Genomic DNA, 72089 nt, shown 5'->3' with positions numbered 1-72089 from the left:
ATATTAAAAAATTCAGGTTAAAAAAATCTGGTTTACTCATAAATTTTAGCTGGCTAACTAAATCCTCATGCTAAGTCGATTTCTATGAAAAGCGAAAATTAAAAGTCCCCGAGAACATATTTAGTCATACTATTATTGTCTATCTTTCCACAAATTTACATTACAATAGCAGCAATAGCTGATTTAGTGGAAGCAACTAAGTTGGCCCACCCAAAACTGGCAGGCAAAGCCTAAGGCTCAGGAGGGAATTTGAAGGCCCTCGTGAAGGAGGCCAGACTTGTTGGGGGCAGTTGACAGGGGTGGAGCTGCAGGCTATTTAAGGCTGCTTTGCCTGCTTGCTATGCTCTTTGTTTCAGCTTGAGGTAGGAAGCAGGTTCCTAACGGGGAATTAGGACTTTCCCTCCTTGCTCCCTTCCCGGCCCTTTTCCAAAGCATAATAGGGTTCCCATTGCTATGCCTTTGCCCCAGGGATTCACCTTATAATTTGAGCAGCTTCTCCCCTTGGCATTTAGTGGCAGGGATTTCTCAGCAGAGCGTAAGGCTGGACTTTTGGGTGATTGCACTAAGCAGAATTCTAAGACCCCAGAATATGCACACCTGAAACTGTAGGTGAAAACTGAGAAAACTGTGGAAATGGGGGTGTCTTCCACTGGTTCTGGCTGCCAATAAGTTTCTGGTCCCAATTCAAAGTACTGATTATGATCTACAAAGCCCTAAATGGTTCGGGCCCTGCCTATTGTTGTGACCGCATCTCCCCTATGAGCCAGCACAGGCTCTAAGATCCACCAGGGAGGCCTTCTTGCTCCAACCATCATCACAAGCACAGCTGGTGGGGATGAAGGAGAGGGACTTCTTGGTGGTGGCCCCCAACTTTGGAACACTCCCCAAGAATATTAGACAACCCTCCTTTCACAGGGATTTGAAAACCTGGATGTTTCAGCAAGCATTTGAGAATGACTAGTCCCTCGTTATATACGCCAGTCTCTACTTGCCAGATATTACTCTTTTCTCTGTACTTCATCCAACTCCCCGGCCCTATGGTACACTGTTTTGTACTATCCCATGCCTGGCCCTTTTTATTTCCTTGACTGGCCAAAAGTACAGCAGAAGAGTATTGGTACTCAGCAATTATGGTTCTAGTTGGAGCATCATTAAGCCAACTTTTTCTTTATTGCCTCTATGGCAATAATGTCATATCAATTATCTGTGCTTGTAGATGTCCATTCCTCACCACTTGTAGCAGCTAGACCAAACCTAACACTTGAAATCTGAAAAACTGAACAGCTTTGCCTATTAAAGATAATCTTTATTTCATGCTTATATTTAAGTAGATTTGTAGAATGATGCCGTCCTGAACAAACATTGCAGACAAAGCACTTGAAAGGAAGCGAGGCTACAGAAAGCTAACCCTACCCCATTGGGTGTTTGTGTGTGGTGCTTGAGCTTTACGGTATGTAATTACAAGCAGCAGAAAGTCAATTTATTTACACGCAGGCAATTCTCTGTTGGGAGCTGCACTTTTAAGAGACTGGAGAAAGGGCAGTAAATGTTTTGTGCTGATGTGAATGGCCAGGGCTTTCAAAATGCTGAAGCCAAGTACTTACAAGTCCCATTGACTTTAATGGCAAAGGTATGGCTACTCAGCACCTGTGAAAACTAGGCCACCGAAATATCATCTTCTTCTTTGTGCCCTGTGAGCTTGAAAAAGAGAACAGCTTTCCTTATGAGCTACTATCTACTTATGCCTAGTCCCAGAAATTAATACCAGAGGGAAATTTCCCAGTGAAGTACGGATCCAAAAGCATAGGGAAAAACTGAGAGCAGAACAAAACTGAGCGATAGCAGATAATGTGGTAGGCTTAGGTCACAGAGACTTGAGTTCAAATTGCCTCCCCCAACATCCTCCTCCTCCTCCATTCTTGGGAACCTGCTCATTTGAATGATGGATGTAGTCTCCCTTCTGGTAAAGAGCAAATATATGCATGATGCATATGCAAGTGAATTTACAACAGGTTTTCACCCGGCTGCCAATTGATCAGGAAAAAAGACACTGGCTTCCTCCTGAGCCTTTAATAGCAGTTTGATCTGAAGAAATCAGCAGGTGAAGCCTTGCTTAGCATGGAGAGAAGCATAATCACTTGCAGAGGAAACTGCCATTAAAGACACAGCAACAGCTACCCAGGAAGGCAAGAACGCACTGGGCAGGAGCAGCTGTCTGTAGGCACGTTCCTATGTCCCCCAGTCTGAACTAATAACTTTCTGGGTTGTTGCAAAGATAAAGTGACATAACCACATGTGCCTCCTGGTGTTTCCTAGAGGTATCGTGGGGCTTAAGGACAATATAATGAACGTTTAAGATGATGGTTATTTATTTGGGAAATTGATTCTTTGGGGAGATATGTTTGGTTCCTGGTTTTGCTTCCCACACCTCTGTCTCTTAGATTTAATTCCTATTTTCCTTGCTTCTCCCACTGGAGACAAGAATCTGTTCTCATGGTGCACGTATTTCTCTTTGGCTACTGTAGAACTCCACAGTCCTTACAAATGAAAGTGTTCCTTGCGAGAGTGATGGTCTTGTGGTATACCATTTATTTATTATTAATTGCATTTATATACTGCTTTTCTCACCCCTGCGGGGGACTCAAAGCAATTTGCAACATAATCAATGGCAACATTCAATGTCTCACATATATAAACATCACATATCAAATTCAACAACATGTGACAATAAATTAAAACCATTCAAACTATAAAATTATAACAGCAATCACAGGCACAACATAAAACATTTAGAACTTGCTTCCCCTAGTCGAGTATAGGGAGAAAATATAGTACAAGTATAAAACACCGCCAAAAAAAGAAAAAAAGAATGGAAGTCAAACTGTGTTGTGTTTTTTGTTTTGTCTTGTTTTGTGTTGTTGTGTCCCCCCCTTTTTGTTTTTCCTTTTTTAGTTATTGTTATGCATATCTCTCCCCTTTTTTTGGAACCTATATATCCATACACCCCCCATCGCCCACTTCTTCCCAGTATTTCTTTATAACACTGTATTTGAAAACATCAGTTAAAATACTGTAGAAAAAAATCCTGGGTGTCTTTCCATGTTTCTGTCATTCACCAAATGCCTGCTTGAATAACCACGTTTTAATCAATAAAGTGTGTGTGTGTGTGTATCTGTCACTTGCTGTATTTGAAACTGACTGCTGTTCATTTGTGTCCACCAACTAGGGATCAGAAGGTTGGGAAAGAATGTGAGGCTGGGTTCAGGGAACAAAGAGTGGTTTTCTCCTAGTGACATAAGTTCCAGGAGATTTCAGAAATGGGACAATATATGACTGAGTTCCCTAATGGGTCCTGAGATTAGGATGGAAGGGCAGGCGATGCATCTTAATAGGCTTATAGCTTAGGTCATGCCTAGATTTTTTTTTTTGAGGAGAGGGAGCCAGCTAAGTGCAGCTCTCTGCTCATTATGAAGGTGTAAACCAGAATATGTGTAGTAGTGATTGTGCACACTTAGCAGGCAAATGGGCAATATGTGGGAAAGGGGATTTGGTTTGATTTTTGAAGAGTTTTTGAAGAGTTGTGGCTGGGAGACCTTTTCAGGTTATCTTTCTGGGCTCTGATGGCATCTCCAATTTTGGGGTTTTTTCCCTGATAACCTTGGCATTTTTTCTCTCATGCAAAACAACTTATAATATAAATAATGGATCATCACTGATCATACTCATATAATATTCCACATGGAAGTAGGCAGCATCTTTCTTAAAAGGAAAAATGCTGTCCAATGTACTGGAAACATTCATTTTTACTGGACCAAATGTAAATAGTAAATAGGAGAGTTTTCTATTGCTTAACTTGTCCAGGTCAATCTAACTCTTTGTTCCACTCACCTCTTAACTTAATTAACAATAATATTGGTGCCTTCCAATAATCATTTATAACATAGACTTTTTAGTTTCGTTTTTCTGAGGAGATTAATATGGGTATCCCCCGTATTCTTGGGAACAGTCATATTTTGGATTTCAGATTTTTTAATTTTTTTGAAATACCTGTATTTGCATATACATGTAGTAAGATTTATTCAAAATAGGACCCAAGTCTAAATATAAAATTAATATGTTTCATATACACCTTTAACATATAGTGTGGAGGTAATTTTATGCACAATGTTTTAATTATGTGCATGAAACAAATTTTGTGCATATTGAACCAGAAAGCAAAGGTGTCACTGTCTCAACCATCCATGTAGATAATTTTGGATTTTGGATTGTTTTAAAAAAATGGAATTCCAGGGAAAGGATGCTCTGCTTGTATTTCTAACATGAGAGTGTGGCCAGGACACCCATTGCTGATGGGTATATATATTGAGGGGATAGCTATCTATCGATCTATCTATATATCTCCAAAGGATGTTGTAGTTGAAAGTATTGCTACAGCATTGCTCCAAAATATAGAACCCACAGTAAATCTATTTCTTCCATTAAAGGGTAGCCTTACAAGCTTAAATCCAAGCTCTAGATTTGATTCTTCTTTATAAGGTTATTGCCAGTATCTGCTAATTATTCACTTTCACCTTATCAGAAAGATACAGACCAGCTTCCAGCATTTTTGGCTCCATTAACATCCCAGGTGTTTCTAATTAGGTCACCTATTTGGCATTACTTTATTGTGACAATGTACATAAACAAAGAACTAACGGGCCATTCTAATGAAGTTAATTTTAAGTATGCCAGCAGATTTCATATAATGGGGTTGAAGGGCTGATGAAGGGCTCAACAAGAGGCCCATTACTTTAAGACATGAGTGACCATTTTGAAGCATGTATAATGAGAGATTGGGCCACACTTGCAAAACAGTGCAATGTTTTGTCAGCCAATATATTCGCTTATATTCTTTTTTGTGATCCCACAATGAAGATGAGACAGAAAATTCCATCAAGACATGAAGTGCTGTTTATATATTGATTGATTGATTTCGTATCAAAAGCATTGCATAAATTAGTATAAAAGAGGTAAAAATAGAAGGAGGACAGGGGGCTGAATATATTTTGACCAAAAACAGGCAACAGCAATGGCATTGTCTGTAGCCTCCAACAATTCTTCCTCTGTACATGAGGTGGGGCATAGTGGACAAGCATACAGATGCAGAGTTGTCTGTTCTGCTCACAAGATGTGAGGTTCTTTTAGGTAGTGCCATTTTGCTAGGTTGTATTTTTTATCTGCCCACTCCACTTCTGAGTCTGTTCAGGGACTTCCAAGTTGCCCATTCTTGGTTTGTCCCTGGAGGAAGACCCTCATGGGGGGCCATCCAGTTGGGATTTCCTTGTTTAGCTGCCCAGAGGGATACCCTTGCTGTTTCTGTGGGGATGCCAAGAGGAGTGGTAGTTCTCATAAAAGTTTTCGATTTGAGTCTACTGGGAGGAGGTTGGTAGCCATGTAGTAGATGGCTTTCACAGTGTTCAACCTTATTTCTCTCACATTTAGCAGCAACTTCCCATCACACATGGGGGGGGGGGGGCAATGCCAGCTAGCTTGTAGAGTTTATCAACGGGTGTAGGTTTAAGACATCCTGTGATTATTCTGCATGTTTCATTCAATGCTATGTTCACCTGCTTTGCATGACATGACTTATGCCAAACAGGGCAGGCATACTTGGCAGTTCAGTAAGACAAGGCTAGGGCTGATGTTCTTATTAATGTTGGGTCTGCATCCCATGTGCTGCCAATAAGTTTCCGCAGGATGTTATTGTGTGCAGGTACTTTATGCTTGGTGTTCAAGCAGTGTTTCCTATATGCTAGTGTTTGATCTAAGGTGACACTGAGATATTAAGGATGGAAACAATGTTCAAGCTCTTGACCTTCCCAGGTGACTTTCAATTTCCTATTGGCTTCACGGTTGCATAGGTGGAAAGCACACACTTGTGTCTTGTATATATTGATGGAGACCCATTGTAATTCTTTCTCACAGAGTATTTTGGACCTGCCTTCTGGCATGTACTCCAAACACTGACAACCTTTACAAAGTTTAAGCAGTGGAACATACTGTAGCAGTTATATCATTGAAGAATTAATCAATTAGTGATGCAGTAAAGAGAAAATTAGCATCCCATTGCCATTCTCTTGCTGAATTTCTTAACAGTTTGTCATAAGATTGAAATTATTGGACAGGAGCTTACCCTAATTGCCTGGGCAAAGTTGCAAAGTATTTCCCTTGCTAGGTAAACGACCCCGCAAGGACAAGAAATTATTGTAATAGGAACATTACATTGTTATCCTGCCTTTCCATTGAAAAATGGCTCCCAAGATGGCTAAAAACATGATTAAAACAAATTAAAAGACATTAGACAGTGGAGTATAGAATCTCAATCACAACAGAGCTGGTGAGATCAATAACTATTAAAATCAAAACATTTTAAAAATTCAGTCTTTGCATTATTCCTAAAGGTAGTGAACACGGAGAGAAATCACTGCTTCCAGGAAAATGCATTTGACAATCTGGAATCAACACAGGAAAAATTATCCCCTACATGCCTATCAAGCGTGACTGGCCAGGTGGTGGTATGCTCAAGAGCACTTCTAAAGAGTATAACATCCAGACATGTTATAACAAGACAAGAACTCCCTTGTACAATTAGTTCCCACGCTATTAAAAGAAAAGCTGCATCATGGAAAAGGGGCATGTCTGACTTTCTCCCCCTTCTTAAATCTGGAGCAAGCAAAGTATCTACAAGTAAACATGATGAAAGAAGCAGTTTAAGGCCTCTTCCACACAGCTGAATAAAATCCCACATTATCTGCTTTATAACAGTGTGGACTCAGATATCCCAATTCAAAGCAGATATTCTGGGATTTCTGTCATGATATTCTGGGTTATATGCCTATGTGAAAGAGCCCTGTGATGCATATACACCAAATCAAGATTAAGAAAAAGAAGAGTGTACTGAGTGTTTGAACTCTAATATTTTTCCTATCAGCTTTCTCCAAATGTATATTATTTTTATCATGTCCAAATGGTTTGGCTGGGAAAGGTTACAAGAATTATGAGACACAATCAGTCTCTGGACATCTGGCATGTAACCCGTGAACTGTCTAAAAACACCATTAATATATGTAAGAATTAAGATGAGTGATTTTCTTGGGATTGTATCATTATAAACTCATAGCCTGAAGACTAACTCATCCTAAGCCAAACTATATATTTATGATTACAGTAAAGAGTAGTCAGTAGGCAACAAAAATCACAAATGGATTCAAAGTTAAAACAACTGAAATAATAAAATAAATCAGGACAATAGGAAGAAATATGAAACAGAGAATCTATAGTGCAGTGATGTAATCTGATAAAAATTAATAAAGTTCTCCTGCAGAATAGCTGGCTTATAGCAGACTAATTATTTTTGCATTCAGTTCTGTTGTTCTGTGTTTTAAACCATTTTTAGTGTAGTCAGTATATCTTAACTTGCCATTTGCAGAATTTATGTAAAAATCTCAAGAATATTATAAAGTTGTATCTTTTGCTGCTTTAGCTATGAATGAATTTTGTTTGCCTATATACCTTGGCAGCATGAAGTTGCATGTCCAGGTGGGCAATGAGGGCAGGAAAACAAATATTGAGGCAAATCTTCAATTTCCGAGCCCCTACAAACACGTAAACGAAGAGCCAGAGGGGTATCCATGTATCTACCATCAATCACCGCTCTGGGCATACTTTGAAAACAAAGGGCTTTGAAGGCTTGTCTAAGTTTTGGAAATGTGAACCTAGTCAGGTAGAAAGCCCTATCATGGTCAAGTTTGTACAGTCTGTACTCTGAGCCAAGAACTAAAATCCTGGGGTCTATTCTTTATCTTCTTCAAACCAGTACTGTGTCAGAAAAGATTTTCTATCTCTTGGCTAACACTAACCCTGTGGTTACTCACAAGGTGTCTCTTTTTGCCCTGGCAGCAAAGAATATCTGAGCAAGACTAATTTCTGATATTGTGCTGGTTATGTTTTTAAATTCTTTTTTGTCGTCTCAGGAGCTACGTGAGAAACTGCAAGTCGCTTCTGGTGTGAGAGAATTGGCCATCTGCAAGGACGTTGCCCAGGGGATGCCTGGATGATTTGATGTTTTATCATTCTTGTGGGAGGCTTCTCTCATGTCCCCACATGGGGAGCTGGAGCTGATAGAGGGAGCTCATCCGCCTCTCCCCGGATTCAAACCTGTGACCTGTCGGTCTTCAGTCCTGCCGGCACAGGGGTTTAACCCACTGCGCTACCGAGGGCTCCATGCTTTTAACTAATAGTGGCTGTTTATATAGTTTTAATAATGCTGTATCTATCTGGTTTTACCTGGTTTTTAATTATGTAGGTGCTAATCCATGCAGTATGTAGTATTTTAAGGGTGCATCTCACCATTGATATGTAGCATTTTAATGATTTAATGATTTATAGGGTTTTAATGGTGCAAAAGGAAGAGGGGCCGACCAAGGGCAAGATGGATGGATGGCATCCTTGAAGTGACTGGACTGACCTTGAAGGTGCTGGGAGCTCTGGCGTGGGCTGGTCCATGAGGTCATGAAGAGTCGGAGACGACTGAACGAATGAACAACAACAACAATGGTGTATTTTATATTGTATTTAATAATCTGGTTCTCATGTATTTATTTATTCACCTTATATATGAAAAACCTATGGTCTAAGCATTGAATAGGCTTGAAACTCTTTTTTCTGCAGGTGGGCAGTGGATCTCTGTTCTCTGGCTGTATTTCTTCCCCTCTTTTTAAAAACTATGTTTTACATGAACATTTTAAAAAAATTAAAGTGAGGGAAATGTGGAGGGTGCCTGGACTCACCACACAAGGGAAGTTCTGAGATCTGGGCTGATGATGAACTTTGCTAATTAATAACCTTTGATGGTTTTATCATGGGAAGCTGGTTGACCAGCAACTTTTATTTATCATGTCAAAAGCAACTTGAGAAACTGCAAGTTGTTTCTGGTGTGAGGGAATTGGCCATTTGCAGAGATGTTGCCCAGGTGATGCCTGGATGTGTTACCATCCTGTGGGAGGCTCCTCATGGGAAGCTGAAGCTGACAGGTGGGAGCTCACCCCATCTCCTGGATTTGAACCGCCGACCTTCAGGTTTAACCCATTGTGCCACCACAGCTCCGACCAGCAATTGATATTGCACAATATCATATAATAGGGAGTGTCATCAAAGGTGACAGTCCTGCCCTTATGCCATTTTGCCACCTCCGTCTGGTAAAGTCCTACCTTTCCTTTCTTTTCCATGGATGAAGATGAGCATATGGAAGCTTAATCCAAACAAGACGGAAGTCAGACAAAAGTTGGATCAAGGAGTAGGGATTTGTACTATGATATGAGATTACACTTTCCAAGAAATCTCAGCCTCACAGCTTTGTTACTCAGGTTTCAATAGTGCCCAGGGGTGCATTTACACAGTTAACACTTTGCACCAACTGTACCTGTTCCTGGAGCAGTCAGATCTGGTTACTGTGCTGTAAGCCATGATTACATCTTGCTTCATCTGTTACACTGTACTCTTCAGTGTTTAATTATTCTGTAGGTCCAAAATGTTGCAACTAGAATGCTGAACCAGTTACAATGAACAGTTCAATTGCCCTTTTAAACAATGTTGCTGGTTACCAGTTCATTTCTGGGCACAATTCAGCCCCAAGTCCGTTCTGGGAGATGGTGGCAGGATATAAATAAAGTTGTTGTTGTTGTTGTTAAAGTGCTGGTCATAACTATTTTTATCTTGACTGAGTACAGTCTGCTCATAGCAGACCAATGAGGGCAGGAGGTGTAATCTACAGAAGAGAAGACAGGAGGGGCAGAACACTGAGGCCCCTTCTACATTGCCCTATACCCCAGGATTTGATCCCAGATTATCTGATTTTAAATGGATTATATGAGGACCCTTTCAGACAGCCATATAACCCAGAATATCAAGGCAGAATATCCCACAACATCTGCTTTGAACTGAGTCATCTGAGTCCACACTGCCATTTATTTCAGTTCAAAGCAGATAATGTGGGATTTTATTTAGCTGTGTGAAAGGGGGCTGGGTTATCTGAGTCCCTACTGCCAGATAATCTGGGATCAGATCCTGGGATATAGGGCTAGTGTGGAAGGGCCCTGAGTCATTTTCTATGTAACTTTCTGAATGTCTTAAGAATGACAGCCTTGAGTCTGTTGTTTTAGAATTGCTCTCTCAGATCCAGACTATCTGAAAAATCATACCTTAATATGCAAACCTGACAAAGAAAAATTAACATTGTCAAATGAAAAACAGTAAGTGCACCACAGCCATGCCACAATAGCCTGGTATATACATTTCTGAAATAAAGCATTTCCACTAGGTAAAATGGTCTCTCGTAGCTGCTTTTACTCTCTTTCATAGGAGATTGTTAGCTGTTAAAAAAAATCTGTATAATTTGTTTTTCACAGCCTTGAATGTGCCTTAATGCAAACATACAGAAATATTTATAGGATCTTTATAGCTGTTTGGAAAAAAAATGACTTCTGCTGCCTGAGTGTCAACTGGGCAAGATCATGACAGGCTAGGATCTGCAGGCTAGTTGGCTGGGATACACTGCCTGTCATTGTTGCCGATTGGTTTCTCAGTTTGGAGGGAAATTTAATAATCTGCCATTGTTTATATGAAGGTTTGTGTCTGTTTATTGATTCACCCAGTAGAAGAGTGCGTGCAGAAAGGAATGAAGCTTGGCAGAAGACAATGGCCACCAGGTTGTTATATTTAAACAGATTTTAATTGGATTGATTTAATGTTTTTAACTGTATGTAATTACTGGATTTTGTTATGTATTTTATTGGGTGCACATGGAGGCATCAAACCGTTGCTGGCTGGAAGCTGCCCTGAGAAGGGCAGGATACAAATGTCTGAAATAAATAATAAATAAATGGATTCAAATGGTTTTAGATATTTGTTTTCCAATCAATACGATGGATGCCAGCCAGGTAGACAGAAGGGTGTTCAGGGTGTTGGCAAATTCAGACCCCAGGGAAAAGGTGTGATCTAGCAATAGGGATGGGGAAACATTTCCAGGAACAAAATCAAATAACATTTGAAAAAACCCTGTGGCTCTTCCTAAAGCCCAAGTGTTCTGTGTGTCTTCTCAGAGTATTATGAAGGGATTTTGCTAACTACTGTGTGGTCATTTCTTGAGGTCTGTAGTATGTATTGTTTGTGCATTCTAGAGGGGTTCAACAAAAGGGATCTTGAAACTGGGGAAAAGGTCAACATGGGCCTCCATTAGTCCATATGGAGCTGCAGACTCTCGGTTCATCTTTTTGGGGTCCAGTTTTCAATAATAGCTGTGCATGATGTACATGATGTACATGATGTGTGGATGAGAGAGACGGGCTATCATTATGTAACTTGTGTTGCAAGCTATGGTTTGGCCTATGCGCTCTAGTGACAATATTTCTTCTGTATTCATTTGCTTTGCTGTCTCTGATAACTACAATGAAAACAAGCTTCTTAAAAGTTACTCTACCATAGCTTTAATGTCCCTTCAACCAAATTCCTCCAGAGCTAAACAACAAAGGATTCCGTTGCCTAATGTACTTTTGAAAATACAGGATAAGCTATGGATAACAAAATAGGGCCAATATGGAAATAGTGATAAATACTGTATGGTATCAATGTAGTTTACAGAGATTATATACAGTATAAATATATAGCTTTCAGTAACTTAAAGTACAGTCTAAATGCTAAGTATTAAAGAATCACAACGAAGTTTAATTCCACCCCTCACCCAGCAGCTTTCCTTTGGAATGAAAGAACAGCTTGGCTTCTTTTCTATTCTTACTATAGCAGATGCCAATCTGGATGGATCAGCCCCTGCTCCTTTACCTCCCCCCCCCCCCAAACGAAATGCAAGTGTACACAAGTGTCGTTTGTCCCTCAGTAGGATTTAGTTTGAAGAAAATACTGAATGAATAATTATTCCAAGGTCCTCTATATATTTATTTGCAAGTTGGCTAGCTCAGCATAGATTTGCTTCTTAAAAGCATACTTAGTATCAACAAATTCAGCCGTGAGCTGATGACAATGTATTTTTCACTGTTTTCAGTTGAGATGGTAGCCATATTCTATAATGCTTACTACGAAGTATGTACCCAATGAATTCAGTAAGCAAGAATTTTTTTCAAGCATGAAATAATCTGGAAAAAAATATTTTATTTTAAACATTTCTTGCGGTTGTGTGCCTTCAGATTAACCCCAGCTTGTGGTTTTAAGGTCAAGATTTATTCAAATGAGATTTGCCATTCTTCTAAGACTGAATTTGCTCAACGTCACCTACTACCTTGTCACATCCACCAAATTCAGCATCTTAGGATGCTTTCAGCCTGTTTTGGGGATGGAGCCTCATGTCGGCCATCACATGATATTGTGTGACTACCGACTGAGGTGGAAGCATCCTTAGATGTTTCCCTTACAACACGGTAGGCTTCCCGTGTTGTGCTGGCTCCAATGGAGCTAGCACAGATCCTCCCCAAAAGGGTGAGACTACCCATGTGTAATGGGGAAAGCATCACCAAGAAGGAGCTGCATGCGGGGTGATGGGTTTGCCCTGCTGCACCTCTCTTTCCTCTGCAAAGCCAGGCGAAGTGGGATGCTTCACCTGGTCTTTGCAATAAGAGCCTAATGGGCTTCTCTCTCTCTCTCTATCTATCTATCTATCTATCTATCTATCTATCTATCTATCTCTATCTCTATCTCTATCTGTATGTGTGTGGTGAACCTCAGTCAAACTGTCTAAAAAAACTTATGAAATTTTTGGGGTTGTCATAAGTCAATAGGTGGCTTGAAATTACATGTGCACATGTATACACACACAGAGTGCTAGTCAAACAATTAATTCATTACTGAACATATAACCCTCAAAATGCACTCTCTTAGCTTTAAATTACTGAATATTATTTATTATCGCTTTCTCATCACTCTATTAAAATTACGGGTCCGGAGCTTTCAAAGGACCAGATAAAACCCAGATGGGCTGGAGGGAAATCGGAGGCTTTATTCTTAGTGGCCAGAGAGGATGTCAGCAGAGACAGCACTCCAAAGAATTGACATACAGCTATTGCTGATACATAGGCATATTTGTTGCATTTCATGATTACTGCACTAGCTTCCTATTCATCAACAAGGTGTCCATCTAGGATTCGCTCCCTGGTTGGCCCAGGGCCCCAATCATGGTTCGTCTTTGCCATGGTGGGAACCTTTAATAAAGTATCATTGGATTATTTTGAAGTTTGTGTCTGTTTATTGATCCACCCCTGAGTGGGTATGATTGGAAAGGAATACAGTTGGGCATTAGGTGCAGCACAAACATGAAATCTGTTTGGGGAACAATTTTATAATTATTGCCAAGATATATGTGTTACTTATACCCTCAGCACATATGCAAGCTGTTAGGAGCAATTAAGTCCATAGACTTGGGTGCTGGATGGAGCTTATGCCTTCCTGGTGGACCAGAAAGGGGGCTGTGTTAAGACTATGTATAAAAAACAGTAAGAATCTCAATTAGACTAAGGATGCCTCTACACTGTAGAATGAATGGAGTTTGATACCACTTTAACTGCAATGGTTAAATATTATGGAATCAGGTGAGTTGGAGTTTTACAAAGTCTTCAACTTTCTGTGCCAAATAGTGCTGGTGCCCCATCAAACTATTGTATCTACTTTATCCTATGCTTGGAACTGATGCGATCCTGCTTATCCTTTGCTCTTGCTAGAAAAACATCTTTTTAGTATAGTTCTTCAATGCAATGCTTCCACCACTTTGTTCTTGATCATACCTTGTGTTCCCTTGTTGATCATATAGTATCAATAATCTTGGCCAAAATTTCTCTTCTATTTCTTGGATCTTGTTCCAGAGATTCCCAGGTTTTGTTTTGTTGTCTTGGTCTTTTTATTTGCAATGGTTATTGTAATACAGTTGTCCTCTTTGTCCTTGTTAACAAGCCACTGAACTTTGGAGTTCAAGACACTGTCTATATTTCTTTCACTGTTGCTTCTCCCTTGTCCTTAACTGTTGAAGAACTGAGCATGTCATCTGATGTGACTTTGTTTTCTTTTTGGCTACAGATAGTCTTCTTGCATTCTTCTCCTGCTACTGTCATTATAAGATAAGGTAAAGTTTTTCCCTGACTCTAAGAGTTCAGTCTGACTCTGGGGGGTGGTGCTCATCTCCATTTCTAAGCTGAAGACATGGAGCACCAAATGCATGGAGCACTGTTACCTTCCTGCCAAAGCAGTACCTATTGATCTACTCACATTTGCATGTTTTCGAACTACTAGGTTGGCAGAAGCTGGGGCTAACAATGGGAGCTCACCCTTTCCATGGATTTGAACAACTGGTCAGCAAGTTGTGCAGCTTAGCCATTTAACCTGCTGCATCACTATATATTAATAATGCAATATAATATAATAATTTATATGTATGTGTGTGTATGTATATAGATAACATTATATTATTTTACATAATTAATATATATTTATGTGTGTGTGTATAGATAGATAGATTGCTGTTGGAACCAATTGAAACCAAGTCTCCCACAGCATCACTTGGAAGCCTCTCAATATATATAATATAATAATATATAGAATAACAGCATTGTGATGTAATAATACTATTATATTATATATAATATTAATAATGTTGCAATATTATATACAGTATTATGTATACTATATCTTATGATATAGTGCAATACATTATATAATAAAATAGTATATTATACTGGTAATGCATTATATATATATTGGTAAAATAATATACTATCATATAATAATATATAATAATGTCCTGATGGTGTAGTGGGTTAAAACGCTAAGCTGCTGAACTTGCTGACCAAAAGGTCAGGGGTTTGAATCTGGGAAGCAGGGTGAGCTCCTGCTGTTAGCCCCAGCTTCTGCCAACCTAGTAGTTTCAGCAGGAAGGTAATGGCACTCCATGTAGTCATGCTGGCCTCATGACCTTGGAGGCGTCTACAGACAACACCGGCTCTTCGGCTCAGAAAAGGAGATGAGCACCAACCCCCAGAGTCAGACACAACTGGACTTAATGTCAGGGGAAAAAATATTTACCTAACTAAATAATAATTGTATATTATATATTACATGTAATATTAGTAATAATATTGCAGTATTGTGGTATAGTGCAATATAGTAATATATAATACTAACATTGTGCTATGCTAATAATATATATTGTATATACATACAATATTGACAATATATAATGTGATACAATATAATACTAATATTTATTTGTTGTGTCACAGCAAACAATCCATTATATTACATTTCTAACAGAACAAAGCAAACAAACAGACAAATACAAAACTTGTGAGTTTGGTAGTTGGTTAAATGTCCTTTGACCAGTATCTAGCCACTTGGAGTGCTTCCGGTGTTGCTGCAAGAAGGTCCTCCATTGTGCATGTAGCAGGGCTCAGGTTGCATTGCAGCAGGTGGTCAGTGGTATGCTCCTCTCCACACTCGCATGTCGAGGATTCCACTTTGTACTTTGGGATGTACTTTGGCTCCACTTCTATTTAACTTTTACATCAACTCCATGGTGGAGCACCTTTACAACTTGGACTACCACCCTCCAAAACTGGCAGGAAGACACGTGTCTACCCTGCTTTATGCAGATGATGCAGTGATACTATCCAGAACTCAAGTAGGCCTGAGAAGAGCCCTGAGAGCCTTAACAAAATATTGTAATGAAGAACAGCTTCATCTTAATTATAAAAAAACCCAAAATTATGGTGTTTGCGAAATGACCCAAGCATCATACCTGGAGACTAGATGGACACAATATTGAACAGGTCTCCAGCTTTAAATACCTGGGAGTATTCTATCACCGCACAGGAAACAAGAAAGTACATATGGATTACGTAGCAGAGGCAGCACAAAAGAGCTCATATGCTATCCTAAAGTTCCTCAAAACAGGAGGAGGCCACTACATACCAGCTGCACTTAAGCTCTTTGAGGCAAAATCCATAGCACAAATGATGTATGGAGCCCAACTTGGTCCCTTCACAAACTATGCCCCTCTGGAGCAAGTACAATCAAAATTTCTAAGATCGGCGATGCAGGTCCCCAGATGTGTCTCAAACGCCACCCTGCGATTAGAGACAGGCCTTGTGAGAGTGGAGGCGAGAGTGTGGACAGCCACCCTCAATTATTGGCTGCATCTGTCTTTCTCAACATGTGGCCTTGCCCCATTAACTCTGAGAGATGAATTTCAGTCTACATGGAATAAGGCAGTGGCAACCAAAATCGCAACTCTAGGCTTCTCTCAAGGACAACTGCTAGGTATGGGATGGGACCAAGCCAAGGATCTTATTAGACAACGGATCCTGGATACAGAGCGACAATCAGACTTAGCCTGCTCTCCAGCATTCACCATTAGCGAAGATAGCAGATATCTCATCGCTCCCATGCCTTACTTAGCTAACCTGGAGGTGCCTAAACACCGAAGAGCTTTCACTTTGGCAAGATGCCACGCCCTTCCATCGGCAGTACTGGAGGGGAGGTACCGGAAGACCCCTGCTCAGGAGAGACTATGCCCGTGTGAGTCTGGCTACATCGAAACAACTGAACATGTGCTCCTCCAATGTGTGTTCTATAGAGACATTAGAGCTAATTTCATCACTCCATGGCTTTTAAAACATCCAGGGCGCACTGAAAGATATTACACCTCCCTGCTGCTCTCGGACTCTTGCTCTGCAACAACCTAGAGTGTTGCCAAGTTCTGTGCAGCAGCAATTAACATTAGATGGCTGATGACCGACTCCACCAGGCAACTTCCTGCCGGGAATATAGATAGAATGGTTTGTAATAACTGAAATGCTGTAAATGCTCCCCTCTCATCCCTTTTATAGCTTCCCATATTTGCTATTAGCCGCCCCCTATTTTAGATTCATACATGCACTTTAAACTGTAAGTTTAGTCTGTTTTATCTTTTTAATTTGTCTCTTTTATAACATGTTTTTAATCTGCTTTTAATCTGCTTTTATACTTGATCTACTTGGGAACTGCGATTCCCTCCCTTGGGCACCGATGCCCCATTCTGTACTGTGCTGGTCAAAGACCGTAATAAATCATTGATTGATTGATTGATTCCACTTTGTAGCCCCATTTCTCAAGGTTGGCTCTGCATCTCGTGGTGCCAGAGCGCAGTCTGTTCAGCGCCTTCCAAGTCGCCCAGTCTTCTGAGTGCCCAGGGGGGAGTCTCTCATCTGGTATCACCCATGAATTGAGGTGCTGGGTTTGGGCCTGCCACTTTTGGACTCTCGCTTGCTGGGGTGTTCCAGCGAGTGTCTCTGTAGATCTAAGAAAACTATGTCTTGATTTAAGTCGTTGACGTGCTGGCTGATACCCAAACAGGGGATGAGCAGGAGATGTCTCTGCCTTGGTCCTTTCACTATTGGCTGCTACTTCCCGGCGGATGTCAGGTGGTGCAATACCGGCTAAGCAGTGTAATTTCTCCAGTGGTGTGGGGCGCAGACACCCCGTGATAATGCGGCATGTTTCATTAAGAGCCACATCTACTGTTTTAGTGTGGTGAGATGTGTTCCACACTGGGCATGCATACTCAGCAACAGAGTAGCATAGCGCAAGGGCAGATGTCTTCACTGTGTCTGGTTGTGATCCCCAGGTTGTGCCAGTCAGCTTTCATATGATGTTGTTTCTAGCGCCCACCTTTTGTTTGATGTTCAGGCAGTGCTTCTTGTAGGTCAGAGCACGGTCCAAAGTGACTCCCAGGTATTTGGGTGTGTTGCAATGCTCCAGTGGGATTCCTTCCAAGGTGATCCTCAGAGCTCGGGATGCTTGTCCGTTCTTAAGGTGAAAGGCGCATGTCTGTGTTTTAGATGGATTAGGGATCAGTTGGTTTTCCCTGTAATAGGCAGTAAGAGCACCTAGAGCTTCGGAGAGCTTCTGTTCAACCATCTCGAAGCTCCCTGCTTGAGCAGTAATGGCACGATCATCAGCATAGATTAAACTCTCTGTCCCTTCTGGCAGTGGCTGGTCATTGGTGTAGATGTTGAACATGGATGGAGCAAGCACGCTCCCCTGAGGCAGCCGTTCTTCTGTTTCCGCCATCTGCTTCTCTGGCCCTGGAACTCAACCAAAAAGCTCCTGTTTTGTAGCAGGTTTCCTATGAGGCAGGTGAGGTGGTTATACATTTTTCTCAGGAGGAGGCGGTGGTTCACAGTATCATAGGCCGCTGACAAGTCTATGAAGACAGCTCCATAATACAATCTAACAATATATAAAAAATATTGTGATATAGTAATGCTGATATATTAAATATAATTACCACTGACAATTTACAATAAGACATAATGTCTTATTCTTGCATATTTTAAGTTGTAATGTTTTTGATTGTGAGCCGCTTTGAGTCTCCGTATGGAGAGACAAAGCGGGATATAAAAAAATAAAATAAACCGGAGGAGGAACTATTCTGCAGAGCGGAACGGAAATGCTAGGGAACAGAATTTCCGGCCGGACGTCTTACGCGCTGCACCGCATTCCCTTTCTACGCTGGGAAAGGCTCGCCTCGCGGCCGGCGCTGGCTTGCTTGCTTCCTTCCTGCCGCCATTTTAGCTCCTCGCTCTCTGGCTCGGCGGCGGCCTCCTCGGCTCTCAGCTCCCGCCATGTCCAAGCGGCACCGCCTCGACCTCGGGGACGACTACGGCTCCAACAAGAAGCGGCTCGCCTCCGACGGGTAAGACCCGAGCCGGGGCGAGGGAAGAGAACGGGAGGGGAGGCGCCGCTTCTCTCCCTCCCTCCTCCTCCTCTCTCTTTGGCCTTCGTTGTTTTGTGAATCCACTGAGGGGAGAGGGTGGTGGGAGGCGAATGTTGCTCATCTGGTTTTGGAGAACGCTCAGCGCCATTGGCCCTCCCTTACGCGTTATTTTTAGCCTCCCTTTTAGAGAACGAGGCATTGAGAGGCCTGGAGCCAGGCTTCGCGGCCTCTTTGTTGTAGCCAGGCTGAGGCCTGATCTACACTGAACTGCGGCGGCCAGACAACGAAACTCCCACAAAACCACGCGAAAGGAAGCCCTTAATCACTACCCAGGTCTCAAACTTTGTAATCATTTGGTCAACGAAACCCATTTTCTTCCATACCAGGGTTGTTGAAACTGCATTGAATGGTCAAATGGGGCCTAAGGATCAAGTGTCGTCAAATGGGCTGCTGAAAAAGCGACTACCTTTATAATAATAATAATAACCTTTATTTATACCCCCCCCCCCCGTCCTCAAGGACTTGCGGCAGCTCACAACAGAATCAAGTCACAATACATACATAAGTAGAAACCAAAAAGACAACAAGCATAGAGTTTGAAGAGACCTCATGGGCCATCCAGTCCAACCCCCTGCCAAAAAGCGCCAAAATGCGCCATATACTATTACATGAAACTTTGAGTTGGCATACACTTCTCTATCCCCTTAGCAAGCCATGACACCTTTAAAACCATTTATCAATTTTACATAAAATCTGACAATCAAAGAGCTGGAAGAGACCTCATGGGCTATCCAGTCCAACCCCCTGCCAAAAAGCAGGAATATTGCATTCAAAGCACCCCTGACAGATGGCCATCTAGCCTCTGTTTAAAAGCTTCCAAAGAAGGAGCCTCCACCACACTCCGGGGCAGAGAGTTCCTCTGCTGAACAGCTCTCACAGTCAGGAAGTTCTTCCTCATGTTCAGAAGGAATCTCCTTTCTTGTAGTTTGAAGCCATTGTTCTGCGTCCTAGTCTCCAGGAAAGCAGAAAACAAGTTTGCTCCCTCCTCCCTGTGACTTCCTGTCACATATTTATACATGGGTATCATATCTCCGCTCAGCCTTCTCTTCTTCTGGCTAAACATGCTGAGCTCCTTAAGTTGCTCCTCATAGGGCTTGCTCTCCAGACCCTTGATCATTTTAGTTGCCCTCCTCTGGACACATTCCCGCTTGTCAATATCGCTCTTCAATTGTGGTGCCCAGAATTGGACACAATATTCCAAGTGTGGTCAAACCAAGGCGGAATAGAGGGGTAGCATTCCTTCCCTAGATCTAGACACTACGCTCCTATTGATGCAGGTCAAAATCCCATTGGCTTTTTTTGCCGCCACGTCACATTGTTGGCTCATGTTTAACTTGTTGTCCACGAGAACTCCAATAGCTTTTTCACCCATACTGCTCTCAAGCCAGGCGTCCCCCATTCTGTATCTTTGCAAGACCTTATATATAACCAATAATCATAAAAGAATTTTTTTAAAGTATCACAATAAATAAATAACAGATTAAAAATGGTACTTGGTTTCAAAACATGGAGTCAATAGGCTAAAAAGCTAAAAAACCACCATCAGAATGAAAAGCAACCAACCATTTTCAAAAGCCAGCTTCCGCATTCAAGTTTTTCGCTCTTTCCTAAAGTTAGTTGTCTGATTACTTTCGGGTGAGCATTCCAAACCTGGGGGGCCACCACCAAGAAGGTCCTTTCTCATTCCCATCAGCCATGCTTGTGAGGGTGTTGGGACCATCGCTTCTCGGCCTTTTGGCTAAGATCAAGTGTAGAGAAGCCACCCCCCCCCCCCCAGGACTTTCAGGCCCGAGTTGGTTCATAGGGGAAATGCGGTCCCACAAATAGGCTGGATCTTTCACTCCTGCTTCATGTTGACCATTTGTAAGTGGAAAGCTAAGGAATCAGATAGAAAGTATTGGGGGCCATCTGCACAGGCCTGCAATGCAGTTTATCTGCATTGAACTTCATTATATGATTTTACATTGACCGTATAATAAAGTTTCAAACTGCATTATATAGCATTGGAGATGGGGCCTGTGTTTCATACATGGGAAAAATCAGCTTCATTTGAACCAGATACACATGCTGTCTGTGCTTCATATATCCAATGACAAATGTGCCATATACTATTACATGAAACTTTGAGTTGGCACACACTTCTCTATCCCCTTAGCAAGCCATGACACCTTTCTGAGAGTCTCAGAAAGCTGATTCCTGCAAGCAAAACCTTCTGCAGACCCTTTAAAACCATTTATCAATGTTACATAAAATCTGACAATCATAGAGCTGGAAGAGACCTCATGGGCTATCCAGTCCAACCCCCTGCCAAGAAGCAGGAAAATCACATTCAAAGCACCCCAACAGATGGCCATCCAGCCTCTGCTTAAAGGTCTCCTAAGAAGGAGCCTCCACCACATTCAGAGGCAGAGAGTTCCACTGCTGAACAGCGCTCACAGTCAGGAAGTTCTTCCTAATGTTCAGGTGGAATCTCCTTTCCTGTAATTTGAAGCCATTGTTCTGCGTCCTATTCTCTAGGGCAGCAAAAAATAATAATAATCATCACCATCACCTTTATTTTTAACATTCACAAAATATCAAAACATATAATATAAAACACATAATATAAGACAAAATTGCGTAGATTAAAATACATATAAAATATAAATCTCCATAATTTAGAATTATCTGTTATCAGCATCGCCACAAGGTAAAATCAATGATAGTCTACTTTCATTCCTTGCTCCCTCTTCCTTACGACTTCCCTTCACATATTTATACATGTCTCCTCACAGCCTTCTCTTCGGGCTAAACATACCTAGCTCTTTAAGTTGCTCCTCATAGGGCTTGTTCTCCTGACCCTTGATCATTTTAGTCTCTCTCCTCTGGACACATTCCAGCTTGACATCTCCCTTAAGTTGTGGTGCCCAGAATTGGACACAGTATTCCAGGTATATCTTTCTGATAGTTCAGAGTCCAAAATTATGAAAAAAATATGGTGTATACAGTTCCTCCCAGACCCCGTGTCTAGAACAAGATATATATGATTTAATGTTTAGACTTTTCTCCCAGCTGTATTCTGGACACAGAATTTGTGTTCAATTCTGTACAAAAGATTCCCATTGAAACAAGTTGTAGCTTGAGGAAATGTGTTATTTGATGAAAGTTCTGTCTGTTATATTGTTCAGCAGTGGCACATTCTCATGTTCAAATCAGGGTCCGACTTCAAAATGACCTTAATAGATTAGAGAGTTGGAGCAAAATTAAGAAAATGAATTTCAACAAGGAGAAATGTAAGATATTACACTTGGGCAGAAAAAAAATGAAATGCAAAGATACAGCATGGGTGATGCCTGGCTTGACAAGAGTCCATTTGAGAAAGATCTTGGAGTCTTAGTGGACAAGTTGAACATGAGCCAACAGTTTGATGCAGCAGCTAAAAAAAGCCAATGGGATTTTGGGCTGCATCAAAAGGGGTATAGTGTCTAGATTATGATAAGAATAATAAGAAGAACCTTCATTTATATCCTGCCACCATCTCCCAAAAGGGACTGAGGGTGACTTACAAAACACTCCAGGTACAATATAACAAACAGTACATGAGTATAAAACAATATCACAAAAGTTATAAAACAACCGCTATTGACACATAACATACAATAACACAATTTAAAAACACAGTAGTTAAAACTAGCTGCCATCAGTTCACAACTAAAATGCCAAAGTGTCAACCTCATATGGTTGAGTGAGAGAAGTCAAGGAGTCTTTGTATTCTGCTTTGGTTAGACCTCACCTGGAATACTGTAGTCTTTTCCAAGTCATATCATTCTATGATTCTATGATCTATGTTATAATTTGAGTATGTACAAGCAAATGCAGGTATTGCAAAACCCGAAAAAACCAAAACCTGTGGTCCTAAACATTTCGGCTAAGGGGCACTCAGCTTGTATGTCTGCACTTAATCCTTCTTTTCTGTAGTATAGGCCCTGTACTCTTTAGCCACAAATCACTACCTCTATTTTGTTTGAAGTGTGTGTGTATGCATGTATTTTTATTATATTTATTTATATTCTTCTTTATCTCCCTGAAGGGAACTCAAAGTGGCTTAACATAAAAGCTTCTGCATAACTATTTAAAATATTCAAATTTGCAAACATTAAAGCAGGAATAAGTATAAACCGTATTTTAAAATTCTCAGATTAAAGCCATTAAAACAAATTCAGAGTTAAAAACCACAGCACCCCCTGAATTGATATTAAAAACCTTCATCTTTAAAAGCCTGTCTGAATAAAAAGATTTTAGCCATCCACCGGATGGACAGCAGGGAGGGGAGCATTCTGGCTTCCCTGGGAAGAAGGGAGTTCCAGAGTTGAGGGTCAGCCACCGAGAAGGTCCCCTCTCTTGTTCACACCAACTGAGCTTGAGAAGGAGGTGGGATGAGAGAAGGACATGCATTTCCTGAAGATCTCAGGGCCTGGTCAGGTTAGAATATGTATGTGTGTGTATATTTGTGTTTAAAATGAGGGAGATGCCCTAAAATGTTTTTAGGGGGCTGTATTGCTCACTGGTAACCAATAGTTTGATCTTGCAAAGGGCTCCATCTTCAGTGTTGGAGGCACAGCACCAAACCCCAGACACTTATGATCTGATGTTATATACAGCAGTTTCTGTTTGCTCCCACAACTGTTTAAGCAAATACTAATATCTGAAGTGGTTCAGTTCACTAGCCCATATTATCATTGCTTATAGCCATCTGAGTGGGCATTTCCATACGCACAGGGAACAGGGCAGGGGTGGGGGATAAAGTGCATGGAAGAATGGCAGAGGCCAGGCAGAAAGATTATAGGAGCTGTGTGTAGCCCTGCTAGATCAAATTAAGCATCCATCTGTTCAACATTCTGTTTTCCAAAAGGCCCAATCAGAGTCCTCTGTATACCTCTTATGCACAGCACAAGCTGATTCTCTATTTTTGTCCCTCTTGCTACCACACTGCCTCTGAATTTGGATTATCCATTTGGTCTGCTTTTTTGTCTCTGCAAACCTACTACCTTTTCAAGTTAAGCCCCACTTATAATAATTACTATTTTTATAACCCTCCTCCGTCTCCCCAAAGAAATTTGGGGTGGTTTACATGGGGACAAGCTGAACAGCATAATAAAATAGCACATTAAAATATATAATGGCAACATAAAACAGAATAAAACAACAACATTATAACAAAATATAAAGTAAAACATCAACCAACAACCAATGAGTTCTACGATAACAAGCAGTTTCTGGGTACGTGTGGGAGGACTGGTGCAAGGAATATTGTGAGGATCAGGCTGATGGATAAAGTACATCAATCACGTGACACCAGTGAAAATAGGACAGTAAGAGAATAGAGCATTATGATTTAAGCCAGTGGTTCTCAACCTGGCTTTACAGAAGATAGACAGGTTGGGTGCTAGCCTCATCTCCCTGGGGAGGGAATTCCAGAGCCAGGTGGGCCACCGCCAAAAAGGCTCTCTCATACTCACCAACCGTGCCTGAGATGGATGTCAGAGAGAGAGAAGAACCTCCCTGAACAATCTTAGATATGTTGGTTCGTAGCGGAAGATGCGGTCACAACCATAGGCGGGTCCCGAACTTGTTTTGATATGCATTGTGTTGATATATTCATAACGGATCCTGTCTGGAGTTGCCTAGAGAAATGTGGTGGAAGACGACTATGGAATGATGCTGGAGGACCTAGAGATTCCTAATGAGAATAAGTTAAATCAAATCTGCAAAAGTGAAACCGACTATATTTTGAAAAGGATCCCTTTAAATATAGGAGCTTAGAAAAAAGTAATTTTATTTTACTTGAGTTTGTGGTCAGGTGTGAGAAATTTTTTTTTTAAAAGTGAGACCTTAAGTCTTTCAATTCAAAAAGATGGAAGTTAAAGGGGAAAGGAATGTAGCAGCACCTTTAAGATGTAACTTATTTTTAATTTAGCACGAACTTTCAGGATATAAACCCACTTCAGATGCAGTATATTAAAGCCTCATGTTATAAAACATATTGACACAGCTGTGGGACTGAAATGGGATGAAACAGTTGATGTCCATTTATCTTATTGTGTAGAGACTGCCTTGCTTGTCCAATGTAGAATGTAGAGGATTGCTGACTTAGAATGGCATGAAGGAAGAACAAGTAAATGTATCCAGAGATATTGCTGCCAGAGTAGTTTGGGAAGAGAGTTGGCACCTGTTTGTGTCAGGATCTTGTTGCTGTATTACCATCCAGATTATGTATTCTGTAAGTAGGAAGCAAATAGAGATTGCCATACTGAAAAATTGGTTGTAGGTCATTTCAGCTTTCCTGGACATACAGACCAGAAGGAGAAATAAAATCATGAAATTAATTACATTCACAAATTCCAATCCATTAACAGAGGTATGAACAACAGCAGTGGCTTCATGGTGCACTATATATATTAATACAACAACCCATGTTACTGCACATGTAATAAAATGAATTTTCTCAGAGAAAATTTTAAACCTAAGGAAGCTGACGTTTGATAAGGCGATTTATTGCTTTCGCAAATCTGCCCACCAATGTGACAAAACCCTTTAAGTGTTCCACCTTCTCAGCCTAATGTGGGTAGTGATGAGTCAAGATTTTAGGATTATGTGGGTAAATTTGGAGAGGGAGACCTCATAGGAACATTGGTTTCTTATGAAATGTTGATTATGTTGTAAAATAAAAGCAAAATTACTGAATTTTTCTGAAAGTTTTGTGTGCGATGCTTCTGAGTAAGGTTCTGATTACCTTCCTTCTGCTGAGTGAAGTTGACAGTGACACCAAATTCTGCACCGCTTGTGAGGTGGTAAGCAGTCATTTCTTTGTAAGGACAGGTCTTCATTTTCTGCACTGGACTTCCTTGTCCATCGTTTGAGGGATCAGTTTTTCAAACACTGATCTTGTAAAGTAGTGCAAGAGTCATTTGTAGTTTAATTAAGAAAGGACTGGAGAATTGTCTTGATCTACAACAGTGGAGACACTTCAACCACCCTTCTGAAATCACTTATTCCTTCTGCTTGTATGTGTGTGTGTGAGAGAGAGTGGTGGGGAGAAATATGATGGGTTTGGAAGGAATGGGTAGCAAAAAGAATGCACACCACACAGTAATGGCCCTCCAATTTACTGTTTTCACTGGCCAGCAACTGTTTGTAGGAAAAGTCTCTAAACATTTAATAAGAATGACAGTATAGAAGGATAAAAAAAGAAAAGTGGGGGAGGAAGAATCAAGCAGTACCTTTGAACATGAGCGTTCATGGTTTTGGTTTACTTGCACTGATGGGAGTACAAAATTAATGCCAGTTAATAGAGAAGATCAGGGTGTAATAGGATACTGAATGATACAAATTGTGACACTGGCTATAAAGTTTGAAGATGATACAACATTGTATAAGATGATACAATTCTGATATGTCACTGCTGTGTTGCTCTTGAGATGTGAAAATAATACATTTTGCTTACCTGTAAATCAGTTCCTTCGAGGGAGTAATCCTTCCATATTTCTGCATTTGCTAAAATGGGACTCAAACTCAAGCCATAGCATTCAGATTGTCTCATGACGGAGTAAAAATGATTGTCTCTTAAGTAAGCATATTCTTAAATTGATAGAGGACCTGACAATATCAGTACAGTAAAATGTCCATTATCACGATCACAATTTTTAAAAGCTGTTTACAGAAATAATATATTTTTGACTGCCTTGCTTAACAGATGTGTTTTGAGTGGACTGGCAACTTTTCAGATGTTGACTTGTGTGCCAGCATCTGTTTTGTTTTCTCATCAAGGCTGCTCAGATATTCTTTTGGTTCATATGCCATGGTTTCCTACTATAAGAGCAAGCAGCTGTGACCTATGTGCTTCAAGACTCCTCATTAGTGCATATGGATCTGTGAAAAGGAGCTTGAAATCTGATTTCAACCATGGTTTTCTGTGTCCAAACTAAATTGGAGAACAGAGACTCTTCAAGGTATGGTTAATGAGAAAACGCAAGTTAAACCATGATTTCATATATTAAATTCTTAAATCATATTTTAAACAATCTAAAATTCCCTCAGCCTACAAGGAGCTATGGTTAATTTAAAATAGTAAAATATCAAGGGAGCCCCCGGTGGCACAGTGGGTTAAACGACTGAGCTGCTAAACTTTTTGACCAAAAGGTCGCAGTTCGAATCCGAGGAGCGGCGTAAGCTTCCATTGTCAGCCCCAGCTTCTGCCAACCTAGCAGTTCAAATACATGCAAATGTGAGTAGATCAGTAGGTACTGCTCCATGCAGTCATGCTGGCCACATGATCCTGGAGGTGTCTACGGACAACGCTGGCTCTTCGACTTAGAAATGGAGATGAGCACCACACCCCAGAGTCAGGCATGACTGGACTTAATGTCAGGGGAAAACCTTTACCTACCTTTTACCAAAAACATCAAGGTGGTAAAAAGGAGGGCTTTTAGTCTTATCTTTTAGTAGGACAGCAACACCGAGATTACCTATGGTGTTTGCATAGTAGTTGTTCTAGTCATTTGTATATAATTCACTAGTGTGGGTGTGGGCAGAATTCAGCATCATCGGGCATAGTTTGTCTTTTCACTTGTATCCCAAGCACAGTCGAGAAGAGTTGGGTGCTTTGGACATATTCTTAGTCTGATGCTTTGTTTTTAGAACTCGTACTAAGATTATATTCCTTTCCCATAACAGTCAATTCCAAAATTTCTTTATGCAGGGCATGGGGAAAATACTTTTTCATTCTGTTGCTGAACATGAAAGTACATGTTGCAGATCATCCAGAGAACTACAGTAGATCCTGATCTGTGTAATATTGTATAACAAATATCTTTACTTCAAATGATCAATACTAGAAAGGCAGTAACCAGAAGGAGTTGCTTTTATTAAAAGTCAGATAGTGATCAATTAAGTCTTGTCCAGTTAATTAATTGATCAAATCTGCCAGAATTTATTCAAAAAATAATTCAAATGCAAAGGGCAAATTTTCTTGTTTTTTAAATGTCATATTTTCATTATTTTTTAAAAGATGATTCATTTACACCAGGGATAGGACTCAGAGCATGCTCTAGCTGTTGTTAGACTGCAGATTGCTAGCATTTCTTAACATTTCTTTGGCTGGCTAGGGCTGCTAGGAATTTCTGTCCAACATCTGTTGTTATCACCAGGCTTTCAAAATTCTTATATTTAAAATTATATATTGATAACCATAAAAGAAACCAAAAAATGTGCTGCTTGCTAAATCAAATTAGCTTTCAAATTGATTAGAAGACTTTTAATATATTAATCCAAATGAATAAATATTACACTCTTATGCCTAAATCCAGTGTTTGTGCTAGAGTAGCAAACTGTTCTAACCATCCAAACTTCAGGGCTGTCAAAAACATTTCTGAGAATTTCCATAGAGTTGCAGCTGAAATGGGAGAGAACCTTTCCTGTTCCTGTTGTTTTATACTGTTCTGGCTAGCAGATGTACAGATTTGGAGCCTGTTCTTAATATAAAGAATCTCCCTGAATAGTGCTCTCACAATGCTATACATAGGATGGGTTATACATAGACTGAACTGATTGTGCCAACTAAGGTGGATTATAATTCTGCCATTACCACCAATTCTAAGCTTTTCTGTTTAAAAAAAATGGGTGAGAACAAAAAGTACTGTATTTTTATAAGATGACCCCCCCTCCCAACTTATCAAGTTAAAATATAGAGTTAGGGATTTACTCACCATATAAGACCACCTCTCTTCCAACAAAATTCCATTTATTTGGTAACTATGACTCCCAGAATGCCCCAGTGGTCATGTCCAAGACACACCACCCAGGACTGCTGGGAGTTGTAGCTTCCTAGGGCCTAGGTGAGCCTGGTGGCCTTCGGAGTGACCTTGCTTTCTTCCGCTCTCTCTGGCTGCCTGGAAATAGCAATGTGGGAGGCTTTGGAGGGCCTTGAAAGTAGAGCTGGGAGAGCTGTGGTGGCGGTGGGGATAAGTTCCTTAGTGGCGCAGTCTGAGGAGGGAGAAAGGAGGAGGGAGGACATGGGGAAGAGGAGTGGCAGGCCTGCTGGGCTGTCCCTGCTGCTCTTTCCGCTCTACTTTCCTGATTGGCTTCCTTGGGCCCAGGTGGGCCTGGTGGCCTTCGAAGGCTACTGCTGGCCAATTCGGTGGCTTTCCTTCCTTCCTTCCTGCCTCTCCTGGCTGCCTGGAAATGGCCCAATGGGCCTGCCGCTCCTTCTCCCCATGCCCTCCCTCCTCCTTAGTGCTGTGGTCTGAGGAGAAGAGGGGAGGAGGAGGAGGAGGCATAGTACGGATGTGCTTCCTTGGGCCTAGGTGAGCCTAGTGGCCTTCAGCAGGCCCGCTGGGGTGTCCCCACTGCTGCCGCTGCTCTTCCCGCTCTACCTTCAAGGCCCTTCTCCAAATCCTCCAGTGTTGCTATTTCCAGGCAGCTGGGAGAGAGGAAGGAATCAAGACCACCCCATTGACTGACAGAAGCCCCCAAAGGCCTCCAAGCTCACCTAGGCCCAAGAAAGCGCCTCAGGACTATGACTCCCAGCAGCCCTGGGTGGCAGCTTGCCTTGGACATGCCAGCTGAGGCATTTTTTATACCCGGCATATAAAACCACCCTCGACTTTCCGTAAGTTTTTCCAGGGTTAAAAAGTTGCCTTATATGCCGGAAAATACGGTAGGTTTTTATTTGAAAAAATAAGGTTTAAAATATGCTGTATTATATGGTGCATGGCATCTGTGGTTTAAAATTTAAAATTAATTTGTATTTAAACAAACTAATCCAAAATCTACATATAAACGTACAAACTAACAAAAATAAATTAAAAATACCTTTTGTAGAATAAAACACTACTACATTCAAAGCATTGGAAAACATTAAGTACATGCAATCTACATTATCTAATATAACTGCTTTATGTTCTTTGTCTAATGGTTATAGTTTCTCAATATTCTACACCCATCAAATGAAAAAAAAAAGCAATTGATACATCTTTCCGTCACATAATTATACTCTTCTAGTCCTGAAAACTTGTGATGTTTCTGGAGGAACACAATGATCTCTCCTTGATTAATATAGTAAGTTTACCCATTTCTGCAAGTTCACTTATTTTCATAATCAAATCTTGTGTCGGAATAATTGATTATTTCCCTCTTTGAGCATAGATAATTCTTGCTGCCATAGTCATGTGTCGCAATAACCTTTCACATTTTCTATGTAGTTGATCATCTAACACAGTGATTCTCAACCTGTGCGTCCCCAGGCGTTTTGGCCTACAACTCCCAAAAATCCCAGCCAGTTTAGCAGCTGTTAAGATTTCTGCGAGTTGAAGACCAAAACATCTGGGGACCCACAGGTTGAGGTCCACTGATCTAACATCTCAAACAGATTGAGTTAAATTTCATTTCAAATTTAATTTCTTCTATAATCGTACATAAAATTGTTCCTAGTATTTCTGGGCCCTTTTGTCCACATTTCCATTTTTATACACCTTAGCAATCCTTTCTGATGTCAGATGCCATCTGTACATTATCTTATAGAAATTGGCATTTCTGGTCAAGTGCTTAATGACTTGCTGGTGTTATTACTGTGATTTTTAATTGGTCTTTATCTCAGTCAATTATTCCATCTTGTTTGAAGACTTCCAACATTGTTCCATTAACAAAGAAGTTCGCTATTGAGAATTTTCAGGATTATAGACCAGTGGTACTTACTCCTATCTTCATAACGTGCCTTGAAAAACTGGTCTGTAGGCATATTATTTCTTGCCTTCCATATACATTTAATAAACATCAGTTTTCATATAGAATTAATAGATCAATAGAAGGCATTACAGCCATCATTCTCCACAATGCTGTGACTCGTTTGGAACAATGAGAGAACTATGTGAGAATGCTTTTTACAGGCTTTAGTTAACACAATCTCTCCACATATATTGGTGTTTAAACTTAGGAATCTTGGACTATCATATTCAATCTGATTTTCGATTATAGATTTCTTGTATGGATATTCCTAGAGGGTTAAATTAGGTAATCATATCTCTTCAGCTTTTATTCTCAACACTGGTATAGCACAGGGCTGTGTGTTGAGTCCTCTACTTTATACTCTTTACACATATGATTGCATCCCCATTTACCATAGTAATAGGATTGTTAAATTTGCAGATGATACAACAGTGGTGGGGCTTATCTCTGAAGGGAATGAGTCTAACTACTGGGATGAGGTGGAACGGCGGTTCTCGTGGTGCAAGGTCAATAATTTGGTTTAGAACATCAATAAGCGCAAAAATATTCTAGTAGATTACAGAGCCTTTGGGTATAAATTGAGATGAAATGGAAAGTGTGGCAAGTGTTAAGGAGGACCTGACCTCGGATAGTCATACTGTGACATTAAGGCACCAACAATTGAATCAAAAACTGCTGGTGACTTTCTATCATTATTCTATAGAGAGTTTTTTAACCTATTGCATCTGCGTATTGTTTGCTAATTGCACAGTGGCAGATAGGAAGGTGCTCCAGATGGTTACCACTATTGTCCAGATAATTATGGGTTGCCCTCTCCCCTCTTTGGAAGAATTTCCGCTGCCTTAAGAAAGCTCATGATATTCTTAAGGATCCATCTCACCCTGGATATTCTTTTTTTAAATTATTGTTACAGTATATGATTTTGTAAGTCTTGACAAGAATCATCTCTTGCTTATATGTGTGTTGAGGAAGAACACATGGACAATGTAGCAATCTAGTTAAGGTGAATGTATATCAGGTGAAGGTTTTCTTGATGCAAGTAGTAGGTGAGATGGAGTGATCAGAGATGGAACTACTCCACAAAGATTGCTGGAAAGAAGCAGATTAATACATTGTGTTGTAAGTTTTCTTTCTCCTGCGATGGACAATGTGTTTTTCAATGCTGCTGTATTTTTTTTTATATAAAGCTGCTTGTGTTGACTACTCAAGAGGAATGATTTTTTTCCTTTATACTCTGTGTAATTTAACTTGGAATCTGGAGCTGGGAAGGCTGCTGGGTAGCTTCCATATGAACTAACAATCCGCAACAGGTTATGGGCCCAGTCTGCCCAGCTTGCCCAGTTTGCCCAGTCTGACCAGATTGCCCAGTTGGATATTATTTTTTTTCTCCAGTTCCAGTTTTGAAGACATTTTGGTTTTGCATTGTGTGTTTTATTGGCAAAACAAGAAGATGGATACTGGAATGAATTTTGCTTTCCCTATGGCCAGGTTAAATGGCAATAACTATTCCATTTGGAAAGTCAGAATGGAAAGTTATTTGAGGAGAGAATCCTTGTGGGAATGCACAGAGAACCCAGTGCAGCAACCAGCTACAGCAGAGCAGCTGAGAGCTCTGGAAAGAGCAAGGTCTACTCTGATGTTAGGAGTTGACGATGAACAATTGGTTCATATAAGCAGCCTGCCAACTCCCAACGCAATTTGGATGAGACTCAGAGAAGTACATGCTTCCAGTTCGGCAGCAACAGTGGCTGTACTGGCAAGGCGACTTTACAGAAAGAGATTGGAGAAGAATGAAAGTCTGAAAGACCATTTGCAGATATTGCAGAGTTTGTTTTTGCAATTGGAGGAGAGAGACTTTCATCTCACAGAGCCAAACAAATGTTTCATTGTCCTGTCATCCTTGGATGATTCGTTTGATGGGATAGTAAATTCCTTGGAATCACTCCCACAAGCACAATTAAACCTCCAATATATTTGTGCTAGAATTCTTGCTGATTGCGAAAGGCGAAGAGATCGTTGCCTGGAGACTGCAAACACAGCAGGGCGTTCTCAAGGAAAGCAGTCAGCCAGAGTTGCACTCGAGGAGGAGACAGAGAAAGTTTGTGTGGTGAGAAGGTGCTTCAATTGTGGGTCTCCAAAACATTTAAAGAGGAATTGTCCAAAGCAGCAGCAGAAGAAGCAAGGGTGGAAGAAGGTGAACCAGAGGAGGAGTTCCTCGCATGTCAGCATTGTGAAGTCCCAAGGGAGTCCAACAGATGAAGACATATTTTACGTGGACTCTGGATGTTCACAGCATATAGTGAACAACAAAAGTTTGATTTGTAATCCTGTGAATCCTAAATGTTCAAATGTTACCCTTGCAGATGGGAAACAGTACAAAGTACAGGGGCAAGGGGAAGTTTATGTTAAGCATTTGGGTAAAACATTAAGGAATGTATTTTTAGTTCCAGAGATTGATTATAATTTATTATCAGTTGGAAAACTGGATAAAGAAGGTTATGAAGTTAATTTTTCTGGAGGAAAAGTCAGAATTTTGAAAGGGAATAAGTTATGTGGAACTGGTGTATTACAAGGGGATTTGTATGTGTTGACTTCAGGAGGTAACACAAGTGATGTAAATGTAGTAAGTAAGAATGCTCCATTACACCAGGGATGCATTCATGATTTACATAGAACATTAGGTCACCCAAGTTTCAAAGTGTTGTATAAAATGCCAGAGTTTAGTGAAGGTATAAAATTTAAAAATTGCACGAAGTTTCTAGATTGTAATGTATGTAAGAAAACTAAAGCACAGTCAGCTCCAATTAGTAAGAAAAGTTTAAGAAACTCAGAGGAAAAGTTTCAGTTAGTACATGCTGATTTAATCGGACCGTTTCAACCGAGTAAGGGTGGAGCCTGTTATATACTGTGTATATTAGATGACTATTCTTGTTTTTCTTGGTGTTTTTTGTTGAAACAAAAGAGTGAAGTTTTTGAGATTATTAAGAATTGGGTGGCATATGTGAAGAGACAATTTGGAGTAGGAGTAAAGGCTCTCCAAACTGACAGAGGAGGAGAGTTTACCTCACATAGTTTAGAAAATTTTCTGAAGAAAGAGGGGATAAAGCACAGACTCACATGTGCTTATCAAAGTGCAGAAAATGGAAAGATAGAAAGACTAGTAAGAAAAGTTCAAACAGTGAAAGATTCTTTGTTAGAAGATTCTGGATTATCCCAAAATCTATGGGGAGAAGCAGTAATGACTGCATGTTATTTAATTAATAGACTCTGGTGTGAGCCTATTCAGAACACTCCTTATTTTATGTTATATGGCAAGAAGCCTCCGTTAGGGCATTTAAGGAATTTTGGGACACAGGCATGGGTGTTCATACCCAAATCATTGAGAAGGAAAGGCCAAGATAAAGCCAGGAGATTAACAATGGTTGGCTATGCACAGGGAGCCAAAGCTTGGCGGTTTTTAGATAATGAAGGAAACATTGTTATATCAAGATCTGCTAACTTTGCCTGTAGCCAGAATTGGGATAAGATTCATGCTAATCAGGAAGTTTTCTTTCCAATTTCAAAAGAGGAAACTCATGAGCAAGGTAGACAAAACACAAAGCAAGAAAGTGCTGCTACACCTCAACTCATAAGTAAGCCTATAATTAGAAAATTTAAGAGGCCTAGGCCCTCAGATGAGGATGATGAGGTGAATGAAGATCCTGAAGAGGGAACTAGTCAGGAAATCTTACTCAGAAGAAGTGAAAGAACCAGAAAGAAACCTGACAGGTTCACAATACAAAATGTAAGAGTATGTTTAGTTAATTATGAGCCTCAAAGTTTTGAGGAAATAGAAAGTTTGCCACAAGAAGAGAAAGAAAAATGGTTAGAGGCTATAGATGAAGAGCTGAAAAGCATGAAAAGGTTAAATGTGTATGAACCTGCAGATTTACCAAGAGAGAGTAATCCTATTGACACAAAATGGATTTTTAAGCAAAAGATTGATGCTAATGGTCAAGTAAGGTACAAAGCGCGTCTTGTTGCTAGAGGGTTTACACAGATTAAGGACATAGATTACACAGAGGTGTATTCACCCACTACCATCTAACAAACGGCATAGTATGGATAAAACAAGGACAAATAGGCTGCGAGATAACTTTTATCACAGAGATTGGCTATATTGAACTCTATAGTTTCAGACTAATGTGGCATTAGGAAGTTGTGCAGTAGTGATTAGAATGTGGAAGGATTGCTGTTTTGTTTTTGTAATTCTACAGCTGTAATGTGTGTTGGGGGTGACATTTAATTTTATTGTATGATGTAGAATACCAATAGAGATAATTCTGTTTTCTTTCAAGTCATTATTTAGTATAAATTTCACATTCTTTGTCCAGACTCTTTCCATTGTTCCATTTGTATTTACCAAAAAATGGTGAACACTTAACCATACTTTCTTTCACCTGTTCCTCCCCCATTTCACATTTTAATAACAATTAAAATGAGAACTTGGGCTAAAATATTTTCTTATACTTATTCCACACTTTTAATAGTGATCTCTTTATATAGTGGTTATTAAAATTAGAGTCTCCTTTTATTTTATCATACCATAGATAGGCATGAATCATTTCAGACCTTCTCCTTCTACTAGGTTTGGGGCTAGGAAGACCTGATTCGCCTCTTTTTTATCATCTTGTAGTGCAGACATGGGCAAACTAAGGCCCACAGGCTGAATGTGGCCCTCTGGGCACTTACCCCAGTCCTCCTCATTTTTCCTGTCCTCTTGGCAGGGGAGGGGAGGAAGGCCCTCCTTGAGCTTCTGAGAGGGAGCCCCACTGATCTCGTGAGAGGAGGACCTTCCCTCCAGGCATCAATGCACTCCCTGCACACCAAACACGTACCCATGCCAACTGCCCTTAGCCTCCTGCCACCTCTCTCTCAGTCCGGCCCACCATGTGGTCCCCATGCCTAAAGGTTTGCCCATGCCTGTTATAGTACTTTATATCTAGACTTTGATAGATCTTTTTGTTATTGGTTAAATGGAGTATCATTCAGTATACAGGCATTCCCAAGTTACAAACAAGATAGGTTCTGTAGGTTTGTTCTTAAGTTGAATTTGTTTGCAATGAGTACATTTTTAAAGTGTAATTCCAGCCTATGGGTAGGGATTAACACACTTGTGGTGTTTGTTTTGCTGTCTGTGCCCCTGCTCACCTCACTTTCTGTCCTTGTGATAATTGGATTTTGAAAAAAAATGTTTTGTTGTAAAAACAAGAATTGGTGATAAAGCTTCAGTGGAGACATCTTTTCCTCGTGATAACATTTTCAAGAGGGAATATCCCTTTTGAGGGAGAGATTTCTCTTACCTCCCTTTGTCTAAGCCCTGTCTTAACTACAAGTCATTTGTAAGTTGGATGTTTGTAACTCATGGACTGCCTGTAATTGGATTCATTCACATGCTTCGAGAAAAGTTTCGTTCTCTTTCATTGGTGCTCTTTCAGTTTCACTGTCTGTAGAATTATTTGAACTAGTTCGTTCAATTGAACATTGAGGAGAATCTTTTCCAGAAGTACTTCAATCACATTCTCCTTTGTTAAAGGATTCTGTTTCTTTAGATAAAGGAAACTTATCACTCGTCTTCTTCATTAATTAATTTTACAAATGAATCTTAATGAAACCGTTATTTTTTAAAAATAGAATTTTTCTATGGGAAAGATAAACACAGGATAATATTTTATTCCTCATATCACAGTCCTTTTCCTCCTATTAGCATTATTGGTTCAATTGGATGAGTATATTTTGGTGGAGAACCAAATAAAACAAAACAATGTTACAGTTTCTTACTTGTCCCTTAAAGATGTAGTGCAAATAGTGCATATTTCAAGGGTTCCTGATCATTTTGGAGCAGTGAGCACATTTGGTGTTTGACAGAATCATTTGGTGTTTGATAAAGGCATTTTTCACAAAGTGGCTGCCCTGGTGGATGTGGCCAGTCATAAAACGTCCTTGGCAAGCCATAATCATACACACAAGAGTCAAAAGCATGTTTCTCACCCCCTCATGAATCTCATGATTTGTTAAAGGGATTCCTGACTAGAACACTGAACATTTATCTGGAAAAAAAAATCAAAGAAATAATAATTTAAATACAAATTAAAATACATGTATAATATAGTAAATGTGTTAGATTTAAGTTTATTTCACCTTTATTTGCTATTAATAACTATTTCAATATTAATAGCAAGTCAATACAGAGTTTATGGTATAGCATGGGCTATAGTATTAGTTCAATGTATTTTTAATAGTTACTCTGAGAAAATCAGAAACTAAATTTATCCAGCATCTACCAATCCCCATAGATTCCTGTTAGCAGAGAGTCTACTGTTCATAGATTTGTGGAAAATCATATAATTAGTTTATATTTAAAACAAAGACCACGTGGTTTAAATTTACAATTGTACCTTTGAGAGTAATGTATTTATTCTATCTTTCTGTATCTTGAAAATTATTTAGAAAGGATCGAGAACGGGATCGCGATGACCGCTCCAAAGATCGTGACAGGGATCGAGATAGAGATCGTGAGAGGGAAAGAGATAAAGAAAAGGATTTACGTCCTTCAGCCAATTCTGCACTCATTTCTGGGGTTGGCGTGCCAGCTTTAAAGCCAACTGTACTTCCACAGGGTATCAATCCATTTACAAACCTACCACACACACCTCGTTACTATGAGATCTTAAAGAAACGGCTTCAACTCCCTGTCTGGGAATATAAGGAAAGATTTACTGATATCCTCATCAGACACCAGTCTTTTGTACTTGTTGGTGAGACAGGTTCTGGTAAAACAACACAGGTGAGTTTTTGTTTAGCCTTTATGGTTGATTTGTAAAGATTATGCAGTAAATGTTAATAACACTTTTGAATGATTCTGTGAAATTATTCAGTGTTTTAGTTGCAATATTTTGGTGTCCTTAAAGAAATTCATTGTGCAGTGACACATCACAGGTCTTAGCCTTTTCAGCAAGATCTGTTTAATGAACCTTTCAGTTGCTTAATGACTAGAAAATGATGTAATGAGATTTCACTTTCCTCCCCCACCTCTGGTAGTCTGTCTGTCTTTTCAGGGTCTGTTACCTCTTCATAAAAGGTTCAGTGAGGTTTGAATTGTTCAATGCAAGCCTGTGTTAATCTACAAATAACTGCTATTCTGGTTATTTGCATGTGGATTCCATTTAATAACGATACTAAAACGAGAACAGGCACTTTCCGAAAATCTTTTTTTTCTGAAAATTACTGGCTAGTGAAAAAATCTTGATGCCAGTAACTGCATTCCAAATTTAATTCATTCATGGCAATTACTAATTCTACTTTAAAGGCTTTGAAAATATCAAACGTTTATTCCATGTGCAAGTTGCAGTCTTGTTCTTTGGGAGTTCACAGAAAGGATAAAACAGAACTACTCCACTGAGGTGGACATGGTATTGGTACAAAATATTCTGCAATATTTGTTCTTATTTCACTATTGGTATATGTCTTGTCATGTCATTAGTTTTACTACCACTATTAATCTTAACACTTGTCAATAGGATTGTTGACAGTAGTGAACTATGTACTGTGCTTCAGCTTTTTTCTTTATATCAGAGGTACATCTTCCAATGTTCTTTCTTGAATAATGAAAACAAATACTCAGATGTAGGAAAAGAAGTGCGTCAGTATATTAATTTGTATTTTTTCACCTCAGTCGGTCTTATGGGAAATAATTGAGCTGTAAGTCAAAGATGGGAAAGTATGATGTAGTGACTATTCTTAAGTTCTTTTATGGGTCAGAAATGACAAACATTTTAGGTATCTTAAAATACATATTTCATCGGAGCCTCCTCAGACTGCCTGCTTATATTTGAATGAGCTGATAATTCTACAGACAAATATTGATGTTAATACTCTTCTGCATCCTATTCGGAATTACGGAAATTCTAGGCCTTGTCATGGAAGCAATCAGCCTTCATGGCAAGGAGACACTAGCTACAAATTACTGGGGGTTGGGAGAGAGAAATCAACTGAAACATACAGGCATAAAAATGCACAAACCGATACTTTTACAGCCAAACAAATTGTACAGTATGCATTGTGCATACTTTTAAAGTGTCATTCTTCATCATGTAGAAATGTTAAAAAAAACATGCAGGAGAAGAAGTGACATTTAGTCTCAGTGCTACTTCTTTTATTAATTAAGATGGCCTGGAGCAGGCATGGGCAAACTTTGGCCCTCCAGGTTTTTGGATTTCAACTCACACAATTCCTAACATCTGTTTGCCCATGCCTGGTCTGGAGGGATCTCAAAACAGGCAGAGGCCACTCTTCTTGGCCATGTGAAGACTAGGGGCAAAAGCAACAGTTTACCAGATGGTAACTTAGCTAGACTTTGTCATTTTTCTTTTGATTGATTGGTTGTTTTTAAACACTATCAAACTAATCTACAAAGTGAGAGACGTTTAGAAAAAGAAAAGGGGAAAAACACATACAGGGACCCAAAAATGTAAACAGTGCAACCCTATAGCTGTGGCAGCTACATTGCTGAGCTTACTGTGGAAACTGGAATTTTGTTGAAATTGACAACTTTCATGCAGTCTTATAGGAAGGCCTAGCAAATTCTTAGGTATCCTCTTGTGAGACCTGTAGTAACTTTGAGAGGATGACCTGGGGGACCTAGAAAATTTCTAGAAAGGATGTGTTTTCTCAAAAGTGGGTAGTTGAAATCGTGGATACGGCCCCACAGGTATAGGCTCATACTGTATAATCTTTAACAATAATCATTGCTATGGTGCTTATTTTGAGGGTAGGTTAACACATGGGTATTGAAGGTTAAATGTTATAATAATGATTTACAATGAGTTACAAACTCCATCTTAAATTACAATTTTATGTAAAGTATTCAGATAATTGTTCCTGCACAACAATGCATGGCAAAAGCACAGAGTTGCAAACTTTGTTTAAAGTTTCTCTTGTAATTTCATGACACTTCCCTACTATCTGAATCTTTTACTCTCTTAAGGGTGTGTATATTTTGGGGAAACCTTGGTTAACTAAAATATGTCATTGCTCTGACCCCAAATCCTAACTGTGATGAAATACAGTAAATACAAAAAAAAGTTACTTTAATACAGATTCAACTAAATAACCCTACTAATTGCTAGTAACTATAAACAAATATTATTGCAATTAGATTTCTAATTGTAGATTTCGTATTGCTCAAAAAGTCCATAAATGGTTTCCAGTCTTCATAAAGTCTTCAATTGGTTTTTCCTTTGGAACTTAGATTAATTTAGCCATATGTTGGCCCAAAAACATGGAGCCATGTTTTTAAACTACAGGGAAAACACAACTTGCTACAGCAGCTCCATTGAGTACAACTCTATTTGCAGGTGCAATTCAACATGCTGGTAATTATTATGCCCTATAAGGTCTGGATCCAGGCTATATGAGGAACATATCTCCCTTTATGAGCCCATTAGAGCTCATCTTCAGAAGTCCTTTCTCTATTCTACCAGGCTTGTTTGGTGAGAATGAGGTGAAAAATCTTCTCAGTGCTGCACCCAGTAGAGGGAATTCCCTCCCTAAAAGGGCCAGGATGGTTCCATATACATTTCACTACATTTGAGCTTCCATATATTCAAGATACATTATAGCTCTATAACATTGTAGATTATGGACAGAATTATGTTGAATTTACTCCTCTGGGATAACTATGTCAGCAGGAATCAAAAGGTCATGAACACAGAAGTTATGAATGAGATCAGGCATCGAAGAAGTAGATGCTAGCAGATTTTGTCCACTTTTTCTATCAACTTTCCATGACCCTGGGTAAAGTTCAACCACTCATAGTATACCAGCAAGACTCCAGTTGTCACTGTCTTTTTGTGTTACTCTTTATCTGTGACTAGATGCCCTTGTCATCCCTCCTCACAATTATTATCCCTTGTTAACTAATCCCAGATGTTACAGAATAATAATAGAACTGAGTTTACTTATGGATAACATGTGGTTTACAAATTCCAACCAGATATTCTCTTCAATCCTTTTTGGCATCATTAACATCATTTTATTGATATCCTACTTTCTCACTGTGTACATGGATTTAACTGCTTTGAGTTGAAGGATAGTGGTATGGTATGTTGGAGTGTTTGAGATAGCTTCCCTTCCATGAAACTGTTGCATTTTGCTGTTTTTAGAAGGACAAACAAGATGCAGATTCTAGGATGATGCTTTGCACTTTGACTTTGAGTTAATTTGTATCTCTTAGTAGCATTCCGTAGCCTGTAATGCTCCCTGTTGGAGTATATTTTGGCATGTTTATAAAAGGTAATTCTTATGAATATGAATTAATAACAAATATTAATGTTATTGTAGAAGCCAAGCTCCTGACAGATGAAGCACAAACTTTCATTGCTCCTTGTCTCAAATATAGACATTCTGTGTTCCTAAACTTTCCCATTCATTGAACCCTTAAGAAGGCATTTATTTTCGGTGTAACCCAAACTTTATCCCTGATTTACTTAATCTAAATATACAAACTCAATGATTTCATACTAATTCAAATATGTTTCCCAATTGTCAATATAATGTCAAGTTTGGGAATAAATGATATTTTGATATTTTATGAGTAATGTCCCAAACACATTTTGTCTCAAAAACTGTACAAAAAACAAAAAAGTTCAAAAGAGGAAAGTAGAATTAGCTTGAAAAACAAACCCGGTATGAATTGCTTATGTTCAGATGGCAAATAAGATGTTGAAATGTGAAACCATCAATTGCATACCTTAGCAATAGTTGTTCTACAAAATAGAGACACTGTAAATGAAATAGTTGTCCTTGAGTATTTTTATTTAGAAATCTGTTTTGATTTTAAAGATTTTTTGCAGAATCTCTATGATGATTTTTCAGAACCCTAGGATTCTTCGGAACGCCATTTTGGAACTGCTGCTTTACACAGTTGCAATGTCTGACAGATGGATATTTAGCTTATGTAATGAAACACATGAGCCAAATGAATAACTTCAAAACTTCTGTTATTGTAGAAATTGATGCCATCCTATTAAGTCATTTCAATATACATTTAAATTGCTCCTGCTTTTCCTGTTGCCCTTTCTTCCTAATACAAGTGAAATAGGATGGCAGTTCTGCTTGCTGAGACATGTTTCTGTAGCCCTCTCTATTTCATCTCTGTTTATATTTAATTCAAGATTCTTTCAGATGGGACTTATCTGTCTTTGCAGTGAAAACAATTGTGATACATTTTAAAATATATTTATAATAAAGTGAATATTTTCTCCTCGATAGATCCCTCAGTGGTGTGTTGATTATATGCGTTCGCTGCCAGGACCAAAGAGAGGTGTTGCATGTACTCAACCCAGGAGAGTTGCTGCAATGAGTGTGGCCCAGAGAGTTGCAGATGAAATGGATGTCATGTTAGGCCAGGAAGTTGGTTACTCAATTCGATTTGAGGACTGCAGTAGTGCAAAAACTATTCTAAAGTAAGTATTGACTACTATATATATCCCTAAAAATGCCAAATGTGTGCATTTGAAAAGAGTTTCTTGTACATGATAAGGAAGACTTAGGAAAAGAACTACTTACTCATATATATTCCAGGATGGAACTTCAATAAGGAATGAGTTTTTGGTGTTCATGTGTCCATCCCCTCCATGCATGGAGAGTAGACATTTTGAAGCTTGTGTATTGAAACTGTGCTCATTACCTCCAAATTTATGCTAAAGGATGAATGTCTTTAAGGATACATATATACCAAGAGCCTCATTAGTAAATCAGTAAAATGACTATTTGTGCAGATAAAACAGTGGTTCCTACACTGGCAGAAATGGTGAACTAGGAAAGGTTGAGAATATTCTTTGAATGAAGTATAAGAATAAGAAGACAAAAAAGGCATCTTAAATTAAAATATTGGTTTTCTGTTCAGGTACATGACTGATGGTATGTTACTGCGTGAAGCTATGAATGATCCTTTACTGGAACGTTATGGAGTAATAATTCTTGATGAAGCTCATGAAAGAACCCTGGCTACCGATATTTTGATGGGTGTTCTAAAAGAGGTTGTAAGGCAAAGATCTGATTTAAAGGTCAGTAGAATATATCATTTACAGAATATTGCATTGCCTTTGTAGGAGCTAGTCTAAATACTGATTACTTTGCACACTGTTTGTAAAACTTTAAAAAATATATTTATATGTATGGCTGAAATAGATAAGTGATTTTATAATTCACAAAATAGGTTGGGCTTCTAATCTTTTAGCATCTCCTTTTCTATATGTGCTCTTTAACATAAACTTTTTGATGATAAATATTCAAAGCCAACGAGATGTGTTTCCAAAAAAGTTTGTATCATGTTGTAATTAAATAATAAAAAATTGAAGTCAATCATGTCAGGTTCCACTTTTAAATTACATGTTTGCTTATTTAAATCGGTATACATACTGTATCCAGTTTCTAAATAATGCTGTATTTCTCTTTTATATTGTAGGTTATCGTAATGAGTGCTACTCTAGATGCTGGTAAATTTCAAATTTATTTTGATAATTGTCCTCTGCTCACTATACCTGGCCGTACACATCCTGTGGAGATTTTTTATACTCCAGAACCAGAGAGAGATTACCTGGAGGCAGCTATTCGTACAGTTATCCAAATTCATATGTGTGAAGAAGAAGAAGGAGATCTTTTACTTTTTCTTACTGGACAAGAGGTATGTTTTATCTAGTTTTTCTTAGAAATAGTCACACACATAGGTTTTGGTAGCATATTTGAAAAGTCATTTCAGTTCTCTGTTACTGATTGCTTATTTTTCAAATGTAGTCAGTTTGCATCAAGGAAAATTATTTTTTATGTGAAATATTCTAAGTTGATAGACGGTAGTCAAAACTTAGAGGGGTTCTGCCTATATATACTTTCCAATCAAGCTAAAGTTTGGAACAATCTTTCTTCTCAAGCCTCAGCTATAATTTTCTGTGTTCTTTATTTGAAAGCTTTTTGTCCTGTCTTTCAACCCTGTGGTTTCCAAGGCAGCAAAAAATTGAATACTTGAACTAAAATCAACCAGAGATATTGTTTTTGTTTTTTAAAAAAGTACAGTGGTAAACGGAATATCCGAAGTCACAGTAAAATATTAATTTAAAACTGGGTTGCTGTGCTTTTGATGTCAGCTAGTGAAAAAATAGAAAAAGAGGAGAAGGAGGAACCCACCAAATGTCTTTGGAGAAAGATGTCCTCAGCAGAAAGTGCCCTTCAGTGCTAATAAACAATTGTAGAAAGAGCTGCTTCTGGAAATATAGGAAGCTCCTTTTTACCAAGTTGTATAGTTACTCTGTTTAGCTTGGTCCAGTTCTGGATAACTTCTGGTTTCCACATCTACATTCAATTATCCCTAAATGTTGACTTTACTCACATTAGCTGGATCAGGTTTAGAGTCCAGTATTTAGTGGGCCACAGGTTAAACACATCACATACAACACTGGCCACAACTCTTGTGTTTCACAGAGATGCTTTACCTATTTGTACATGGATACAGGTGGGTGGTTATAGGTGCAGAAGAGCCTTTATTTAACTAGGAAATCAGCTAGAGCAGTGTTTCTCAACCTTCCTAAAGCCACGACCCCTTAATACATTTTCGCATGTTGTGGTGACCCCCAACCATAATATTATTTTGCAACTTCATAACTGTAATTTTACTCCTGTTATGAATTGTAATGCTATTATCTGATAAGCAGGATGTATTTTCATTCACTGGACCAAATTTGGCACAATACCCAAGATGCCCAAATTTGAATAATGGTGGGGTTGGGAGGGGGATTGATTGATTTTGTCATTTGGGAGTTGGAGTTGCTGGGATTTATAACTCACCTACAGTCAAAGAGCATTCTGAACTCCACCAAGGATGGAATTGAACCAAACTTGGCACACAAAACTCCCATGGCCAACAGAAAACACTGGAAGGGTGTGGTGGGCATTGACCTTGTGTTTTGGGGTTGTAGTTCACCTACATTCAGAGAGCAGTGTGGATTCAAACAATGATAGATCGGGACCAAACATGGCACAAATACTCAATATGCCCAAATGTGAACACTGGTGGAGTTTGGTGAAAATAGACCTTTACATTTGGGAGTTGTAGTTGCTAGAATTTATAGTTCACCTACAATCAAAGAGCATTCTGAACCCCACCAATGATAGAATTGGGCCAAATTTCCCACATAGAACTCTCACGTCCAACAGAAAATACTGTGTTTCCTGATGGTCTTTGGCGACCCTTCTGACACTTCCTGGCGACTCCTGCAAGGGTCCTGACCCCCAGGTTGAGAACCACTGAGCTAGAGCAAAATCTTTGATTTACTTGTTAAACAAGGGCCTCTCCTGGATTTAAAACAGTTAGCTTTCTAAAAATGAATTCACTTCTGATGCTCCCTGGTGTCAAAGCTCCTCCTCCCACTGTATTCCCTCCCCTCTGCTGCCACCACCAAAACAACAACTGGAAAAGACCCTGGAGTGTGCACAACTCCTCTTGGTCCATTGAACAATCTGAAGTTCAATGTCTTATTGAACTATACTGCATTACCACCTCCAACATTTACCATCTTTGAATATCATTGGCCTGTTTATGATATGTGTATGGATTTTCAAGTTGCCTGTTAACTTAGGGTAACCCCAGGAATTTCACAAGATTTGCTTAGGAAAGGAATATATTCAAAAGTGATTTTGCTAGTTTTCTGAAATATTTCTTCAAATCTGAACAACTGTTTACTGTACTTTTCATGTTGATATGCTGTTGCATGGGAAACAAAGTAGTTATTTTGACAGATCATTTGCTTTCAAAATGATACATGTCTAAGAAAAACAAACAAAACATATCTCGCTACTTTCTGTTCCAAGACTTTTGGAACAGACCCATATAGATTGCATTTCAGCTGTCAGAGCTGAGGGGGAAATGTGACTTAGATGGTCAAATGCTGGCTTATAGGAATCCATTTCTGAAGTCATCTCCTGTCCCTTCCGTAGCAAGGTCCAGGCAGGTATTTCTTTTTAGGGCACAGGTGTAGGAGGAGGTCTGCATTTAGAACATGAAAAAGAGCAGCATGGGCTACTTTTTTCTCGCCTTGCTCACCAGTACCTGTCAAATGTTCTTGATTCAAGAGGAATTTGTGATACTAGCTTTCTGTAGTGACCTCCAGTAGCAGCAGGTGTCACCTGCTGCTGCTTGTCTTCCTGTGGTAGCTATCTGATGTGACCCCAAGAACAGTTTTGCTGCCAAGCTGGTGCAGAGTGGAGTCTTCAGTTGGAGATGCATGTTCACTTTGTCACCTGCTCCTGCTGCTCTAAGGACTAATCTTCGTGTCTTTCCAATGCCTACTGTACTTCCTTCAAAGGATTTGAATGAATGATACTTTATAGCTCTCCCTGACTTCCCAAGGGGACTCAGGGCGACTTACAACAAATACACAGTGGCAAACATTGGATGCCAACAATAATATGCAAACAAATACAAAATAACTCAATTAATGACAAAAACAGCTGAAGTAAACCAAATGTAACATAATACACATAATTACAAACTTATTTCTGTTAGTTGCTTCTAATCTTCAGTTTGGCCAATCTGTAGACAGAACATTTCCAATTTTTTTATATTTTCAAAATGTCAGGGACTTAAGCATGTGAGAAATATTCACTTCCTAAAGGGAAGTGCATCTTATGTTTAATTTGCAATTTGTATTTCATGCTTGTTCAGATTACCTGTGTATACAGTAGAAGAAATATATATTACAAAATAACTGAATCTGTCAGTGAAGGAAACATTGTTATTAGGAACATATCTTCAATGTATTTAAAAGCTATTAAACGATTGCCTTAGTATGTTTATTCATTAAATTTTCTTGCATTTTAAAAGTAAGATTTAAAAGAAAACATTAATTTTTTTAAATACACAAGGGTTTACATTCCTTAGAGCAGTGGTTCTCAACCTGTGAGTCCCCAGATGTTTTGGCCTTCAACTCCCAGAAATCCTAACAGCTGGTAAACTGGCTGGGATTTCTGGGAGTTGTAGGCCAAAACAACTGGGGACCCACAGGTTGAGAACCACAGCCTTAGGAGCTTTCAGTAATTTGCATTCTTTGTTACAGTTGTGTACATGATTGGTAGTGGTCACCAGTGTCTTTAATTATTTGATTCAGTGATATGGGTACTTTAAGTAAAGAAGCTTTACTCTTGTCTGGCTGAACACACAATGTAGCACTTCTCTGTTCTGCATGTATGAATTGAGGGATAAGAATCTCTATATATTCTATTCATGAAAAGTTCATAATGGTAAGAGATAGTTTGATCTATGGACTGCCTGTATATCCCTCCTTACAGGACTCTATTTTTTTTATGGTAGATTCTTATAGAATCTATTCCTGCCTTCCAGTTACAAAGAGCTTGGTATAAAAGAACAGTTTGTTTCTGGGACCTGTGTTCCTTTTTAATACAATCAGATCTCTGTATCCACAGATTCAACCACCCAGAGCTTGAAAATATTCACAAAGCAAAGCTTAACTTTGAGATGTTATATAAAAGACACAATTTTCCTACTTTATTTTATATAGCAGGACTTGAGCATCCATAGATTTTTCTATCCTTGGGGAGCCAAAGCCCAATGAATTTCAAGGACCCATTGTATTACTTTCATTTTATGCTGTTACTGTTTGCCAAGTTACATGTAGTTGTTGAAAAACCTCTTGATTCTGGTGCAGCATGTTTATCATCAGTTAGGAAGCATTGCTGAGCTTCTTTTGAGAGGACAAAATTGTTGAATCTTGGTTTATTGCAGTGTTTCCCACTTGAATGTGTGATAAATATGTAATGCAAAGTTTCAGTAATTTACAATGCCATGTAGGTTCGGAAATACCTAGTAAAGTAAACCTGGTTAGGGCACTGGTTTGAAGCAAAATGTGTAATATGCTGCACTAAGTAGGTGTTGTATCAGCATCTTGTTTTCCAGGGATCAGAAGAAGATTTGCTTAAACCTTTTTAGCTGCTCGACTATAAAGAATATCAATAGATACTGATGGAATATATTGTGTTGCTAAGTTTCATGGTACAATTTGGGGGACAAATACACCTCCTTTCAAGATTCTGGGATTTTGAATTAATAGAGAATTTCCTTTATGTGTGTTAATATAAAGCAGCATGTGAATCTCTACTACTCCCCATAACTAACTTTTTCCATTTTCAAAAAGTTAAATGCAAAATTGTTTCATCAGTCATACTAAGTGTATGAGATGAAGGGAAGAGACATTCACAAAGGCAATTTTAAAATATGTTAAATTTATTGTTCATAATGTGATTAGTGCAAGGCTCAGAAAAATGTGCACAAATCACTGCAGAAAGCACAAAGCAGGACCTAAAGAATCAATCTTTGTAACCAAAAAAATGGGATGGAAAATGAATTGGCTGTTCAGCCTATCTCTGCTCTTTGATGTAAACCGCAAGAGAGATAGAAATACTGCTTAGACTCCTTCAGTCACTTCAAATTACCTACTAAATGACTTGTTCTCTGTACTGGACCCTTGTGTACTCATTACAGTATATGCATATGCAAACCATTTCAGTTATCAGAATGTTCAGTTCAGTCTTCAGGTTTTTAACTTGCGAGTGAAACAACATACTATCCTCTTTAACACAGTAGTTTTAAATGTGGTAAAAGTAATGTGTTCTAACATCTGTATTCTGCTGCAGATGGAGCCAGGTGAAATTTGATAGGTACATAGTGGTGTTTATGGACACCACTGTATTTTCTTTCTTGATAATGTGGAAATTATGGCCTTGATAACCTCATCATTTTCCAAATGATTTAGAGGTTAAAATGTAGGTGTTAGAAGGGTATACCTACTGTAAAGCAAAGTATCTAGCCCAGATATTCTGAATTTAATTCAATGTAATTTTTTTTCTTTAATGATGCTCTCTTAGTGGGAGGATACAGGAAAAGTTTTTAATAAACATTTGATCCTTTTGCATTCCTCATGTCTTTGTCCTGTAACCAAAAGACAGAAGAAACATAGGAAGAGGCAGGAAAGACTTTTGTTACATACCAAATGCTGATTCAAAATTGCACGTGCTCTGGGTTGCTGAGAAAGCTTTTCAGTCACGTCAGTGGAACAACCACACGGCAGGCTGCAGAGTCCTGCATGACAGCCATAAGATAAAACAGCTGCTCCCTTCCATGAATTTCCGACACAGATGGTGGCCTAGAGACACTTTGTGTAGACATTCACATACTTCAGAGAACTGTTCTTCAGCATTTTCTTCAATATTTGATGTTTCCTATATCTCTTCCAAAGAGCTTCACTTGACCAATGGTGGATGTTTGGGCTGCAGTTTAGAAATTGCCATTCCAATTTCACCAGTCCCAATATAATTTAAGCTCTGGCAGGATATTGAATCAATATACCACGCCTGCATATGTGAAATACACTACACGTGTGTCAATTAAGATAAAATCTATTTGCATCTTCCCGCTTTAAAACCTATGGATTCTGGGGCACATGTTATGTGTTTCTTTACATTTTATAGGAGCAAGAAGCAGATGTGTTGAGTAGCCGTTGGGTTTTTGGGCTGTATGGCCATGTTCCTTTAGCATTATGGCCATGTTCCTTTAGCATTCTCCAGATGTGTTGGGTTTATATGTTGCAGTGCAAGTGCCTTCAAGTTGTTAGTCAAGTTACGCAGTTGTGTCGATTCCATGGATTTGAAACTTGGCTTAGGGCACTGGCTGTTCTTTGGAGGTCTCCCTTCTGAGTACTAATAGGTCTGACTCTGCTTGGTTGCCAAGATCACATAGGTACCTTCAAGGAGCTATGATTTTTATACATGTACTTGCTATTCCTTCTTATACATGTACTTACTAGTCATCAAGACCATTTAATAAACAAAAGCTTACAATATTTTGGGGTGTCTTCCAAAACTTAGCTAGTGAGCGATCCTTCTTTAGCAAGTTTTTAAAAAACAGGCTCCTCTTAAGGTTGGTTTTCATGCCAACATGTCTGTCCATGTGTTTGTATTGTAACTGCAAATTATTTCATAGATAACCAGCTGTCTTGGGTTTTTTTTAATCAGGGTTGGTTTACATAACTATAATAAAGCTTCCAGAAAGGAAGTTGATATTTTTAGGGGGTTGGTCAGCAGAATGGATGTGCCGATTCTGTTCAGAGTGGCGCACACAAGAAGAAGGAAAGGCAACTAAGCAAAAGCCTTTTCTTCCATTTTCCTTGGGGAGCCAACACTTCAGCTCTCTTGTGTGCCCAAAGAAACAAATACCTTAAGAGTATGTCAGTGTTGCTTAGCAACCTTCTTTGGAAGTGCAGAGAGCCCTATATAGCTGCTTTGGTGGCCCTATTTCCCACTTTCGGTGGTGGAAGAAAACTCCTTGTTTGTAATTATATTGCTATTCCAACAGCAGTTCAGCTCCTTTCTGTAGCAAAGATGACAGGGCCCAGCCCTGTCAGGAATGGAGACCCATTGCTGGGACCTCTTTCCTTTCTAAGCAGCTTCTAAGCATTATCCAGGCAAATGAACTCTTTAAAAACCCCTTTGATTTTGGCACACACATTGAAACCTAAACTACTAGCAAGTCCTTAGCCATGTAGAAATTCTTTCCTTTCCCAGTTTAGACCAGTATTTTGTTTTCTTTTTGACCTACCTCATTGTATAAATGTATAGTGATATGTTTCATGTTCTAAAAAAGAAAGCACAGCATGTGTTTAGTATTGAACTTTTTATTTCATCAACTGCACTTTTCCATTAAGTGTTTTTATGTAGATTCAGCAACAGGCAAAGTATTGCTAATCACTTCTCTATGGTGCATATGTACTGCTTTTGTAAAGTATGTGTGTGTTCTTATGTTGTGTGTATCTGTGTGCCTTCAAATCACCTCTTGACATTTGATGACCTCATGCATTTTATATGGGTTTTCTTAGGCAAGAATTCTCAAAGTCGGATTGCCTTTCCCTTTCTCTGAAATATATCCTGCAACACCTCTATTGGTTAATATTATGATGGCTGTAACAGATATTGGATTCAATACTTCTTAGTTTTGATATTGCTAGCATACATTGATTATGGGTTAGAATACGTTTCATAGTATGCCAAATGATTGACTGAACTTTTAAAACAATTCAAAAGTACAAAATGCCAAATGTCTGGGTTCAGTTAATGTGTCACTGTGTTTCTAATTTAGTGGACCAGTAGGGGGCATGCTAACCCAGAGTGATAGAGGTATTTAACCTTTTTACATTGAAATAATTCTGCACAGACACTTAATTATGTTCAGGGACTGTAAACATTTTAGATTTTTGCTTCTGTATAAAATGGTCCTAAAGGATAGATGCAGAAATAGGAGGCTGTTGTTCTGTTTCCTTATATATTTTCATGGATATTAGTCTAAACAGCAAGGTGCTCAGTAGCTGATCCAATTCCGGAGAATTCAGAGAACAAGAAAAAAGGGACAATTTCAAAAATATTTAGATTCTAAAGTACATTATAAGATCATAATCTTTGCTAATGCAGTGCTTCACAATTCCTGTCTCTTAATGGCATAAATTACCTTTACCTTTGCTTAATACAGTCACTTCAGTCAAATAGTCTACTCGTTTGTCCATTTAGTATGAATTAATTTTGCAGAATTGTGACAGCATATGTTGTTGTATATTGCCCAACAATAAGTTAACTGGCAGTAGAATTTCTTGAGTTGGTTACTCAGCTCATTAAATATATCTTAATGTACGAAGGAAATAGCCATTGGTTGAAGATTCCTACAGCGTTTACTTGGGAAGATGCAAAAATATTTTTGGATATAATTCTAAGGTCTATCATAAAGCTTAATAACATAGATTGTGACTGGTCTGCTTCTTGAAAATCTATGTTTATACTGTTAAGGTGTTTGTTCTCATTAGGTACAATGAAGCAAATCTTCCATATAATTGCATTAGTGATACGTGACATTAAAGCTTAATTGGCTTATTTAAAATATCTTGCACATCAATTTCTTTTAGATTGTGAAAATTGAAAAGGTCATGAGTGCAGTTTAATATTCCTGGGTGAGAGATTTCAATTTTAGTACAATTTGTAGAGAATTAATTAGGAAATACGACTAAAAGAAAAAAGGGTGTTGAATGCAAATAAGGCTGTTATGCTCATTGGAATAAAGAATATGAGGTGCCTTAGACTGCTATAGAAGTCCCATTGATAATTCAACAAGTGTCCAAATTAGTTTAAAAATAACTTGTTTTGAAGTAAGATTTTTTTTAAGTTTTACTGCAATTAAGCTGGAGAAACAAAATCCTAAAGTTTTCATGGGCTCTTTTCTGTATAGGAAATAGATGAAGCCTGTAAGAGGATAAAGCGTGAAATCGATGATCTGGGCCCTGAAGTTGGTGACATTAAAATCATTCCATTATATTCCACGCTTCCACCACAGCAGCAGCAGAGGATTTTTGAGCCTCCTCCTCCAAAAAAACCAAATGGTGCAATTGGACGAAAGGTAAGTTTTTAACACTGCATGTTTGTACCCTATTGGGCTCAGTAGAATTTTCTAGCTACATTTGAGTAGACGCGTATAGCCATTTTGCGGTTTTCTATCATGGAATAGGTTGCTATATTCCTATATTGATTTAAAAGAGAGTTCAACTCTGAGGTTCATATGTTAATGTCATACATCTGGAAAAATGTTCTTAGTAGCTGCCTCACCTGTGTCCCATCCCTCCAATTTTGTTGTTGAAATGTTTAGGATTCTGTGGTCTCCCAAGCTCATGATTGCCTTGTAAAACAGAGGAATACATTCGTAAGCTTAATTTTAAATTATAATTAAAATTAACCACATGACTAAAGTCTTCTCTTTATGTAATAGTAACTTGTAAAATTATTTTAAGTACAGGGTTGGAAGGAGAAACTCAGTGAGTTATTGTTGATACTTGAACAAACAGTTTGAGAATCAGATGGTTTCTGCTATTTTTCAAACCTGATATGAAGACACTATAGTGAGTCACAACATGGCTTTGTGGATGATTTAGCAGATTGTTGACAATTGTGAACAGTGTATTATATGGATGTTTTAAGTTTCATATTCTCCCATTCCCAATGATTGAATGCCACTTAGGAATATTCAGAGGCACTTTTAATGACTTCTAGTTTCCATTAAGACCCCGAAACTCAAAGTCCTTTTTAAGTGAGTGTGTGTTGTTGATAAAACCTGCCTTTGAATATGCTGGAAGCACAGTTTGTTTCTTGGCTATTTTCCATTGTAGATGCAAAATACAAAAAATATTGACAGTTTGCTGTCCTGAGAAGATAAGCCATTTTTCACTTATTTGATTTGTGTTGAACAAGGAGTTAAGTGTTCCACATCTGAAGCAGTTATCATCCCATTATGAAGAAATGAAAATGTTGCTCTTCTTAAAATCTAATTCAGACATATGTTTGTGAAGTTTGCTGTGCTTCTTGGGTATGAACTTTGAGGGTTTTGAAGTGTCTCAGAAGTAGAGTTAAAAATAAATGTACCAAGAGCAGATGCATTTCTCTGTGCTTTGAAATGATTTCGTATTGTGTTCTGAGTGAGTAAACTGACAGTAATAGTGTACTATAAATGAAGGTGCTAATGTACACCCGACATAAGTAAAACCAGGATCCCCCAGTGCTCACAACTTGTGTCATACACTCCTGCCTATGATGCTTGTGCTCTCTGCCAGACTAACTCTTGCCTAACCTGGCCACATATGTAGCAGTTGATGGGGTTAGGATTGGCAGAAGGGGTGTATCCTTCTATCTAGTGGAATAATAGGAACATAGAGGAATGGGATTTGGGGCAATTTATCATCAGTATTGACACAAAGCTCTATTTCTTGTTTTCATTATAATCTGGTGAAGCTTTGTTTGGAGATAATACTGGTCTTGATGAGGACTGGTAAACTTATCCCAAGTCTGCAGGTTTGAAAATATGGATGTGGTTGTATTCCATTGGATAGTGCCAGGGCTTAGGCAAGAGCTTTTTCTGTTACTCTTTGATGCTGCCTGTTAATTTTGCCTTGTTCAGTAGTTATGACTATTCACAAATAGAAATAGTATGGCTGCAGTAATTCATATCGTGATAATCTTCTGGTTTGGTTATTATTTATTATTATTTATTTATTTACTATATTTCTATAATGCTCTTCTCAACCCCGAAGGGGACTCAGGGCAGTTCACATTATAATGTGGTCTCTGTGCAACAGTTCGTAAAGATCATTTTGGCAGATTACAATTGTGCAAGTTTGACAGATTGTTTTAAAACTGTACAACATCATTCATTAAGGAGTTGCTTTGGTTGCTTTCTTCTTAACCAGGTGTTAATTCAGAATAGTAGTTGTTACCCATAAGCTCTTAAATGTCTTAGTACTTGGAAAGCCTGTCCTTTTATTATGTTGTCTGTGAATCGGTATCTGACAAAAAGGTCCTTTTGGTTATTCCATTAAGTAATGATGTATAGACTTCTAGGATTATGAACCTTCTTTGTAGTGGCAACTTCATCTATGTGAGACTATCTCAAGTTTAAACTGTTCCCAACATGACTCAGCTTTTGAAAACATGACTCAGCGGTTGAAAACAATAGTCATTCAACAAACCTTTGATAAGGCAAGTAGGTCTTGCCTCAGTTGGTGATGGCTAATGAACATGTAGTTCACTAAAAACCAGCGATCTTCTAATCACTGTTTTTGACAAAGGTGATGGTTTCTTCCAGTATGGCATATGTTAGATTTGAAGTTGATTTCCTAACTGTATCTTGAGCAAGGCACTGTGTTACTTGGGTTGTTTTCTACAGTCCAGATTAGGAGTCAGAACTGTGAATCCTAACTCGTTTTATATACTTCTGTTTTTGGAAATAGATAACTATGTTAAAAACTTTTGATAGTGCATCTAGAGTTTCATTGTTTTCTGTCATTCTCTCTCCCCCCCCCCCCCTTTACACACATCTCCTGATTTTAGAAGTTCCTGTACTCAGAGCTTTAATATCCCTAGGCTAGTGAATACCTTTTTCAGTACATACATGATCAACCTGACCGTGCCCAATAGACCTATAGTCCATTTTTTTCACCTTTTCATTATAGTGAAAATTAATTTCGCAAGCTGTTTACTGTTATCTTATAGTATCCTGGTGTTAGAATTGGCATATAACATAGCAAGAAGTTTGTACAGGATGACAACATTATTTAGGGTTGTTTCTAGGCTATTATAATTTTTAGTAAAAAACATAAAGTAGTTTTTAAGACATTTAAAGCTGCTTGATGTTGCAGCTGAGTTTTGTGTCTTGGCCTGTCTAGAGGGATTTTACTGCATATGGCAGTTGCTGCATAAATTGACCTTCTGTTTTCTTGTGTTGCAGTACTTGGGGGAAAAACACATGACATAGATTCAGACTTTTTAAAGTAAAAAATGTTTGTGTCTCCAATGCTTCCAATCCACAACACACCTTGAAATTCCACAAGCTGTATTGTTTCGTGTTAGTACAAAAAAATGCTTGCTTAACATAGATCTTAGAGTTTGCACCTTAGAAACCTATTATGAAATAGTTGAATTTTTTAAAAAAAATCAATTTTCTTAATTTGTGTAGTATCACTGTAGATTTCACAGAATCCTAAGTCTAAAACTAAACTGTAGTTGTAGTTTTAAAATAGTAAGTGGATAAACCATAGCTTAGAGAGACTTTTGTGTTTTTATTTTCTATCCTGTGTTCTATATTTACCAAGTTGCAGTGATCCTTAGAGGTAGAAGAATGCTATAATTTGACGATTGACATAATACCAACCCATACATCTTTTAAAGTGCGGTTTAATAAGATAGCTAAATCCGGCTAGGATGGAACGAAATCCTTATTGCCTCAGGTAGTTTGTGAGCATAAATTTAGTGTTTTTTAAATTATAACTATGGTGATAGTAAATCAAGAGTAGGGAAACGGATCAGTGGTAGAAAATTATGTACTTTAAGGCTGTTGGCTAATAGATGTCCTTTAATAGGTCTTGTGGTTTCAGACTACTTTAATCACAACATTTAATGCCTGATCCTATGTATAGCCTATTCAATGCTTAATATACCTTACATGAACACTGAACTCTTTTTATATCGAAGTTGCATTCTTAAATGGCTTATGCTTGCTACCTTTTTCTGTGCCTTGTTTGTATCATAAACGACAGAAAAACTATTTTATTCTTCAACAGGTTGTTGTGTCTACTAATATCGCTGAGACGTCATTGACAATAGATGGTGTGGTATTTGTCATTGATCCAGGATTTGCCAAACAGAAGGTAAAATGTATAAAATGACTAAGTGGTCCCTGAAATTATAATGTGAATACTACAGAATGACCTTGCTCATCATAGCTTTTATTTCTGTCTGTATTATGGGGAAAATTCTTGATTTGGATTCTACGGCTTTTGCATTCCCTCTAGCACAGAGTGTTTGGTGAGCAGAAGATTTGCATGGAGCACTTCTTGATTGAGCATAGTTTTTTTTAAAAAGTATTTTCTATCAAATTGATTGTTAAATACAAAGCAATATTTGATATTTAAGTATGGCATGGCATCATAATTTCTTTTTTCAAAACAAGCTGATTGCCATAACTGACAATTGAAATTTTAAATGTGTTGCAATTCCATAGCAGTAATGAAATTTGGGGTAAAACAAAAAAAATGCCCGCTTATTTGTGAAACAGATTTTCCTTTAAGAGATTAATTGTGTGTATATTTACTTCTATTTTAATATTTGTATGTTATGGATTTTAAATTGCATTGTTTTTTAATGTTGTGAGCCACTTAGTGCTTTGGTCAGGAGATAAAAACAGGAGATAAATGTTATAATAATAATAATTAAAATAAGTAATGATGTCAAATAAGTGACAGGGTGTTGGTGGTGAAGAAGACACCAAGCACATTAGTAAAAGATGGTATTTTTCAAATATGAAAGTCAATATTTTAAGCTCTTCCAACAACAAATGGTGCTATATTTTTTTTTGTTTAACTGTTAATAAAACATATAATCCAGATGAATTTTGGAGCAGTTTTGAAAGCATACATAAAAATATTGCAGTTTTTTTTAGAGATTTAAAAATCTATCTAGGATTGTCATGCCAGGTTGAATTGATTTCCTCTCTGAATTTCACTCTTATATTAAACAGGTATACAATCCTCGAATAAGGGTAGAATCACTCTTGGTAACTGCAATAAGTAAAGCTTCTGCTCAGCAGAGAGCTGGCCGTGCTGGCCGTACTAGACCAGGCAAATGTTTTCGATTATATACAGAGAAGGCTTACAAAACTGAGATGCAGGTATGTAATATGCAGTTTAATAGATTTAATACTTAATCATAGAATCTGATATTGTTCTCCTTTTGTCACTGGTAAATGTATAATGTAATAGAGGACTGGAGTGGACTAGAACAATTTTTGGTTCAGTGCAATCCAGTGTTAAGTTAGCAGTCTCTTATTCCCCTGTGGATTTCCTTACCTACTCCAGAGCTCAATGAAAACCCTTGGAGCCAATTCTCAGGCAGCTCCTCTAGCAGAGCTGGTAGAAAAGGCCATGACTTACATCAGTATTGCATTGGAAGTAGCCCTTTTCTTATTAGACCATCTTGGTTGTGAAAATGTGTTGCGTTCATCTATGCATTTTTGTATTTCTCTAGAGCTTGTATGTCAGATGTGCAGCTTTTCCCTTATTGCCTTGATCTTTTCATATGTGATCTTTTGATACCACATTTCTTTTGATATTAAGAAAAATTTGCAAGACTGATGTGTATGTTTCTGCAGTCTTGATATAAGAGGTCATTTAGATGATACCTTTGCTTGAAGAAGTCTACTAGATTGACATGCAGAAAAAGACTTGTCCTCTCTTCCAAACTTTGGAGTTTGTTTACTCTGGAATTAAAATAGTCTCTCTTTCTCTCATAAGGAAGGGTTTTAAAACTTTTATTGATTTTCTTGTGATTATTGCTCTACTGTACATTTTTTATGCACCACCTTGGTTCCTTTCAGAAAGGACAGTATAAGATGGCTTTAAAAATACAGGCTGTTTAGGTGGCCATTCTCAAAATCACTTATCCCAATGGAGAATATTAAAGGGGGAAGCCTGACAAGTAATTTGAATCAGAAAGTCAAAATAACATAAATTGAAATGAGTTCTCAGTTCTTTGTACAAATCTAGCATTTTTAATTGTTTCACATAATTTTGTATAAACTGTGGTTTGTTATATTATGTAGTCATTTTGCAACAGCAATATGAGAAGTACAATATGAGAAACTATTGTGATATCCTTAGATGCTCATCACCTTCCAAATAATATCTTAAAAGTACCAGTGAATAATTCAAGACAAATATATTCAGTTGTGCACAGATTTGCAATTGATTGTATCTTTGCTTCTGAGAGCGTGGTGTAGGAATCTCGTATGTACAATTGTGGATGTGCCTCACAGTGGCTTCATCTTTCTTTCCTGGTGATACACACAATTTCCCCCCTTTTCTTTATTGAATCAAGTAAATCCAGAAAATGTATGGAGTTAATACCAAACTGAAATAAAAATAAAATCTTTTTTTTCCCCTAGGACAATACCTATCCTGAGATTCTGAGATCTAACTTGGGGTCTGTCGTATTACAACTGAAGAAACTTGGCATAGATGATTTGGTTCACTTTGATTTTATGGATCCACCAGGTACATTTTGGTGTTCCTCAAATTATGATTCTGCATATATATGTTACACCTCAATTGTTTTTCGTTCATTTGGAGATTCAGTATACAGTTACTAAAATGGTTAGAGAAAATACCAAATTTCTATAATTGTGACAAGAACCTTAACTTTTATTTGGGACATGCAAAAGATAGTCTTTTTGTCTAACATTATGTGCAAACACCTTTAGACATAATTGCATAGTGAATAAAGTGTTATGTATTTATGTTCAGCAGTTTTCTTTCGTATTGTCTGAACAAGTTCTGTTATTTTATCCCTTTCTTTTGCTCAGTTATTCCTGATATACAAAAACTTTAGAAAATGCATTAAAATCCAACATAGGTACAATACAATATGCCATGACAGATCAGGTTTAAAAGAAAAGCCACATGCAGGACTGTTTTGTATATTGAACCAAAGGACCAAAACCGCAAGCATTGTAAAGAGCTTGCCATTTTTGAGGGTAGACACTGGCATCTCCTGAACTGTTGAATTGATTCCTTCATCTACAACAGTGGTTCCCAACCTTATTTTTGACCAGGGACCACTCTCCAAAATTAGTACCAAAAGGGTTAAGAATCGTTTTTTGGTGAACTTTAGTTTCAGTTTGGTTATTCGGGATGCTGATTCAGAAAACTGCATTGAATAGACCACATCAGCTCTAGTTTCTGAAAGAGAACATTCCATCCAGTAGTCACCATCTGCTCGCCCTGAAAAAACCATATTTAATAATCTAGTGCTGATGTGATCTATCCAGTACAGTTTTCTGAATCAGCACCCCAAATAGTCCCAGGAACAGGCCTAAAAAGGAAGACACCAAGGTGCCTCCACTTCCAGGTACCACATGGAACTGCTCCGCACAGGGGAAGGGAGGAGGAGGAGAAGCAGCAGTCAGGAGGCTTAATATTGCACCTTTTGTGGGTAGTCAGCCTCTCCCCTCCCGACATCCTTATTGCCTCAGAATTATAAGAGAGTTTTGCAAGACCAGTTGCTCTCATTGCAACAGTGTAGCAAGGGTGAGGTTGCAGACCACCGGTGGTCCACGGACCACAGGTTAGGAACCACTGATCTACAGAGACTGACAATAGTGATATGGGCTATAAGTCTAAACAGAAAAGGTGAATAAAAGCAATATAGCAACTAATTAAAATGTATTTCTGTGTGACATGCAAAATTAGGTTTATTTCTTCACTGCCTTCCAGCTGCATTTGTCAGTATAAACAAACTGAATGGATTACAAACAGCAGAATAAATGTAGTGTGGGATATTTGAATTCCAGCCATTTGGGGTGGTTCTTAGCTTAATATGGAAGGTAGTGCTCACCCTCTGTTATAGGATATTCCACGACTTTGCTTTTTAATGAAAAGCTTTCATGATTTAACTGTTGATGTGGCAATAGAATAATAAAATAAGAATGGAAGAATGGGAATGGCAATGAAGTGTAGATTATGTTAAGCATATAACTATTGTTATTTACAAAGATATGAAATGGCTTCAAGGAAGCCTGGAAATAAGCAAAACCTTATACTCAAACCCCAGAGGTTGAATAGAACCTCAAAACCAACCCTAAAGTTATGTTTGATTCTTGGTAGTTAGATTTCAATAATTTAGTTTGATAGCAGCTTATGTTCACAATTAGATCAACTATAGAATGAAAAATGAGATAGTTTATAAGAGTGTGTGATACTTCTGTTTGCTGAAGGCAGCTTTAAAATGTGGTCTTTGTTTTTGTTTTGTATTGTACAGCACCAGAAACCTTGATGAGAGCCCTAGAGCTTTTGAATTACCTAGCTGCTTTAAATGATGATGGAGATTTGACTGAATTGGGATCCATGATGGCAGAATTTCCACTTGATCCACAGCTGGCTAAAATGGTTATTGCAAGTTGCGACTACAACTGTTCTAATGAGATTCTGTCTATAACTGCCATGCTGTCAGGTAATAGCAGGGACAGAGATGCCAATCAAAACACAGATCTCCAGTTAGGGGAAGCTTATATTACTATTCCTGCAACAGGACTTATAACTCTTAAAAAGTTTGAATTGTGCCTCTCAAAATCACTGTATAGAATGATTCATAATGGAGTAAAATTTATAAATGAAACCAACACTGGAGCTAAAGAAGTCATTGTGTGAAATTGTCATCTAACGCATCTCATGGCAGAAAAGAGAAAAATCTATCTGTTTAAGGATCACAGATCATAGGAACACAGTTCTATCGATTTCAAATAGCACATAACGCTCATTTTTTTCTTACAAAGTGAGCAGCAATGATGACCATTCACTTTATTGGTTGATCCTCTAATTTGTCTGTACTAGTTACATAACTTAAATCCCCATTATCCTTAAAAATCCTTCCAAGTTTTATTATATAAACTTCCCAAATATCTATTGCTAAAGGGAATGTTAGAGGGAGAAGCAGCCACTAAATATTATATATATATGGAAAACAGACATGATAAAAGAAAAATTGTCTGAATAGAAGTCTTTTGTTACTAAGTTTTGGATCCAAAGAGCTACATGGAAGGATCCAAAGACTTGGACATGCCCAATGGAAGGGTTTAAAATTGAAACAGCCTTTTGAAGTTGACTGAGTTTCAAAAGTGGTTTGACACATGGAAGCTCCTGTTTTAGAAATTTAAGCCCAGGTGGGCTTGAAAAACTAACATGTGTATTTTGGGAATATTGCCCTTTTTTAAAAGTGTGGAACAATGTCTGTGTAGTACTTGTACGAGCAAGGAGAAAAGAATACGTGCATATGCTTAACCACACTCCCCCTTACTTAACCACTTCTGCTTGCATTCAACAATTAAGAAGATGTCAACTATTGATTACTTTAATTGAAGACATTACTACTTAGCAAATTTTTAAGAGATTTTTATTGTCCCTGAAATGGGCAGGTTCACCGTACATTATAAGGTGAAAAGCTTTTGGGTAAGACAAGCTGTTGCTATATTATGACATTATAACAGTGTTTTTCTAAAAACAAGCTACAATGTTTATTGCAGAGTTTTGACAGTTCAGACTCAGAGCAGATGGGCAGGGCAGTATCTAATTATTTCATGTAAATGTGCGGAGGTGGTGGTAGGTTGATGCCTGCCTTTTAATGTCATGCATTCTCTTCAAACTGGAGTACTTGATTCACGCTCTCACTATCAACTCTATGTTTTCCTTTAAGTGTATATGTAAATATTCCGGAAGATGTTTTACTTGAACGTCTCCCTCTTCTAAATGGATATGTCACAAATTATTCATACCTAGGATAGCTTCATTTTTCTCCTTAGTCAATAATATGCATACAACATTATGTACAGTATCTTTCCTAGGAAGACACAATTTGAAAGGAGTTTGTTTTGTGGGACAGTTACTTGGATACAGTTAAGGCACCATTCTCTAAAATCCTGTTGCTATTTACAAAGTGTCACTAACAGAACTAGTAAATATTTAACAGTATGCATATGGGAACTAATAGATTTAGAATGTTATTCTATATATCTGGGTTTAATTGGAAGTAAGTTTTATTTAATTCAGTCGACCTTCCTATTCCATTGTTGGGTTCAGGCTAGACCCACAAAAATTTATTCATCACTGTTGGATTATACATGATTTTGTAGCAACACTTCTTTTGGACTTTGCTTTCTTAATTTTTGTTAGTTACTCACTGGAAACAGTAAGGCTCTTGCAGTATTGCTGTTAGCATATTGCAGTTGTGTGCATTACTCAATTTCTATATTTGTTCTCTTTTTCAATGTCTGTACTGTTAGCAAACAAAAAAAACTGCATTTAAAAATGTGTGGCTTTAAAAAAGCAAAACAAAAAACACAATTTTGATAGGAGTTTCATGTGCTTTGGTTGAGACCAAAGTATGAATGTCACGGAATTCAAAGAACAGGTGGACATTCATTCTGTTCTTTCATTATCCAGCGTGATTAGTTTTGCTTAAAAAGTTACATGTTTATTTTAAGTGGAATATTATTTTTGTACATAGTGTATGAGGGAAAGACATGGCTCTTTCTTGGTGTACAAAAGGCAGTTTATAACACTGATAACTGACATTAACTCATGAAAAAATATTTTATGGAGCGTTTTCATAGTATGGACAGAGAATTCACTGCTGGTGGACATGAATTATCCTTCATTTTGACCTTTTAATTTACATCAGAAAATATATTAAAGAGGAAATAATGTATAAGAAAAAGAATAATCTTCATCCACTAAAGTCAGGTTTACTTGTATAGGTCTGATAAAGCTGCTGGGCAGTCTACCTTCCACCACTGCCGCTATCATTATAGCCCTGGACTGCTATCTTAAATGAATATTTTTCACATATGCTTTCTGTCTGCCAATGCTGATAGCATTGCCTGCTGTTGATGACAGAACTTCAGTACAATTTCTTATTTTTCATCAGTAGATGAGCTGTTGGCACAACTATTACAGGGGTTCATCCTGCTGATTAACCCATGTTTTTATAGGGTGCAATTGGCCGTAGATTGCTTCTGTGAACATACATTGTCGACTACAATAGGTTAAGCTATCAGCATTTGGTTTTGCACTGACGTCATGTGATTCTTCTGGTACGCACAACTTTGGAACTTTGATGGCCTTCAGAATAGATTTTTATGCCTATTTTCTAGTCAAAATAATCAGGCATTCTGTAGCTTTGAAACCCTCTTGTCTTGCAGATGTGGTTAGGTGTTGATGTACCAAATCAAGGTAGTAGACAGTCCAAGATGCAGTTGGAGGCCATCCTGCCCTGCCCTATGCTCTGTGAACTGACCTAGCTAGGCCTTGTTCCTCTATCTGTGAATGCGTGACTCATCGATATGGGCGTTTGTGTTGGGCCCATACCAACCTTGTTTAGTCCCACAGTGTTTTGTTCGCCCCACGGAAGCCAAGAAAGCAGCAGATGAGGCCAAGATGAGGTTTGCCCACATAGATGGAGATCATTTGACGTTGCTGAATGTCTACCATGCTTTCAAACAGAGTGAGTATAAATTTAAAGATACAGTTTGTTGAATCTGTATTGACTCTAGTTGGTGACCTTCTTAGAGGAACTAGTAAAATATGTTGTGACTTATTTATTTATTTATAACTAAAGAATATTTGTAGGACACTGTTGAGCCAGTGTATCATAGTCATTAAGAGACTGAATAGACATTAGGAAGACCATGTCTTAAATTTAGACTTTGGTCTGAGCCCAGTAGAGGGCTTCAGACCAAGACGTAAGATCTTAGCCTCCATTTGTAATAAACAAGCACATGTATGTGAAGTGCTTCAAGCTCTTGTGAATGCTGTAATGGTGATAATTGTTCTTTTCTACATATTTTGTACTTATTGGAGAAATTGCTTTGTTAGATTCAGGTACACATTTTTGTTGTAACTCCTCTCTTTCTTTCATGCAAACAGTTTCCCTTTTCCTCCTGAACTCAGTAGGGCTTACTTAAAGTCCAGGCACTGTTCTGTGCCACCCCCAGGCTATGAATGGATTGGCAACTGAAATATTGTTTCTGTCCCTCTTTCATATTGTTCCTATACGGGAATATAGGAAGTGGGAGTTGAATAGGCTCTTGACCTAAGAGTCTCAGGGTATAATAGTGTGGAAGCTATCTTACCTGCTGCTTCTGCCATTGTTACCACCACTGGGTATTTTTCTTAATTTGTTTTCAGTTTACTTTTAGACTTAAATCATTTTGACTCAAAAATAAATTAACCTATTTTAACCAGGGCTGGAAATTGAGACGAATGAGATAGTGAGAAATTAGCCTTGAAAATTAAGGGGTGGTGGTGGGGGATGGTACAAAGCCACAAAGTAAATCCTGTGTACTTTCTAATGGGCTCATAGCTGATGTTCAGTTGCTGTCATCCACAAAGTAAAGTCTGTTGCATTTGATGACTACTGCATTTCCACTTTCAATCAAAATTTTGAGAGATAATGAAGACCAGGCTGGAAAAATCCCCATTGCTTTGTTGCCTATGTCTATATATGTGGCAGTGGGATCAATGCATACTTCATAGTTCCCTGGGTTCATTCAGTGCATGTCCCCCTTTAAAAACAGAATTTCTATCAACTCTTTCAGTGCTGTGGTGGACTACATGTGGATTCTCTTTCAAGCATGATTCTAGCCTCCTATCAAGGCTTGTCCAATCACAACTGCTGCACCCATATGGTACTAGATCACAATTATGGTTCTTTAGAGTAGTGGCTCTCAACCTGTGGGTCCCCAGATGTTTTGGCCTTCTTACTCACAGAAATCATAACAGCTGGTAAACTGGCTGAGATTTCTGGGTGTTGTTGACCAAAACTCTTGGGGACCCACAGGTTGAGAACCACTGGATTAGATGGTAGTTGTCAGCCATCTTTGATCCTGTAAACAGCTATAAATGGGGGCCAGAATCTGGAAATGAATCATAATAAAACTTCATTACTTGTCTTATTCTATGTCATAATGACTTTTTGCTGTTAACTTTCCATCCCATGTGACTACCTGTTTTCCTGGCCTCCTTGACCTAATTTCTGAAGTATCTGAACAATTCAGCATTTATTGCCCTTGTCCTTGGTGCTGAAAACAAAAGCTTTGTCCATGTAAAGAATTCATAGCCAAATTAACCTTCGGTCAACTAAAGAAGTGTTCCAGTTGCTTTTTAAAGAAAATAATGTCATTCTGTATTTTTAAGGGGTTCAGTAGATTGGCCATTCAGATGTGTTGCTTTTTTGTACTAGTTTTAATTTGGTAAAATGCTCATTTTAGATGATTCATGACTTTTTCTTAACATTGCAGATCATGAATCGGTTCAGTGGTGTTATGACAACTTCATTAACTACAGGTCCCTGATGTCTGCAGACAATGTACGCCAGCAGCTGTCACGAATCATGGACAGATTTAATTTGCCACGTAGAAGCACAGACTTCACAAGTCGTGACTATTACATCAATATAAGGAAGGCTTTAGTTACTGGTTACTTCATGCAGGTATGCGTGCATGTAAAAGACATGGAAGTAGCAATTTCTATATCCCTTTCTTAGGATGTGGAAAATCATAGAGATGAGGGTGGTCCCAAACTATTGAGGGTTTTGAATGTTGATATAATATGGTTGCTGGTCGTAAGAGTATTGTAGAAATTCCCACGGTGTATTGAGCCAAATGTGATGCCTTTGATTTTGAGAGGATACATTCATTTGTACTGTGATTAAATTATGCTGATGCAGAAAATTCTGAATACAAACTCTGCTTTTCTGTGGTTGAATGTTAGGATCTTCTTCCTTCCTGTATGTGGAGTATCACATTTTATATAACCCAGTGGACTCTTTAGAACTCCTGTCCCACTCCAGTGAAGTTCCTCTAAGGCAGTGGTTCTCAACCTGTGGGGTCCCCAGGCGTTTTGGCCTACAACTCCCAGAAATCCCAGCCAGTTTACCAGCTGTTAGGATTTCTGGGAGTTGAAGACCAAAACATCTGGGGACCCCACAGGTTGAGAACCACTGCTCTATGGAATTGTAGATCTTGTAGTGGGAAGACAAGATCAGCAAAGACATAACAAATACTACTGCACAGCCTTGTAGATTCAGACCAAATCTGAAATACAGTGTAAGTGATATAGTAAATACTAGAACAATAATATCAAAACTTCAAACAGGTCAATTTAACCCCCCCCCCCCCCCATTTTAGCAACTAGTGTGCTGAAATGCAGATTTCTTACTCCTAGCTGTCATGAATTTAGAAGAAAACACTTGCAAATTCTTACTCCCACCATCAATATCCTTTCCTGAAACTACCACCTCTCCAGAGACGTCTGCTTAAGTGTCTCTTTCCTTCTTTTTTACCAGCCTGTTTCCATAAATGTTCTGCATGTTACAGTGTATGATCCCAAGAGGGATCATGAATAAAACAGTATAATTACTAGAAATTTTAAAATGTGCCTGTTATAAATGCACAGAGAATGGAGGGGAAAAAAACCCAAATCTCCCAACTTCAATGTTTTTCTCAGTAAGCCATAATTTCCCCGAGATGGTTTATAACTGTTTACTTTTTGGATTGCCTTTGTCTATGTTCATGGTGATAGGAAAGTAGAATTAGTTCTTTCTAGTCCAGTGATTTTTGTTTGGACTCTGGTGACCACAAAATGCAACAGTGTAACCAATGTGTCTCACTAACTTTGGTGGATGAAGAAGCATCGTCTGCATATTTTGTAACATACAGGAAGCTTACTTCCTTTTTTGAAATAAGTGAGATAGTTTTGAGGCAGTTGTACTAGTGTTACTTTAATGGTGTGTTACCTGTCTTAAAGTTACCTGTTTACATTAATTCCACTGGGTTTTCTTAGGCAAGGTATCTGCTCAAATGTGGTTAAACTAGTTCCTTCCTCTGAAATACAGCACTTGGTATTCATTAGTGTTCTTGTGTTCTCCCATACATGTACTTACCAGAGCTGTCCCTGCTTAGCTTCCAAGAGCAGATAGGATCTGGTAGTTAGCTAAAGTAGTTAAACCATTTTGTCTAACATAAAAGAGTTGCATATCTTGATTTTTATTTAATTGTTTACTAATATTGTTTCTTCAACGCCTCTTTTAAAATATATATTCTCTTTAAGAATATATATGCAGATTCCAAATTGCAGTAAATTATTAAATTTCAAAATTTTACAAGATAGTTATTCAAATCACACTTTGACTAAAGTTTCCGAAGTTAGAAACATTTCCTACTCTGTTTAAGCATTGCTGATTAATGCACAGTTGAGGTTCGAGGCGGAGGATATGCATTGCTGCAGTCCAGTGGTTCCCAGCCTTTTTTTTGACCAGGGACCACTCTCTAACATTAGTACCAAAAGGGTTACAAATCAGTTTTTTGTCAACTTTAGATTGGGTTTGGTTATTTGGGGTGCTGATTCAGAAAATTGCATTGGATAGACCACATCAGCTCTAGTTTTGGATACAGAACATATGCCATCTAGTAGTTGCCATCTGCTCACCCACAGAAAACCATATTCAATGAGACTTGGCACTATAAGGAGGTTTTGTGAGATAAGTTACTCTCGTTGCAATGGTGTGGTAACAATGAGGCCATGGACCATATTTTAGTTCTTGTGGACCTCTGCTGGCCCATGGACCACAGGTTGGGGAGCATTGCTGTAGTCAAACTTTAATGCAGAGTTATTGGAGCCTTCGTTGTTCCAATTGTTCAGAGAGGTTTAGTATCAAGGAGAAATGTTAAGTATAGTATTTCTAATGTATTAATGCTGTTAATATAGGTAGCACATTTGGAACGGACGGGACATTATCTAACAGTGAAAGACAACCAGGTAGTCCAGTTACATCCTTCTACAGTTCTTGATCACAAGCCTGAATGGGTGCTTTACAATGAATTTGTTCTTACCACAAAGAACTACATCCGGACTTGTACAGACATCAAACCAGAATGGTGAGTCTTCTTTTAACAGAGTACATGTTTAGGTATGGTTTTGTGGAGTTCCCTGAGAAGGTTTTAAAACAGGTTTCTAATGAAGGGTTTGATGGACTCGGGTCAGTAGCATCTGTTGTTTTACACCTTTAGTTAAAAATGCTTATAAAATTTTCTTCTTAAACTGGTTTAAATTGATAGTGCTATATTTAGGTCTACCTTGATGAGAAGAAAGCTGAATTGCATGCCGTAAAGAAAGAAATGGGTTCATTTTATTTGTAACATACCCATAATATTTTTTGAATATTTAGAAGTTCTTATTTTTCTCTTGTTGGTTCAGAGAATATGTCTGCAAGAACAGGCTATGGATTTTAAATGTTGTCATTCATACCATTTTTGGCTTTGAAAACATGGGTAAGAGTTAATACAATCCTATCCAAAACATGCTACAAGTATTGCTATAGTTGAATGTTTGAAATGAAATGCTCTGCTCTTTATCTTAATAGAGAAACAAAGTAACACTTCTGCACCAGCATGTCTTTAGAGAGAGAAAGACGGGCTTGCTACTATTTTTATATAAAGCCCTAAACGGTTCCGGCCCAGGTTGCTTGTCTGAATGTATCTCCCTCTATGAACCATCACAGAGGTTAAGGTCTTCTGGGGAGGCCCTGCTCTCGGTCCCGCCTCCATCTCAAGTGCGGTTGGTGGGGACAAGAGATGACCTTCTCAGTCATGACTGCTTGGCTCTGGAATTCTCTCCTCAGTGAGATTAGATCAGCGCCCTCCCTCCTGGCTTTCTGAAAGAAAACAAAGACGTGGTTTTGGGGCCAAGCCTTTGTCCAATAAAGTAATGCAGTACAAAGAAGAATTAAGGAATATGTGCAATGACAGTTGGAATGGCTATGGTTTATGATTTTGGATTATGTGATTTTAATATTTATACTAAATGCTTTGTCTTAATGTTTAAATGTTGTTTATGTCTTATATTTAATGGTTTTAATGATTTTTATGCATAGTTATTATTTTTTACAAGTATGTTGGCATTGAATTTTGCCATTAGTGTGTTGTAAACTGCCTTGAGTGCCCCCCCTCCCCCCGGTGAGAAAGGCGGTATATAAATACAATAAATAATAAATTAATCAATAAATAAATGTTTCATCCCTCCCAAAGACTGAATGGAGGGAAAAGGCACAGTGAAGTGATTCCATCTAATTGTTCCTAAAAAAGGGAGTTCTACGATCTGAGAGTAACTTCTGAGAATTCAGTCTCCCAAATCCCTACATCTGAGTACAATGGGATAGAGAAGACAATATTAAGTCAAACTCATATAGAAGGATATGAGGCATCAGATAATCTTTATTGCTATTAGGTTATCTTTTCCATTAGATAGACTTGACAGCCTTATACTCCTGGAGCTCTAGTATGCTCTGAATTTTGGCTTGATCAAACAACAATTTTCTGTTATATTTAAAAAAGTACAGTTCATTTGCAAGGCAGAAGTGGGAATCATGATTTCAACATGGTTTCTTTTTCTATTTTGTGTGCACTGTGTGGTATGCACATTTTTTCCCAATTCAAATGCATTGATAATGTATAAAACCAGGAAGACATGGCAGGAATCAGAAGAAGAAAGAAAACAAGGCTATGGCATGCTCCCAATTCTTTAGCTGCATCCTCAAAATTCAGAAGGAGGAGGAGGAGAAGGAAGAAGAAGAGGAGGAAGAAGAAGAATAGGAGGAGGAGGAGGAGGAAGAATAATAGGAGGAAGAAGAAGAGGAGGAGGAGGAAGAGAAGAGGAGGAAAGGCCTCACTGCATTCTATGTGACAAAGAAAGGCCTCACTGCATTCTATGTGACGAATCTTTTAGCTTTAGAAACTGCAAGTCGCTTTTGGTGTAAGAGAATTGGCCGTCTGTAAGGACGTTGCCCAGGGGACAGTCGGATGTTTTGATATTTTACCATCCTTGTGGGAGGTTTCTCTCACGTTCCCGCATGGGGAGCCGGAGCTGACAGAGAGAGCTCATCTGCACTCTCCCCAGATTTGAACCGGCGACCTGTCGGTCTTCAGTCCTATCTGCACGAGGGTTTAACCCACTGCACCACTGGGGGCTCCTTCTGTACTCTGCTGTTTATCTAGCTGTCAGGAACTAATGTTTACAATGTTATATCTATATATACCTTGTACTTAAAAATATTCAAATATTGTTTTCAACTTGCATATTTCGAAGTCAATATATTGTTTTTTTTTTTAATGAACATTAAAATTACTTGGATAACATTACATGTAAACAGGATGCTAAAAATCCCTCTTGAACAGGGATGGCATGTTAAAAGGATTCGGTATCGATATTTTCATTTTCTCCGCTTTTAGAATAGCATCTCAGATATTTGGACCTGATTTATTTAAAAGTATTTTTGGTAGCATGCTTCTTACAGATAAAGTGGATTTCCATATTTCTAGGCATTATTAAATAGATGGAAAATCTAATTCTCATAAGTAGTATTAATTGGTCTATTGCTATTGCTTGCATGGTGTTCAGATCTATGCCGAAATGACAAACCTTCTTTCTTTCTTTGCCAGGTTGGTGAAAATTGCCCCTCAATATTATGACATGAGCAATTTCCCACAGTGTGAAGCAAAGAGACAGTTGGATCGCATCATTGCCAAACTTCAGTCCAAGGAATATTCGCAGTACTGAATTTATTATTTGAATGGAAATTGCTCAGAGGACAGCTGAAAACAGTGAATGAACTCTTAAGTTCCAAGTTGTGCTCTTTGCTTTGGTTCAATAATGGCCTTTATTTGAAAGCTTTTTAATTTTTCTTTACAGTAAATATTCCATTCTGATTTCATAAATTAAACATGTACGCCTCCCTTTTGTGTTCACACTGTAGCTCATACTGGAAAAGCTGATCAATGTTTTGCAGTTTATTAAAAGTAGTTCTATATATATAACAATGTTATAAGCATTTCTTTAGAAATGGTTGAAAATGCTTCTAAAATGTGATTTATCGACCATGGTATGCATGATCGTTGTAATTGTTGACATTCCTTTTAGAAGTTGTGAAATGTTACAACGTGCTTATGTAGACACAATCTTCAGCTTCAGTACAGAGATACTGGCTTCAATAAAATCTATTTATACTAAAGTTTTGGTGAAATAAACTAATTCTCTTCCCTTTGTCAAGAAATACCCAAAAGTTCAGTTTAGCTTGAAATCAACATTTGAATGGTCTATTCCAGCTTCTTCTGACCAGAAAACTTAGTGTACTTCACTATAAACTAATGTCTGTTGTTCTGGCCAGGATCTAAAAATATATTTCCACTGGATTCTGTGAATTTTTGTAACAGAATCAAGATGTCCTTCTCTTTTTCCTCCGTCTGCAATTTGTTGTGGCAGCAAAACTATGCTCCAGAGGACTTTCTAGTCCTCTGAACCCAATTTTTAGATTATTTCATGAAGGAGAGATGACTATCCCTTTCATGCTTCGACTGGAATTTAGGAGGAGTATACTATCTGGTGGCACAGCGAGTTAAACTGCTGAGCTGCTGAACTTGCTGACCAAAAGGTTGGTGGTTAGAATCTGGGGAGCAGGGTGAGCTCTCATTGTTAGCCCCAGCTTCTGCCCAACCTAGAAGTTCAAAAACATGCAAATCAATAGGTACCACTTCAGCAGGAAGGTAACAGTGCTCCATGCAGTCATGCTGGCCACATGACCTAGGAGGCATCTATGGCGTATGCCGGCTCTTCGGCTTAGAAATGGAGATGAGCACCACCCCCCAGAGTTGGACTCAACTAGACTTAATGTCAAGGGGAAACCTTTATACTATCCGGTACCATGGTATTCTATGGTCTCCAGCACTACAATTATAGAGCTTATCCAGAAGTTTATTCTGGATGAGGAAATTGATAGGTATTAAGAGCACTCCTATCTCTATTGGTTTTCCTGTGTATTGGATGGCAAAAGCAAGCCAGCATACATTTATTTTAAAATAGTGTACATGTGGGAAGCCAGCAGAGGCAGAACAGTATATTTGTTTGAAGTCTACCTAATCTCTCTGGCAGCACAGAAAATGGCAGTAACCAGAACATATTTTTTCAAGAGAGTTTCCATATATATATATATATATATATATATATATATATATATATACACACACACACACACACACACACACACATACATACACACACACACACACACTCACTCACTCATTCACTCCTTGCCAGGATTAGAATGTGTAAAGTGCTTCCCAGTTACAGTCCTCATTGCCAAATGAAGCGGATTTGACTCATGAAGTTTAAAGATGGATTTCCCATGGATTTAGTCCATGATGTTT

The 72089-nt window shown here is 38.4% G+C and overlaps 1 protein-coding gene across 1 annotated transcript; it reads left to right on the top strand.

Moving 5' to 3' along the window:
* Positions 1 to 18582: 18582 nt before the first annotated feature.
* On the top strand, positions 18583 to 70622 carry DHX15 (DEAH-box helicase 15). Its single transcript, XM_060777876.2, has 14 exons — positions 18583 to 18763; positions 37094 to 37430; positions 41915 to 42108; positions 42552 to 42711; positions 43113 to 43331; positions 51978 to 52145; positions 55852 to 55938; positions 56808 to 56957; positions 58230 to 58338; positions 60101 to 60292; positions 63215 to 63337; positions 65133 to 65323; positions 67600 to 67769; positions 70329 to 70622. Exons 1-14 carry the CDS (start codon positions 18693 to 18695, stop codon positions 70444 to 70446), a joined length of 2289 nt encoding a protein of 762 aa, XP_060633859.1. The 5' UTR covers positions 18583 to 18692; the 3' UTR covers positions 70447 to 70622.
* Positions 70623 to 72089: the final 1467 nt, after the last annotated feature.

Source organism: Anolis sagrei, chromosome 5 (genome assembly GCF_037176765.1).
Source record: "Anolis sagrei isolate rAnoSag1 chromosome 5, rAnoSag1.mat, whole genome shotgun sequence".
Classification (NCBI taxonomy): domain Eukaryota; kingdom Metazoa; phylum Chordata; class Lepidosauria; order Squamata; family Dactyloidae; genus Anolis; species Anolis sagrei.
The sequence above is the reverse complement of the archived record's forward strand: the minus strand, read 5'-3'. Positions and strand labels throughout refer to the sequence as shown.

Bases quoted from the DNA above. Each gene is read 5' to 3' on its own strand.
- DHX15 (XM_060777876.2), top strand. From the start codon at position 18,693: ATGTCCAAGCGGCACCGCCTCGACCTCGGGGACGACTACGGCTCCAAC. The intron at 42,109-42,551 runs GTAAGTATTGAC...TTTTCTGTTCAG, and splicing joins AGTGCAAAAACTATTCTAAA to GTACATGACTGATGGTATGT. The intron at 58,339-60,100 runs GTACATTTTGGT...TGTATTGTACAG, and splicing joins TGATTTTATGGATCCACCAG to CACCAGAAACCTTGATGAGA.